The 72,089-nt window shown below is 40.0% G+C and overlaps 4 pseudogenes; 3 read left to right on the top strand and 1 right to left on the bottom strand.

Annotated features, from left to right (window-relative positions):
* The first annotated feature begins 17,915 nt into the window (after positions 1–17,915).
* On the top strand, positions 17,916–19,364 carry LOC137291772 (arylsulfatase J pseudogene; annotated as a pseudogene).
* Positions 19,365–27,500: 8,136 nt separating this feature from the next.
* Positions 27,501–28,952, bottom strand: LOC137291798 (arylsulfatase B pseudogene; annotated as a pseudogene).
* Positions 28,953–31,139: 2,187 nt separating this feature from the next.
* LOC137292051 (arylsulfatase J pseudogene) lies at positions 31,140–32,591 on the top strand (annotated as a pseudogene).
* Positions 32,592–36,347: 3,756 nt separating this feature from the next.
* Positions 36,348–37,799, top strand: LOC137291685 (arylsulfatase B pseudogene; annotated as a pseudogene).
* Positions 37,800–72,089: the final 34,290 nt, after the last annotated feature.

Genomic DNA, 72,089 nt, shown 5'->3' with positions numbered 1-72,089 from the left:
ATAAAGTTACAAATGTGCTTCGTCAACGGAGTCATTCACCACGGAGGATACGCGGGCACACAGAATTAATTACAACCTTTCAACAAAATAAATATGCAATAATGCCTCCCGTAGACCGAACGATGCAGCGACCAAATAATGCATTCAAACGACATCCCACGTATCAAACATAGAATCCCATGTTCACATCAACACAGGCCAAGGGGTACTGAGACCGTGTCCACAATCTTGACATCATCGTGGGTCAAATGACCTCTTCCACGGAAGCCACATGTGAAATGAACTTCAATACTAGCCAACATAGATTCGGCGATTTAATGACAAGATCGAGCAATGTGAAGTTTAGTGCAGTGTGCACGAAGTGTCAATCATACCGTTGACTTTGGAGGGGTTTGCTAGGGAGTGGGGTGAGGACATGAGGAGGCCTGCGTTCTTTGGAGAAGTTGTTAACTCAGCGGCACGCGTGGTCCACCACAACGTTGACTGACGTCCCAGCGCACATTGAGTGCATTGCAGAGACCATACGTCGCGGATATGAACATTAGCATGTGTACACAATCTTTATTAGATATTGTTGTCACTGAAAAAGGAAATCTGCTTGCATTTTTTGTGTTTGTTCTCAAATATTCTTCATTGGCACATTTTATAAGAACACGTGCACCGGTGTTTTTCGGTAGGGATGCATTCATAAAACGTTATTTAAGAAATACTTTTAATTCTTTTTATTGAGGTTGAAAAAAAGAAATTACATTCAAACCTTATATTTTCCCTTTCCCATTTTCCTCATTTCGTAATTTCTTTATAATTTTCTTGCGCATGTAATGAACTGAAATTAGCTAAACTTGGTCGCCACAAGATGCCCTCTTGTGCGTGGAGTCATTTGTTCTATTCAATACTCACACCCGTCATAGACAGATGTTTTAGCCATTTTTTCAACACATTGTAATCTCTTGTTGGCGTTACGTCTCCTATAAACCATCGTTAATCCATCCTTAGAGTGGGCAACGCAGCCGGGATCTTCCAACGCCAGGTTTTCACATTAATTTTTCACACCGGGCATTCTCTTCAAGGGTAATTCTTTATGTATCTAGCATATGCAACACCTGCTAATCCAATGAGTTGCTGTTTTACCCCCCAGGCACTCAGCTTGAGGGTAGCGCAACCCCTCTCATGCCTTCCACGCTTTATTTTCGTAATTGCAATTTTAACGCAGCGGTCAGCATCAATTACCACTTGTCGTTATCTCCCTTGGAGTCACATAGCGTTAGAATCGTTGACGACTCTCGAGGGAAGTCATCGTTACGTGATCACTGAGCACTGATTTCAATCTTGATTCATTTTGTGAACTTCATTTTCCTCTCTGTCTTCCAGTATATGGTTCCTGTTACGTAACGGCGTGATCGGGAGTCGACGTTACAGATTCTACTTACGTCCGCACAACACGCCATCTTAAGATAAATAATATTGAATTACTTCTGATTTCCCGATCAGATGTAAAGTATCAGAACTTACATGGATGTAACAAAGGTTCATGGACGTGCGTTATATCATGCTCGTGTGTCAGGGAGTCATTGTGTAACATTTACTATCTTTTAGGCGAGGAGATGGCAGGTGGTCATACGGATGACCGGACACGTGATGACCATGATGGGTGGTTAGAAGATGATTGCTTTATCAGAACCTGCCACCTTGTTGTTGAAACCAGTGACTTCTTACGTCGTGTTTACAGAGACACACACTTACCTAACATCCATCGTAGATCTCCGTAACATGCCCCTATCGTTGCATGTCCATTACTTGTCCCGAATGATGGAGGCATTGAATAGAAGTTGATGATTGTTGGCAAAGTAAATGTTGTGTTTTATTTAAGTGGTTATTTTGTCATCTAATTTGCTGTTAGCTTTGGAATCTTTACGAGAGTAAATTACACAAATAGTTCATGGACAATTTATGCACTTCTACATTTTGACACTTGGTTTGAAGTGCAAACTTTGTTAGCGCTGATTGGTACAAAGCAAATATAATCTTTTAAATGCATTTAGAAGTGGACTGCTTCAGAAAAGCCAGATTTATGGACGTCAACTTCTTTACTATGAGTAACACGTTTCGGAGTGTCTGCTTGTTCCTTCATCAGGTGAATGGTAAGGAGTAGTACTGAAGAAAGACCTGATGCAATGTCGTGTTATTCACAATAAAGAAGTTGACATCCATAAATCTTGCTTTTCTTAAACCTATACACATATATTTATCAAATACGAGATACATTTACTTGTACCTACTTTACATTGTTAGATGGCTTTATAGTGGATAGATTTTACAATTTAACGACATTTAAGGCTTTGAGGAACATGCAACCATTATACGTTTTATGGATAACGCTTTTGTCACGTTGCTCCTTCATCAAGAAAATGATGAAGGTGCCAGACTTAACTCTGAATTAAAGGAAGTCTCTTCAAATGGAGACTGGGTCGACGGAATACCCTAGTGGTTAAAGCGTCCGCTCGTCACGCCGAAGACCCGGGTTCGATTCCCCAAATGGGTACAATGTGTGAAGCCCATTTCTGGCGACCCCTCCGTGATATTGCTAAAGGCGGTGTAAAAGCATGCTCACTCACTCAAATGAAGACTGTGCGGTAATCTCGAAAACAGAATTATGGATAACAACTTTTTTACTTGGTTTTACAAAAAATAGAATTTGTTATCCATAATGTTTGTTCATATTGTTCAAATTCCACTCAAACAAGTTAAAACTTGTCTCGGTGATAGCTGGACGCACTAAGGTTTGCCTCCGTTTTCACTTAACCCTTTGTATACTGAAAGACACATTTGTCTTGATGTTTGGATGTTCAGACGCACCCTTTTCTCTTTATTTTCTCTTTATTTTCCAAACACCGACAATCACGAGTTTGTCCGTTTGTGCGTTTATAAGTAATGTAAGTTGGCTACATTTTAAGAAAGGAACATTTGACTTATGTGAAGAAGTGGACAGTAGTCCATAGCACCGCATGTTGCTTGTGCTGATCTGCGTACCTGTGCAAACAGTAATCCACAGAACCGCATGTTGCTGCGCTGATCTGCGTACCTGTGCAAACAGTTGTCCACAGAACCGCATGTTGCTGCGCTGATCTGCGTACCTGTGCAAACAGTTGTCCACAGCAACGCATGTTGCTATGCTGATCTGTGTACCTGTGCAAACAGTAGTCCACAGCACAGCATGTTGCTGTGCTGATCTGCGTACCAAAACCATGAAGTTGTCTAGGAAGTAGCCACGCACCAAGGTTGTACTGAGTGCTAAGCCCATACATGTATGGTAGGTAACTCTATCCTTTAGAGAGGCGAGTCTAGTTAAGCGGACACACGGTCGATGGTAGAACATTTAAACATGATGGAGAAAGTTGGACACGCAATGGGAGAAGGTTGAACACACGGTCGATGGAACAGCACTGAAACAGAATCTAGTCTGTCATATGTTTGTTTCTTGTTTGTTTCTTGGGGTTTGTTTTGTTTGTTTGTTTGGGTTTTTTTTGTTTTTTTGTTTGTTTGTTTTCTTTTTGTTTGTTTGTTTTGGGTTTTTGTGGCGGGAGTTGGAGGGGGGGAGCGTTTAAAAAAACATCATTTAAACTGTTGATTATTTCCTTAGATACTTGTGCAATTCTATCCCTAAAGCAGCTAGTATAATTTTGAACATCTCGGTTAGTTAACGAACGACTTATTTCACAAAGCGTTGTATCATTTCTGACGGAAACAGAAGGGTTGTAAATGTTGTTAGTAAATCCTCAGTATTTATGTGGGAAATTTTAAAATATCCATGATGACAACAACGTTCTAAAGTGCCAGCCATTGTCGACATTATTGAACTACTGACAGGAGATACAGGTGAACTACAGCGCCTAGGGGCAATTGTTTTGTCGATGTAACGTCCGTGATCATATTTATCGGTACATAGGATTAAATGTATATGTTTGATACGATTCCATGACATGCTTGCTTTCAGGAAACATTAGTAATATCAGGCATAAAAACACTGCCTTTAGCAACTCATACTTTCTTAATGAGAACACTTTGGTGAATCATTACTAATGACTCATCGACATAAAATACTTTCGATCAAGTCGAAGCCTTGTGACAAGTGGCTTATATATAATAAAATGACACCTGTGCTTTGTAGCTAGCGATCATCGCTACACATACATGTATATTTCAAACAATCCGAAATGTACATGTGGATATCCATGGAAAATTCTCTGCTTCACATATTTTCTTGCTCTAGTTATGACTTAATAAATCTTTGCAGATGAATATTTCTATGCTAATGGTTTTGATTTAGATTCAGCTCTTCAAAGTAGTCAAACCTCCAGCAACAAAAATAATCAGCTAATTTTGACTCTGTTCACACTACTTTCAAGTAGATTCAAACTATTCTACGCTTTTTTGCATGTATGAGGTTCGTGAGAGACATGTAGAGGATGGTAGACAAGTATAAGACAAAATGTTATGTTACAACTTCTTCTTTAATGTATACACAACGTCTCTGGGCTAATCCTTGCCCCTTCGTCAGGCGAACGTATGTAATTACCATATACCTTTTAGTGCAATTTTGCTTTTTTTGCACTTCGTGCCTTTGTGGAAATAAATGCTTCTGTACTTCTGTGTGAAATTAATTGATTATATTGTGTTACGTTTCATGGAGCGGCACTTACATAAGCCATTGGCTTGTGCCAATCCATATTCTTGTGTTTATATACTTACCAGCAAGAGTAACGCAAGTTTCGAAAAATGAAATCTCATACAGGTAAGCGTTCGCGTCTTCGATTTAAAAACTTGATAAAAAAAAGTTGCGTTTCTTTTGCCGTTCAGATACTGATAGGGCAAAAACGCACGAGTTCCTTGACAGGCTTTAATATCAGGTGATTTACGAAGTGCCAAAGTGAAACCAGTCCACAACCCCAAGGGCAACAAAGTTAATATCTATCAAGTTGACACAAAACAGTCTTATTTTTGATAGTGTTGTAGATATCTATCAACCTGACACGAACTATCGTTGCTGTTTGAGAGGCGTCGTGATATTTATTGCGGTTTAACGGTACGTCGTACTGGCTGATCATGGAGATGTGTCCTGGTGGATATTTTTTAAGATGGGTCAGCAAGGTCGATTGATCACTGATGTTACTGTCATGGTTTCTCACGGACACGCACACTAATAACTCACTGACCGTAGATTTCTCTACTACTATAACGAGGGTCATCTGTACTACTAGAGGCGATCTGTCCATTCCTGCATGTCAGGTGTTCATCATATCGACTGACAGCATAAAAAAGATTTTCTTCTCATTGATCATTTCAAGCTATTTTATATTGGACGCCCATAATCGATTTCTGTCGTTAATGTTACTCTTTGAAGTGGATTATTGTAAGCACTGTAGACAGTATGTCCATATTGTTATTTGGAGTCGCAGTGCCTGTTCTAAAGGTTTTCTCCCCGTAGGAGTTTGTTGTGACTAAATGAAAACATTATGATTTTCAGTAATTGGGGGACTTGTATTGCCATGAAAAATATGATTAATACCAGTCAGTGGTCTAATTTTAACAATACTTCCTAAAGAGTGTAACGTTTTATGTCTTTGAATAGTATACAGTGTGCAATCAAAAGGGAAATACTTGCGCTGGTGTAGGGGGTATGAGTCTCTTGAGTCGTAGACGGTGCTATACGGTAGTCAGGCTTCTATTTTCCTGCGCAAAATGACAACATTAGGCCTGATTGTAATAATTCCTGGTTGTCCGTGTTGGCCGGTTTCACCAAACTGGCAAACGTTTAAGGGCTAATCACTTACGGAGATTCTGATTGTGAGTCCAAATCTCAGATCATAATCCATGGTTTATCGACATTGAAGCCGAACTCCTGACAGTGGTAAAGACGTTAACTCTCGTTTTAACTTAAGCTTACACAGCATCACATCACTACATCAGCGTTGAAAAAATGCGTCATATCCAAATTAAGACACTTTACATACATGTGTGACAGCGGAAACTGTATATTTGTACGTTACATCACCTATTTTTGCAGGATCGCGTCAGGGAACGCTAGAAACGGCGTCACCCGTTGTACCCATGTGGAGATCGACATTCGGCGTGACGAGCGAGCCACTGACTACCCCACCGACGGTTATTCATAGAGTATAACGACATCAAAAGGGGATCGGGTGGTCAGACTCGTTGACCTAGTTAATGCATGTCTTCGTATCCTGGTTCTGCAGATCCATGTCCATAATACCAATCTCTGGATTGGCTTTCTTGTATAGCATACCAATACTACTCATACCATATGTTTACCTGCTTGTGCTTTCGCGTCCATTTGTTAGGTCACATGTATAAGGTACCGTCCTCCAAACTGTAGTTCCAGATTTTTGCAGGGTGATAAATGTAAAATGTCACTGACACTACCCACTGCTCGGTATGTCGACAATACTGGCCCCGTCAGAAAGAGTGCACAGTATGAGAATATATATATATCGCATTATAATATTAATGAAGAAGTTGTTATCCAGTCAGTATCTTACTTTTTTTATTATTATTCATCAACTTTTGAAATGCCAATCAAAACAGAAAATACCGGATACTCTCTAGAATCAGATTTTATGGTGCATACTTTATTGGCATGGATTTAAGCTAAGCCAGAGTTTTCTCTTTATCGTGTTCGAGTGGCATTTTAGAAGTTGGGTATACAACACTGAACACACATTATTGTGTCTTGCATTTGCGGGACCACGGACCAAGAATCAGAAAAGAAACGCTACACTCGCGGTTGTTAATATGGTTTCTTTTTCAACCGAAAAGAACTTTGTAATATTGTTATATTTAAGATTAAACTTTCTCAGTAAGGTGCAGCTTCCAGTACATATGTCAGGTACACAAAGTCTGTGATCTAGAATGCCACTTGTCCGACGCTCAGTAAGGTGCAGCTTCCAGTACACAGGTCAGGTACATAAAGTCTGTGATCTAGAATGGCACTTGTCCGACGCTCAGTAAGGTGCAGCTTCCAGTACACAGGTCAGGTACATAAAGTCTGTGATCTAGAATGGCACTTGTCCGACGCTCAGTAAGGTGCAGCTTCCAGTACACAGGTCAGGTACATAAAGTCTGTGATCTAGAATGGCACTTGTCCGACGCTCAGTAAGGTGCAGCTTCCAGTACATATGTCAGGTACATAAAGTCTGTGATCTAGAATGCCACTTGTCCGACGCTCAGTAAGGTGCAGCTTCCAGTACATATGTCAGGTACACAAAGTCTGTCATCTAGAATGGCACTTGTCCGACGCTCAGTAAGGTGCAGCTTCCAGTACACAGGTCAGGTACACAAAGTCTGTGATCTAGAATGCCACTTGTCCGATGCTCAGTAAGGTGCAGCTTCCAGTACATATGTCAGGTACACAAAGTCTGTCATCTAGAATGCCACTTGTCCGACGCTCAGTAAGGTGCAGCTTCCAGTACATATGTCAGGTACACAAAGTCTGTGATCTAGAATGGCACTTGTCCGATGCTCAGTAAGGTGCAGCTTCCAGTACATATGTCAGGTACACAAAGTCTGTGATCTAGAATGCCACTTGTCCGACGCTCAGTAAGGTGCAGCTTCCAGTACATATGTCAGGTACACAAAGTCTGTGATCTAGAATGCCACTTGTCCGACGGAAAAAAAACCTTGCCTACAAATACTGTCTAGATGCTACTCCATAACAAAGATGGTGAAATCTTCAACACCTCAACTGTGTAACATAATGCGTCCATTTTCAAAAGTCTAACTAAATCTATATTTTCGTAAGTATACCCGTGAGTGTGTAAGCTCTTTGTTGTCGATTTATAGATGCTTTGGCTGAAGAACAAAACAAAAGCCACCATAAGACCTACATCGACGCTCTTACACCTGCATTTCCTTCTATTGTCAGCGGTTTTTTACCTGGAACAAACACAGCAACGCTATGTATGATTATACCCACCCGGGCTTAAGATTAACGGACGCTGAGAGTGCTGTTGTTTAAGGTATTTTTCAACACACTCGATGTAATCCCTATGTAACGTAGAGTAGGTGATGGGCTTTATCCATTCCCCTTATTAAACATGTACCTGTGTCTGCCGGAGGGGAGGGGCGGGGGTACAGACGTCTGGATGAGACGCAGAAGGTGAGACAAGGTGTAAGTGATTAGTATTAGCTATGTTTAGTTGATCCCTAAACGAAGCATTCGGATTTAATACCAGCCTTCTGGGATTTGCGATGCTTTTACAATGTACTTTTTTTCCTTGCGAAGTTGTTGGATTAAGGGGATTATGGCGTTTATTTTATTTTCCGCATCATCAAAAGGTGTGATTACATGATGTTAGGTCATGAGACGTTAATGACGGCTGTGTTGACTTAATTTAACTTTAACTTTCGTCTTGTTGTCTTTAGAGTCGTGTAAATTATCGTTTTTGTGGCGATTAGGGTAATAGCCTATAGAGATGTAGGTGACAATATTTATGTGTTAAAGTACTTTCTATTTCGCTGACCGATTTACTGTTTCTCCAACTCGGGGCAGCAATGGGAAAGAACAAACTAGGTCCCACGTGAGATTATGGAGCGGTTCATGGAACGGTTCATGGAAAGGTTCATGGAAGGGTTCATGTGTCCACTAGACTACGTTAATATAGGAATGACGGAGAGGCGAGACAGAGATGATATGGCAAATGCAATGTTCTCTTTAGATTCAGACATTGTCAGTGCCATCTTCAAAACACTGGAATGGGGACAAAATAGGTACTAACGTTCGTAAAGCTCTGTTGAAGTTTCAAATGCTTTGAAAGGCTAAACAATACCAAAAAAGAGTAGTTTTAAAACCCGCTATAAAGTGCAGGTGTAAGTGCATTACGGCTTCACCGCAATAGTCACTACGTTCGATATTTTTGTTCGTCTTGGTGAAACCCTAACGTAATATTTACGTGGAATAAGCTTGGATATATTGAGAATTTTCATTCCCTGAAACAGACAAGATACGATGGTAACTGTCTTTATAGATCATGATGATGATGATGATGAAGTGTTTAAAGTCGGCTTCTGGCTGTAGCCAATGTCATAACAGACATATGTATTCTACTCATATATCGAACGTCGAAATTCTACATAATTATTTGTCAGATGGGGTGAAAGGGGGTTTGTTGACGTGCGACCGTTCCTATGCTAGTCCAGGCTAATGCTGGAGACACAATGGATGCTGATTCGGATATACTGCATGTCACGCCGAGTCCTTGTCTCATCCTCATGATACCAAGCTCCAGCTAGGTTAATAACAAGTACCTCTGTTTCTTTCACTACGCGACCTTGGATCGAGCCACCGACTTTCCCCTCCACGGACGGGACTCTGGTACTGGGACCCTGGACTGGTGTCCCCCAGTAATTAAGGGTTCGCCGCCTTGTAGTCGGGATGTTGCTAAGTGCAACAACAAACTAATTAAGGTGTGCTTTTCATTTGTCTTAAGCGGAACCACTTCTTGATTTAATATAGAATCAAAACAGCGTTGAGATAAATCGAAAGCAAGAAAAACTATTACGTTCAAATTCTGTCAGCTGCACTATCTTATGACACCTGGTGTTAACCTGCCTGCCGTGAGTTAGTGAGTGAATGAGTTAAATTATATAGTGACAGCGGCAGTATTTCATCCATAACGTGACTGAAAATAGTTGTAAATTCATGGTAAATGCACAGTTTTAAAAAAATATATCGACGAAGTAAAATCGACAGTAAAACCAACTATTATATCACAACATCAAGATATATTACTAGCATATATCTCTAAAATAGGAAAATAGGATGCCCGTTTAGAGTGTAGGATTCGCTCCTCCACGATTCTGATGGTGATTTCGCCTATGTTATTATATAACAAGGAGTGTTGTATATATAAGCGGCAGTGAAACCCTTTTACAGACAACCTTGAAGCTAAGCCAAATATGTCTACCTTAGACTCACGTCTCTTTTCATGCGAAATATATACGAATATAAATACCTAGGATCCATTGCTTCAATGATCAATTGCATTGGAAGTGTTCATATTTCACTGTTAAAAATAAAACGTTTCATGCAGTTAATGGTTAATTCCAAACTGATTTATAAAGCACATGCTTCTGAATAAACTATATACGATATAAAAACCCCTCAAAATAACAGTTGTATATCAATCTGATAGACACACGTAGTGACTATCCGACTATTCACCCCATCAGCACTAAATAATCGTACATGGATCCTATAAACAAACATGTGAAGACCTTTGATGTCCCCACTGTGAGAGAGAGACTCGTCTGTCCAGAACCTCGAGTACTGACAGTCCTGGACTTAGGGCTCGAGGACTGACGGTCGATATCGCCAACTGAGGAAATGTGAAGTATTTAGGAAAACCGGCCAGGAAATCTGGTTTGGTGGGTATTGCCATTAAATACCCTTTGATGGTAGAACTCGGTCAGGTTGACAGTAGTGTATCAGGTGAATATTACAGCTGTCTTATTTATGTGTTTTGGATCTTTAAATATTGACCTCAGTTGTTAATAGTTTTGTAATTGTGTCCATTGTGACTTATGTGAGAGAGGGAGAGAGAGAATATGGTTTAAACATTTAATTCATGTAGAGTATATAAACTAGATTGGAGCACGAACTCAAAGAAACAGCTCCAGTATACATGCATATATGGAACATTAAACCGTGGCAAGAAAAACAAACAACAAAAATTATATCGACAGAAAATAGATATTATGACGTAGAATTCTGATATAGTCAGATTATATGTTTTACATAATACATACACACTGAATATAACCTTAATATCATTAATAGCAATGGTCAGTCGATTCTCACATCAAACAGGATTAACCTGCATTAGTACTGACTTGATTAACCGGTATAAGTATTATGTATAATGAACGCATGAAGTATATAAGATATAATTAATGTTGATACAAAGTACAAAGGTACATATTTCATACTATGACTCAGCACCAATAATTCATCGCGACTGAGAGTCCGGTTAATAGTCTTGAACTTAATATCAAACACGAACATACAGTGTGTACCTGCAAAGCGGTTAATCGGTCGGATAAATACCAGCTAACTAGATTCTTCTTACAAATGGTTGGTATTTCACTAAGATAACAAATCTGGCAGGCAATCTGTCAATCATAATCTACAGTGTAAATACACTACTGCTGGTGATACATTGCCTTGAGATAGCCAGACTAACATATTGTACGGGACGGCACACACTGACAGAGGCGATCGGGCTTAAAAATTGTAGTATAGCGTGTGGCTCAATAGTCTAGTCCAGTTCTGTCTTCCGACTGACATGCGTTAACAGCAGTCTAACAGAGAATGTGTGTCTCTGTGTTGTTGTTTTTCCACTAGATAAGGAATGAACACCAAACAATAAAAGCATCCTAAGAAAGGTTAGGAAACCATGTCAGTAGGCTTTGGCAGCCAAATATATCATAGCCTCCCCTTGAAATACCAAATAGCGTCCCTGCATGCCTTACATCGTATATATGTTGCATCTTACTATCTTTACTATCTTTATGAGCACTAGTTACGATTTAAAGATTTACACGCAGGCTCTCTAACATGAAACTTTACTTAAGGACACCTATATTTTAATCTACCATTTTAATTTTCAAAAGAAAAGTCAGTTTGGCCATACAATGTATGTGAGTTTCGTCACAGCACCATTCCTCTAGCAGTGTTTGCCATGCTTTAATCATCATCAGACCATCAGGGCCTTCGGGCTTTAAAATCTGTAGGCCCTGAATGAAATCTGCAGGGCCATTTTGTCAAATCAATAAAAAAAAAACAAATCAGACTACGCTGTACACAGTTTCACACTGTTTCAACAAAATAAATTAGCAAATCCTATGGCTCAGAGAGACGTTTTTATTTGTTAGAAACTGGTTAAAGATATTCCTATACGCAAAGCCGTGAAATGCCAGGAAGTGTAACTACGTTATGGCAACATGATGGGTAATAGATGATTCCTGAAAGTTCAATAAGGAGAAAAAAGGGAAAGATTCCAGTTGTTAAAAGACAGAATAATTTACTGAACGCCACAATGACCTGCAGATATTTGAAACTGCCGGCTCGATACAATAACAACCGACTCTGGGCCTGCTGGCCAGCGATTATTTCGAACGCTGTCCTCAAGTCTGTCAGTTCTCCAAAGGTCACACACCAATCCTTAGTGTACTGCTGGCTCACCTAACACGGTATTTTGCGGGGCGGTAGGAAAGGTTTGCGTTTAAAACGTTCACTCTTCACGCCGAAGACCAGGGTTCGATTTCCCGTATGAGTACAAAGTGTGAGGTTCATTTCTGGTTTCACTCGCTGTGATATTACTTGGAAACTGAAAAAGCTCACTGACTAAGTGTTTTGTGCATGTACTTCTGTGACAAAATGGTTCACTATTAGACAGTTCCTTCTGTCTATACCAATCGGGCATTGGACATGGGAAAATTCAATTATCATCGACTTACAGGTTCTTTCGTTTATTAGTAAAACGCCATTTATCATAAAGGCATTTGAACTTCTATGTCTGAACGTGTCGTAGTTACAGGTCTCTGTACAGGAACCTCGAGATTCGGAAAGTAATCTCTGTGGAATCATGTTTTAATGCGGTAGTCAATATTCCCTCTTTTAAATTGGCTTGGCATTTACATGCTTTTATTGAATTTCTATGAATTGATATATATCATTTTCCTATAATGTGCACAATCCTTCATACAGCGCCAGAATAACATTAACATCGTTTCCTAAACATGTATTTGCACAGACTTAAGTAATTCTTGACCGTGCACCTGAAGGATTTAGATATATGACATGTGATACATCGAATAGTTACTGATGCTGGACTGATTCCTGAAAAAAAAGAAAGAAACAATAAACCAAAGTATCACCATGAAAGTTATTCACCACACACCTGGAGCCAATCCCCTTCTGATACTGGAAGGAAGGATGAAAGGAATTCAACGTGCCACGTGTTGCAGGGCGTGTACATTGCTGTTATCTTCGGCCGTTTTCAGTCGGACATTCCCACGTGGCAGTCATACGGACACCGTTAATTGGCACCGCTGTTCATTTCGAGACCCAAGCGATCCCTGAACTATATATCTTGAATATAGATAAGCACCATCCTTTCTTCATTTTCATATATCTCCAACAACCACGTATATCCTTATACATATATCGTCAAAAATATTTCCCTAGTTAGAACAAATACCATCCAGTGTACGGGTTCAAACGTATCCCGAGCAGGACCATATTGCGTTGTTATATATATTTCATTATGATAAATATTTGAGATACTAGTGTCACGCACTGGATCACTGGATGTGAATGTCTATTTATATACTTATATATTAGATTTCCGTGCCTAGATTTCATAAAGTTTATTATTTTGCTTATAAAATAATGTGTTTCGACAAACATGGTGCGGTCTAAATGGGTTTTCCACACTGAAATATATAGTTTTGTTTGACGTACGTGTGTGATGATTGTTAAGTTCCAGAAATAAGACCGATAGACATGTGATTGTCCCAGACTGGATGTTATCATTACGGTTGGTATTTTGACTTTGTTTTTGACAGATGTGGCATGTCATGATCTACGATTCACGTCTACAGTTTAAATATATGTTACTGTGACTGTTTAATAGTGATGCATCACATAGATTCGCCCATGATACTTTAGAAGATTATAGTTTCGATACGCTCTTGTTTTTTAAAAGACACCCGGCAATATTGAACTTAATGTGTCTGAGAATATTGAACCTTATTACAAAAGCTTCTTTGGTCAGTGGCAAGGGTGGTTGCAAAAACTGAAGACAGAGACATATGTCGAAATAATCATAATCGAATTATCGAATTATGTTATCAAGATTCGAACTCAACCTTAAGTTCTGTATCAACTGACATCAATTTACTTGTTTTTACTACTACTACTACTACTACTACTACTACTACTACTACTACTACTGCTGCTGCTGCTGCTGCTGCTGCTGCTGCTACTACTACTACTACTACTACAGCGCTAAATCTAGCCACTTAGTGGCTGCTCAAAGCGCAACTGCTAGTAGTAATTTGCAGTAGTACCAGTTATCATTTACATCATCAGTTTTAAGTATTGTGAAAACGTCAAAATGTTCCGGTGATAGAAGCATTCAGTGATCGTCGTACGTTTGGAAATCAAAACACCGTCTTGTTTTGTAATGAACAACTTCACACCTCTTTGTATTGAGATAAGCTTACAGACTTCAAACATAACCAGGCGGAAGTCAGCGTGATAATAAACAGAACTTAACGCCATCGAAAACATCATTTATATCTGAGGAATGAATGCAATGACTCTGCTAACATGGGGATGTATCCGATGCATTAAAAACACAATAGGTTGTTTCAGCTTTGCTTCCGTGTTTAATCACATATTACTTCCGGTTGACCGGAACAGGGTTTGGTGCGCTTCTGTATTTTGTTGTGTGTAGATGTTGACATAGGATACATTTAGCACCGACGCATCATCCCATTGAGAAGCATAGGAATAAATTGTGAAATAAATCCCCCTCTTTTTCGATTGTTACCAGACGGTACCGATTCAACACCACCGAGCCTTTCACAACAATTGCCTGGTTTGTGCTCGATCTTCATGTGGACGACTAGGTCCTCGGAACAAATACTGAAATACAAGCAATTCCTCTTGTGTCATGTGCTTCATTCATGAACGAGTTTAGAATTCCGTTCGTGATTATGTTCAGATTCTGAATTTTAAGTCGTGTATAAATTACATTCCGAATAGTAAAATGTTTATTTTTCTAATCCCTTTGTTAATTCTTTGTAATCATGCTGACATTTTATTTCATTCAGTAATATCCCGAACGGGTAGCCAGTTTAGACAACTAATGTGAGTTAGTGAGTTGAAGTTTCAGTGGATATGAGATATTACGGTGAGGATGAACTAAACATCGGTCACTGACTCATCCAAGTTGTGGATGTTGCTGATTTTATCATGAATCCTATTGCGAAACAATCAAGCTGTTTCAATAATGATACAATTAATTGTTCGAATATAATCCTCTTTCACTGTATTCAGTTCGTATCACTTGAACAATCAAAGGGTTCAGTGTCCGACTTTGAATACCATTGATAATGAAAGTGACAAATGGCGAAGGGATCGACCTGTGCTGGGCATACCTGTGCTATTATGTTTGTTTGTTGTCTAACGCAACAATAGTTCTGATACACGACGACGACGACCTGTAAACATTCAATGTCGACCTGACAATCGAATGATTGACATCTTGAAGCTAGATTTATGCAATTGAGAAACATGACGTGGTAGCCTAGTCGGTTTGCTTGAATTCCCGATCCCGTTACCTGACTCTGAGGACATGTCACATATCGGGTTGCTGAAGAATAGCTTTAACCCGAATCTTCACGGTTTAATTGTTTGTCGGCTGTTTTCGCATTCTTGATTATCAAACGTAACGTCACTGTCCTCAACATGCAAATTATAACCTGTTCCACCTGGAGGTTGTTTTATTTGTAATCAGCGTATCGCCTCTTTAGACAGGGTGTTATATCGGGGATCAAAGTTGCCTCACGAAATGATTCGTCATCTTGGTATTTTCCACTTAATGTTTCATGATCGATGTATTGTCCTATGACGTGAACACCAGAAAAAAAATCAGTGGACGAAATATTCAAGTGATGCGGGTTTTAGACCAAATGTGCTCAGTTATGGTTCTTAGAAGCCAAGAAACGGTATGAAGGCGAACCGGGACTGCAACTCATCAACCCTGGCGCGTCCCTTAGCTTCAACCTTGCATACAGAAACGCAATGTGCATTAGACGAGTGAACCAAAAATAAAGAAATTTCCAGGGCTTCGATGCCAAATACATTTAAAGTAACACTTTACCACTTTTTGGCGAATGGGATTGGTGTTGTTGGGCCAAGGATCGTAACTCTTTGCAGCGATGTGCAGGACATAGACATGGTCCTATATGCCCAAACCGTTTGCGACAACAACACGTCACAACACTGTGACACTTCGTGATTGATTTTTCTGGAAAACGTCCCAGTCCATCAGGATCATACTAAACGTTGACGCTTTCTTATGTTCAGAATACCTAGAACAAAATCTGGTAGAACAATATGCAGTTATACACGGTTGTAGCAATTGTTTCCAAATATATATCGACTTCTTGACTCGACTTCTTGACTCGACTCTTTGACTCCTTTTTGTCATATGGTGCATTGTATAGTGAACAAAATGCGTTGGGAATATTGGTATGTTTATGATTGATCAGTGTGTCATTGAATAGATACATCATTATTCACAATTTCAGTATTTAGATGTATCCCTAACTTTTTTGTCCAGTATATATGGATAGTTCAAGAACTGCTGTTTCTGTATGATGTGTTCATTTCAGAAGCTCGACGTTAGTATATCAGACCTTACCTTTTCATATCATCCACAATTAATACCGATAGGGTTGTGACCAACAGAACTGGACCTTTTATGTGAGTATTTAAAACGACATACAGAGGATAACACCAGAGTTCTAACATACCAGTGTCGAGAACGGTAACAAACCACTAAGCGTGCATGCAAGGAGGCTGCACGTCTTGTTGCAACTTTTGCTCTTATTCCGTTTACCTAAATGGAATTCAAGCAGTCAGTCCGCACATCGTGTTCATAGTTGCGGACGATCTGGACTGGAGCATGTTGGTTCCCGTAATCGACAGGTTCTGACGCCACGGACTACAGTAACGAACATCGTTCCAGTCCAGATCCGTTATTTTTCAACTTTATCATTTGAATTTGCAGTTTTGATTATTTGTTACTGTAACTCCACACCAAAAGGTATCAGAATCTGCCAAGTTGTGTTTTGCTTTCCATGTAAGCTTTATATAAGAGAAACAGTCGCAACCAGTTGTGCAACCGTCATGACTGAGACTATTGTATTGATGATGTGGCTTTGCAAGGTTGTTGTATTCTAGATCTAGTTGTATGGCCTCCTCTTCACACGTCTAGCCACCTGGCCCGGTCAAATGCTTTCCCAGTAGCATTTCTCAATGACAAAGGTCATATCTGACCGTGGTTTCGGAACTGCTTATCTATGTAAATATGTGTAGTATGAAGGGACTGCTATACATTTCGTACCTGAAAGCATTTTACAGAGCAATGTCGATTTCTGTTGTAGAAAATAATAAACGGCAGTATTCTGGACTGTTATGGCGATGCATGGGTTTTGGTGAAAATATACACGGAAACGGGTGTCACATTTCTGTATATTTTTTCATAGTGAATAAATTCACCAGCACGTTCGTGTCAACATGCACCAAAGTACTAGAACTTATCCAAACCAAACCAAAGTCTTAAACAACATGAAGGTGAACAGGAAGTGAAACCCATAAGTATAAATATATACTTGGACAGTAGCCCGTATATATATATATAAACAACAAAACAGAAGAAAAGACGATTAATCCTTGACAAATGAATCAAGCATAAGTTTCCAAGAACACAATACCAAGAGTCAGGATATTCATCATCATAACATTTAATGTACAAATACATTCAGCACAATCCACCCGGAGAAAGTGTCTAGACTACTTTTTTTCATAAATGACCAATATTTTTGTTAAAAATTAGTACGTCAGATCTACTCTCTCCATATCACAAATGCATGTATAAATAAGTAGTCCAACATTCCGGGGCAGATTTTGTGCAGTATCGCTGAGAAGTGTCACATGCAAGTAGCATATGTCCGCGTGGCATTGCATGAGTGGAGGAGGCGGTAAAACAAGATCTGGAGTGCATTCCATCTAGCTGAACCAGATGAACAAAATATCCGTTTCAGTCATGAAGGCTGAACAGCTTGTTACCATTGTTGCTCTTATTTTCGTTTACCTTAATGGCAGTAGTGCAGCTAGCCCACACATCGTGTTCATAGTTGCGGATGATCTAGGCTGGAACGATGTTGGATTCCGTAATCCACAGGTTCTGACGCCACACCTGGACAAATTGGCGAACGCTGGAGTCATCCTCAACTCCACTTATGTCCAGCCCGTGTGCTCGCCATCCAGAAACTGTTTCATGACCGGGTACTTTCCTTACCATACTGGACTTCAGGATGGCGTTATCAGGCCAACATCTCCTGGCTTTGTTCCCATCAAGTTCACCTTCCTCCCTCAGAAGTTAAAGGAACTGGGATACAGCACTCATGCTGTTGGGAAGTGGCATTTAGGTTTCTGCAACATAAAATACACTCCGACCTACCGTGGCTTTGATACCTTTGTTGGGTATTTAACTGGCGCTGAAGACTATTTCAAGCACACAAGAAGTGATGACAATTATTCTGGATATGATTTTCGCTTTAACACCTCTGTATATACGGAAGCGAAAGGTAAATATTCAACTCATGTGTTTGCTGAACGGGCAGTTGATATCATCAAATCTCACGACAAAAACACGCCACTATATTTGTATCTACCATTTCAAGCAGTGCACGCACCTCTACAAGTGCCCCCTAAATATGAAAACATGTACAAAAATATCCAGAACATACCACGGCGCACTTACTGCGGTATGATCAGTGCTCTTGACGAAGCTGTTGCTAACATTACCAGTGCTTTAGAGGAAACGGGACTCATTGACAACTTGCTGTTGGTGTTCACGACTGACAATGGTGGGCCGTATTACATTGCTGCCAACAATCTTCCTCTACGTGGATCTAAGGGTACACTGTGGGAAGGTGGAACGAAAGGAGCCGCTTTCATCTATAGTAAAACCCTTCTAAAGAAGACAGGTTACCTCAATACTGGAATGATGCATGCTGTGGACTGGTACCCGACATTGGTGGAGCTGGCTGGTGGAAAGAACACAGATCCCAACATGGACGGAGTCAGTCAGTACGACATGCTCATCAACGGTGGACCGAGTAAACGGAACGAGTTCGTCTACAACATCCGCTACAAGACCAACTCCTCAGCAATTCGATATGGTGATCTCAAACTGATGCGGGGGTTACCGGGAAGTCACAATGATTGGCATCCTCTTCCAAAGTCTGGTGAAACTCCTGATGTCACTCTTCAGGACAAGAACGAATTCCCTCCCTACATGTTGTACAATATCACCTCCGACCCAACTGAACATTTCGACCTGTCGGCGAAGTATCCGGAGCTTGTAACGATGATGAAACAACGTCTTGAGAACTGGGAGAAGACACGCGTACCAGCTTATCAACCACCAACTGACCCTAAATCTAATCCAGATCTTTATGGAGGCAACTGGAGCCCAGGCTGGTGCTGAACATTGTATTTTGTTGGCAGCTAAACCGTTATTGTTCAGATTATAAATAATAGCGTTTATGTAACTCACTGATACTCATTGTAGTCTCATTGATTGTTATGTTTTCATTTCTCGTTGATGCATCTCTTATTGGAAAGTCCCAAGGAAGAGAGGGATCCGTATCGATTTAGACTTGTCACATATCAGGTATTAGATTTGCGTTTCAATACTTTACTGACATCAAGGACGAAACGACTTATTGAAGGAATACACAGGATGACACCAGTACATTTTCATTCCATAGAAAATATCTCAAGGATGATCAGATTTCACGTCCCGAAGACAGGTATACTATTGGTAACATGTTTATCTGTTATAACCCTCAACGAACATGACATTACAAATGTGGTCCGCCTGTAGAGACGAGAGCTTGCGTTAATGGCTAAGATACTCAGGGAAAATGTAGAATGATTCATGTAATACTATATTTTTATATGTATAATGAATGTAGGATGAGTGATCGTTTTCGAATTTGCTCTCGGGCAAAAGAGAAAACCGTTTGGACATTTTTATTTTGATGCATGAGTTAAAGTCCAGATGGCTCTCCTTGGCATAATGATGCTATGTGCCTGGGAATCACATGCAGGGGCACCAAGCATGCTGGGATGTCAAGCTCAAACCGAAGAAATAACTGAACATTAATAAATTCACCTTGAATGGCTCATGAACCACTGGTTACATTGATGGTTACATTGATGTAAGTCAGTATTTGTTCACTTAAGTAACTGAAGATATAAAGCAAAACTAATTAAGAAATCCTGCCTGCTCATGTGAATTACAATGATACCGGCATTGTGTATTAGCAAATAAGTGCTGTTCCTTAACCGGTGCACTCAGCCCAGTCTGTACCGATACATGAGCGCAACCCACGGCAAAGAGGCTTCCGCATATAGTCGCCTTATATGACAAACATTCGACCTCGGGCTTCGGGTGGGAGGAAAGAAAAAATAAAAAATATAATCTTCTGGGAACAAATCCAGGAGATGTTGGACTGAAACCCATGAACTTTGGCATGTCTGACCGATGCAACATTTGTGCATTTGTCTTCAGACAAGTGAACATCGATGTAGAAACTCAGCACCCTTGTCATCTATTGAGTGTGACAAGTTTGTCATTGTAGTGAAGTTCGCAAGGTTTGGTATGGTGTTTCAAGCCAAGGATCATAATGGTGGCAAACCTGCGACCACCGACTGTGGATCATGGCGTGACTAGCTAGTTCTGTACAGTACCTACATATGGCCACTTGTGCACATTTCCGTGCATACAATGTAGCTATATTTCCAGATGACAGCAGCTTGTATAGATTCTAATCTATTCAGTAATTGGTATCATGGTCAACTTTGTATTCCGTCGGGGACAGAAAAATACCTCCGACAATGTTTAATTATCAGAACATTAATGTTGGTGTTAACATCGATTTTGTCAATCAAAGTGTATTTACAGACCTAGTCTGTGATACAAACCCTAAAACATATATACTCATGGAAAATAGTAACGCAACACCTATGCCTTCCAACCCAAACATAACTATTTATATCCATTTGATAACTATGTTTGTTTGACTATTTTGATCATTCAGACGCACCATGCATTGAACGACTGGCGAGCATCATGCACAGAACGTTTTCTCATCAACGCTATATCTTTAGGTGTCTAAGGATCGCTGAATACAATGTTATTCACCATCCTAAAACACACTAGCGTGATAATCTGTATGTATTGCAACATACCCTCCCTCAAGAATTGAAGGCAATATTTTAGGGTCAAATTCAGCTTCTGATACAGTCAATGAGGAGGATCATTTAAGAATCCCTTGAGGGCCAGTCATTTCAGAAAGTAAGTAAAATTGAGGCTTGGATAGGCTCCGTTGCTATAGTTAATGGTAACATATTGATACTATGAAAACCGCGGGCGCTGCGATATTTAGTTTATATATGTGCATATACTCCAGAGATCCATCAATTTGTTTCAGAGGTCATTTGCCTTCATTATCTATTGCAGTTTATAGAACACAGGTCATTACAAGTCCTTGAAAGTTCTAAACAGTCTGACCTTGGTCATGGAGATAATGGTTCCCACAAGGCTGAATATTATCTGTCGCATTGAATGATTAACCCTTTATTAGGATTAACAATTTGTTAATATGATATACACTTTTCAAAATCCAAGACAAACTGTATTCATTCGGTCTTAGCGATAAAACGAGGCCAATACTTAGGCACTTGTTTTGTTTGTCAGTCGACATGTGTGTCACATATCAGGTATCTAACTCTAAATGAGCGATGACTTTCGCCTTTTGAAGTCGTGGCAAATTATTGTAGGACAGGGATCGGACAATCCTACTATGGATCAGTTATTCGCTCGAAATTCGATCATGAACTCATCTTTTTTGTATTGGGCATATTGGAGTATATAACATAAATTAAACTCATGGGCAAAAGAAACTTATCACCCGACATTATTTGTGTTAAAAACGACAAAAACAAAAAAATGTCAGAAAGAATGTTTATATAAGAAAGATAAGCCATTTACACAGCAAAAACTGTATTTGTTGATGCCCTGTCAATGTTCATGCATGCAGGAAGTGAGGTAGATGACACATGGGGTGGACGTGAAAGTTTACACAGAGGATTGCATTCACAGAGTGTGTGGAAAACTGAATCTTGGAAGTGTCTGAGCACTCAGTACCTAGTGTGTCCACCCCTTGAATCAATGCACGCTAGTACACGTCTCCGCATTGATGTCGTCAAACGCCTGATGACGTCAGGAGGAATCCTCTGCCACAGTTCCAAGAGAACTTGCTCCAATTGTTGGCGATTTGCTGGTGGTTGCTGTCGTTGTCTTAGCTGTCTGTCGAGATGATCCCAGAGGTGTTCAATGGGATTCATGTCTGGGGAACGTGCTGGCCAGGGCAAAACGTTGATGTTGGCGTTGTTGAGGTAATCTTCAACGATTCTGGCAGTATGCGGACGTGCATTGTCCTGTTGCAAAAGAACACCTCTTGGCTGTTGACGCACAAAGGGCAAAACAACTGGCCTCAAGACTTCGTCCCTATACCTTTGGGCTGTCAGATTTCCATGCAGGATGACAAGCTGTGTCCTCTGATCAGCACAAATCCCACCCCACACCATGATACCACCTCCTCCAAATGGGTGCACCTCTTGAATGCAGTTCCTCGCCAATCGCTCACCTCTACGTCGGTATACACGGGCTCGGCCATCATTTCTGTACAAGTTGAAACGACTTTCATCAGTGAAGAGCACTCTCTGCCAGTCACGTCGCTGCCACCGACGTACTGTTCGTGCCCACTGCAGCCGACGTTGACAATGTTGGCGGGTCAAGGGCATTCCACGGAATGGACGGCGAGCTCTGATACCAGCAGCACGGAGACGTCTTAGTACGGTTCGTCTGCTGATGCGGTGTCCCAAGGCTGTGGTCGCCGTTGACGTCGCTGTGACGAATCTGTTCCGTAGGTGTATCGTACGGATATGGCGGTCTTCGGCGGGCGTCGTAACCCTTGGTCTACCTGATCTTGGACGGTCAGTGGTCTGACCTGTCTGCTGAAAACGTCTCAGGAGGTTGCTGATTGTTGCCTGGCTGCAGTGGAATGTTCTGGCAATCTGACGTTGTGACGCCCCCATATGGGCCATACCGATGGCCCTATTGCGTTGCTCCGATGACAGTCGTGGCATAACTTTGATATGCTTTTTGATAATGCATGATTGCACTGTCGAACAGCTGTATTTATGCAACCAATGTGCACGAGAACTTTTGGTTACACTCAAAAAACCTTTTTCACTGTTTTTCGTGCTTTCACGAAAATCACAATATCTCGGGTTTTTTGCTTGCTACTCAGCTTAAAAATGTGTTTTAGCGAATGTTTTCTCAGTATGTTTTACCTAGTTCAGTTTTGTTTAGAAGCGTAAATGGAAATTTTAAAGTGATAAGTTTCTTTTGCCCATGAGTTTAGTTACATCGAGGTTGAAAATTATGCCCTGTCGCCTTAAGAACACATTCGTAACTAACTCTTTGTGAAATCTCATGAGTCTTCTCTTGGCAGTAGACATTAATGTGGCGAATTGGTATTGATTCCATACATGCACCAACTGGATATGGTTGACCTGTTCACATGTCCACGACCAGGCCGCTGCAATTCTTGCTTATTTCCCTATTGTATAAAACGTCTTCAAAGATAACATACAGTCTGTTTTGGCCTAAATGATGCCAACAAATCACAATCCAAGTCCAAATCAGTTCTACTGTTTGTTAAGTAATTTTTTGCTTTGGAGACAAACGTTAGTGAAACCACAGGCAAATGGGGTTGCGCAGCATTGAGAATATGACTTCTTATAATAATAATAAGTCTTCTCATATGCGAGCGAAGTGAGCAAAGGTGGGCAACATGCTTCCCTCGCTTCGGATTGAAAAATATTTTTCATGTGAAAATAAAATATCGCCACCATCAAAGGTACTCTCCAATTACCTCACTTGGTTGTGCTATCAGTTTCCCTACCCCAGCTTTAATAACTGCACACATGAAATGTGTTTTATTCAACATTTTAAGCGCCTCTCGTAATATTCAGATTGTTCTTCGCCTCCATTACCCATGACAGCTTCCAGTTAAACGGAGTGACGGAACAAGAATAAGCAGAATTGAAAACACATACAGTCTTGCCTAATTTTATCATGAACCCGTTGGAGTTTGTTTGTCATATATGCCGTCGCTATTGTTAGAATTTTCGTAACATTTATTCTTCATGAAAACACTTCTTGCGTAATGGGCGAATGAAGCAGGGGAGGTAACTGTAAGCATTCCATATCGATTACTACCCTTCTGTTCCTTCGCTCCGTTGAACCGGAAGCTGGAAGGGGGAATGGAGGCGAAGAACGGTCTCATATACCACGAATTGCGCTTAAATTATTGAATAAAAAATATTTCACGTGAACAATTGTTCAACATGGGGTTGGAGACGTGAGAGCACAACCCAATGAAATAATGAGTGTATACCTTTGATGGTGGCGATATTTTATTTTTACATGAAAAATATTTTTCGAACCGAAGTGAGGAAAGCAAGTTGCCAACCTTGGCTTGCTTCGCTTGAATGTAAGAAGACTGGTCAATTTCTCTGTGCCGCGCACCCCTTTTGCGCTACAGTTTGCCTGTAGTGAAACGTTTCTCCAGATTTGGTCTGATATTTTGATGACATTCTGTGTTTAAATGAATGATTGATCATGAACCGATTTGGAGTTAGATTTCGATTCATCGGTATCATTTTTACCCAAACAGACTACAGTGGGTGTATTGGTGAGTATTAAAAAGAATTTCGTCATGCACCATTCTTCCAACATATTCTTAGGCGTGTGAACCTAAACTATCAGCTTGTCGTGGGATCGCCTTATTTAAGTTTCAAGTAAAGCGTTAAAACTTTACAGACACACAATCATTGGCGGCTGTTCACACTACAATACATTTGCATTATCATCTTCCAGCACCTAAACATACAGAATCATGACCATGATGCAGAGGATGTTTCGTCGGGAGCATACAGGAAAACATCCACATTTAATATTAGATATTATTCACTACCATTTGATGTTATATGACGCACATATGTTTTGTGAGTGTACCATTTTACTCTACTTTGGTAGATGCTTGTTAGATATATGTAGTATACTAAATATTCACATTTTAAATGGTAGATGTGGATAGGATTCTAGTATCGGCCAATATACATTTATTGGTACAAACGGTACTAGTGTTATTGATTACGTTTTAACATCGACTAGAATTTTTGATAGCATACAAAAAGTTTTGATATACCTCCCCGCGCTGAATCACCTCATTTACCACTGACACTTAAATGACGTGTGCATCACTCTTGTGGACGTAAAGGTAATGAAACTAAGACAAATACCAAACCATTCAAATTTGCCTGGGAAATAGATAAGTTAACAGAATTTAGAAACGATCTGCTTACTGATGAGATACAGGAATTACTTGAAAAATCTGTGGACTTTGTCTTCACTGACATCAACAAGACTGTAGATTTCATTGTAGATGCTCTGAGTCTAACAGCTTCGGATATGAAAAAACAAGTCAAACTTTTGCGAAGGGGAGGTAATAGAAATAACTGGTTTGATAGTGGATGTGACTATTTGAAAAAGAAAAGATGCAAATTATTGAATACTTTTCGAAAACAGAAAACAACTGAATTCCTAGAGAGCTATCAAAGACTTAGAAATAAGTACACTGAGACCTGTAAACGGAAGGAGAAAGAATATTTTGATCAGAAAATGGTATACTTGGAAACAAATATGAACGATTCGAAAATATTCTGGTCAGAATTGAAACAACTAACTCGAAAAACAACCCTAAAATAATATAGGAATTGAAAATTGGTATGCATATTTTGAAAATCTTTTCGAAAATCCGGAAATAAACAACGACACTGCTGTAAATAGTGAGACACCAACACACTTTGTAAATACTGACACAAACGTGGATTTTGTCTGTGACATTTTAGATGCACCTATAGATAGACAGGAAATAACAGAACCTCAAGTGCAAAAAGTCATCAGGGATATATTACTCCCTTATCTTGGCCTCTTATTTAATGTTATACTAGAAACCGGTTATTTTCCTTCATCATGGTCAACTGGTATTATTGTACCCATACATAAACATGGTGATGTAAACAACCCAAATACTTATCGTGGAATTACTCTACATATATCATAAACAAAAGATTAACTAAGTGGGCTAACACTATGGATAAAGTATATGAGGGCCAAGCTGGATTCAAACACCACAACTGATAATATATTCATACTTCAATCCATTGTTAAAAAATATTTGAATTCAAGAGGTGGAAAATTTCTATGCCCTATTAGTTGATGTTTGCTAAGGCATTTGATTCTATCAAGAGAAATAAGTTATGGGGCCTTTTGCAAACCCGTGGACCTAGCCAAAAAATGAATAAACTTCTAGGTAGCATATATGAAAATGTCAAATGGTGTGTAAGAAACAGTAACGAAGTCTCAGAAACTTTTATTTGTCATTTAGGTGTCAGACAAGGCTGTATTTTAAGCCCCCTTCTGTTTACATTTTTTATCAATGAATTAGCTGTGCAAATATGACTTAATCCAATTATTCCTGTTACTCTTTGCTGATGACGTTGTCTTATTTTCTAGCAGCGTCAGTGGCCTACAGAAACACATTGATCAATTTCAAATCTATTTATTGTGATGAATGGAATTTGGCAGTGTGTAGGAGTAAAACAAAGATCATTGTGTTTAACAATGGCGGAAAACTTTCAAAAAGGGAGAAATGGACTTACAAAGGCGAAAAACTAGAAACTACAAACTTATATGAATGTCTTGGCGTCTATTTGTCTAACCATCTTTCTTCCACTAATCACTCAAAACAGGCATCTGTACAAGCCTTTAAGGTTTTGATAAACATAATTAGAAATCTCAGCATCTTGGGGGAAATATCATACAAAACATTCTTTAAAATACATGATACTAAAGTAAGCCCAATATTGCTATATGGATCAGAAATATGGGGTGTGAAAAATTATGAAGCTATAGAGTCCATTTACATGCATGCAAAAAATACCTCGGCGTGAAATCTAACACATGTAGCAGTATGGTGTACCGAATAAAGATTGATTGACGTCATTGACGTCATTGCCACTTTACTTGAAAACCTTCATTATTTCTGTATGAACTGATATACAGTGAGTCTACTCAAGAGAACGTTCTACGATATCTCTGATTACCTCGGTCATTATCGTTATATAGGTGGCTGCTTACATGCATACATGGGTAATTACTCTCTATGTAGGTGGCTGCTTACATGAATACATGGGTATTTGCCGTCTATATAGGTGGCTGCTTACATGCATACAGGAGTACGTATCAAAACGTGACATAGTTGAAGTCAATAAGGATGTCGTCTAGATGTTTTTAGTACGACGAAATCTCACTGAAAGATACAACATAGGGCAATTAAAACATAACAATCAAAGAAATCATATTGAAAAGTGTCAGTCACATACTGTATCTCTGATTTTACTCGTCACCATAAGACAATATTCAGCACCAGCCTGGACTCCAGTTGCCACCATAAAGATCTGGGTCAGATTTGGGGTCAGCCGGGGGATGGTTGGCTGGTACTCGTGTCTTCTCCCAGTTCTCAAGACGTTGTTTCATCATCGTTACAAGCTCGGGGTACTTAGCAGACAGGTCGAAATGCTCAGTTGGATCGGAGGTGATATTGAACAACATATACGGAGGGAACTTGTCCCTGTTTTCCTGAGGAGGGACTTCGAAACTCTCACTAGATGTTGGAAGAGGTTGCCAATCATTGTGAGTTCCAGGTGATCCTCGCATTAGTTTGAGATCACCATATCGAATTGCTGAGGAGTTGGACTTGTCGTAGATGTTGTAGACGAACTCGTTTCTCTTACTAGGTCCACCATTGATCAGCATGTCGTACTGACTGACTCCGTCCATGTTGGGATCTGTGTTCTCTCCACCAGCCAGCTCCACCAATGTCGGGTACCAGTCCACAGCATGCATCATTCCAGTGTTGAGGTAACCTGTCTTCTTGAGAAGGGTTTTACTGTAGATGAATCCAGTTCCTTTCGTTCCACCTTCCCAAAGTGTAGCTTTAGCTCCACGTAGAGGAAGATTATTTGCAGAATGCCAATAAGGCCCACCATTGTCAGTTGTGAACACTAACAGCAAGTTGTCAATGAGTCCCGTTTCCTCTAAAGCATTGGTAATGTTAGCAACAGCTTCATCAAGAGCACTGATCATACCGCAGTACGTCCTTCGTGTTAAGTTGTGAATATGATTGTATAGCTTTTCATACTCAGGGGGAACTTGTAGAGGTTCATGTACTGCTTGAAATGGCAAATACAAGTAGAGTGGCGTATTCTTGTCGTGAGATTTGATAATGTCAATTGCTCGTTCTGCAAACACTTGAGTTGAGTATTTACCCACGGGTTCTTTATAGACGGTAGTATTAAAGCGTAGGTCATAGCCAAAGTATCCGTCATAATTTCTTGAGTGTTTGAAATAGTCCTCTGCACCCATGTAATACCCAACAAAGGTATCAAAGCCACGGTAGGTCGGAGTGTATTTTGCGTTACAAAAGCCAAGGTGCCATTTCCCAACAGCATGGGTGCTGTATCCCAGTTCCTTTAACTTCTGAGGGAGGAAGGTGAACTTGATGGGAACAAAGCCAGGAGATGTTGGACTAATAACGCCATCCTGTAGTCCAGTATGGTAGGGAAAGTACCCGGTCATGAAACAGTTTCTGGATGGCGAGCAAACGGGCTGGACATAGGAGGAGTTGAGGATGACTCCAGCGTTGGCCAACTTGTCCAGGTGTGGCGTCAGAACCTGTGGATTACGGAAACCAACATCGTTCCAGCCCAGATCGTCCGCAACTATGAACACGATGTGTGGGCTGGCTGCTAGGCTTCCATGAAGGAATATCAGAATAAGAGCAACAGTCGCGACAAGCTGTGACGGTGCCATGACTGGGACTGTTGTGTTGATGATCTGGCTTTTGCTAGGCTGTTGCATTCCAGATTTGGTTTTATCGACTCCTCTATCCCACGCGGACATTTGCTGCATACCTTTCCCAATTCTCAGTGATAATGGCATATTTGACCGTGATTTCGTAACTACTTATCTATATAGGTAGGTGTGACTTCGTCTCTAAAGGCATTTTACAGAAAGAATGTTGATTTCTGTTTCAGGAAATGGACACGTTTTTTTAAACTGTAATATTTTGGACGTCCTAAATATTTGGTAGATGTTTTGGTGAAAGTACACCCATGTAAAAGCTATCCACTACCCAATGCATAAGTGTACCATTAATGATAGCAAGGAAATCTGAAGTATAATTAATTTTCGTATAAACTGACTCTCGAGGAGGAATTATATGGTACGTTAAAATGCAAAAAGAAATTAAAACTGTATACACCAACTTTGCTGTCCTGTTAATCATGATGCCATGACGCTAGCAAGTGTGGTCACTTCAACATTCTGGCATACAATCCTAAACCTGGAATTTGGTCTTGAGGTATTGCCTACCATTCTTGTTTCAATGCATCAAGATGTTGTGTAACTTCTTGGAGTGACACTTAGAAGTTGAAGCGGTACGATGTTTCCAGAACCTTTTGTTAGTGGGTCATGGAGATGATTTAAAGTCTGTTGAGGGGTATCCATGGGGAGGCCGTGGGTTTTGCTGAAGTTGAAGTATGTTGAACTAATTCAGCAGTGTATCTTTAGGGTGTTGCTGTTACGTGTTAGACGGTTTCTCGCAATGGTTGAATTTCGACTATGGATTCCAAAATGGTGACGTCATGTGAATCTGAAAAGAGCTGCATCACCCCAATATCCTGGCCTGAACGCTGACGTCATTAGTTTGCTGTCGGTTTCTTGACCAGCCGGCTGATTGACGATGGATCAGAAACTACATCTCTTGCAATAACCCTCAATGACAGCATTCCGGATAGAAATAACTTGCCATGTTTGGAAAGCTATCAGTTGAGGAGGCCCCATATTTGCTTGTCAATAAAGGAATCTACTGTACTGTAAAGATGGTGTAGGAACAGTTAACAGAAACTGGATATATGCTTTTTGATGGGTGCAGGTAATGCTCGTGATTCTCGCCTCTCTAATCAGTGTATGCTGCGCCCGAAGGACAATATTGTCATACGAACTATCACAATTATAATATCAATACATATGAGGAGGTTACAAATCAAAGGTCTTGCAATTTTGCCCATACGTATACAAAGTCTTATTGTATACAATATTAATAAAAACAAACCCAGATATAAATACACTTCTACAAGGACAGTTAAAGAATTAGACGATCATAGTTTGATACTTAAAAAAAAACGTACCCATATTCCTGAATAATGTCCATATATTCCTGCATTATTAGCAACAGAAGATGGTGATGCAAAGTTACCCCAACACTCATCGGAGTACCGGGGGTGCATTCGACATCAGATTTTGGCGGTATATGGGAGGAAGGAACAGACTGAAACAGGTTTACCGACTCGTGGTCATGGTGCTGAAAAGCGAAGAATTATTATAAAGGAGAACCAGAGATGAAACCCATATACCTTGGCATGTGTGAGGAATTGCACATGGGAGTACTGAGATTAAAGCAAGTGAACTACCGATAAAGAAACAACAGCCTGTATACATTCGAGTTAAGTCACTGACTCGTGCTCAACTTTCTGTTCAATTGCGGACGGAAAACTAAAACAGTCTGCTAAAAATTAATCTTCACAGCATATAATGTATGTATGCTGTGTTAACACCAGCTTAATCAAATTAGTCGTTCTCTGTCATAACGACCCGAAACAAATACATTCACTGGATCTCTAAGATATTTAGTCCAGAATACTGCAGTTTCTGAATGGGTCTCTGCTATTTTTTAACATGTTTCTTAAAATGAACAAATTATTTTGTAAAATGTTCTAATGTCGGAGACAAAAAGCAAGTCTATCCCATCTCCTTCCACGAATACTTGTACAGATAAGTGGTCCATGATCCAGGTCAGATTTGAAGAATATCGCTGAGAATTGTCACATGCAAAAAGCATTTGTTCACGTGGTTAGACATTTGTAGAAGGGGCGATAAAACCAGATCTGGAATGCATAAGTGTCACTAAACCAGATGAACAAAACAACTGTTTAAGTCATGACGCCTGAACTGTTCTCAGCGATTGCTGCTCTTATTTTCGTTTACCTAAATGTAAGCCTAGCAGCCAGTCCACACATTGTGTTCATAGTTGCGGATGATCTGGGCTGGAACGATGTTGGTTTCCGTAATCCACAGGTTCTGACACCACACCTGGACAAGTTGGCCAAAGCCGGAGTCATCCTCAACTCCACTTATGTCCAGCCCGTGTGCTCACCATCCAGAAACTGTTTCATGACCGGGTACTTTCCCTACCACACTGGACTACAGGATGGCGTCATCAGGCCAAGTTCTCCTGGCTTTGTTCCCATCAAGTTCACCTTCCTCCCTCAGAAGTTAAAGGAACTGGGATACAGCACTCATGCTGTTGGGAAGTGGCATTTAGGTTTCTGCAACATAAAATACACTCCGACCTACCGTGGCTTTGATACCTTTGTTGGGTATTTAACTGGCGCTGAAGACTATTTCAAGCACACAAGAAATTATGACAAATTTTCTGGATATGATCTACGCTTTAACACCTCTGTATATACGGAAGCGAAAGGTAAATATTCCACTCATGTGTTTGCAGAACGGGCGGTTAATATCATCAAATCTCACGACAAGAATACGCCGCTTTATTTGTATTTGCCGTTCCAAGCAGTGCACGCACCTTTACAAGTTCCCCCTAAATATGAACACATGTACAAGCATATCCAGAACATACCACGGCGCACTTACTGCGGTATGATCAGTGCCCTTGATGAAGCTGTTGCTAACATTACCAGTGCTTTACAGGAAACGGGACTTATTGACAACTTGCTGTTGGTGTTCACGACTGACAATGGTGGGCCGTATTACACTGCTTCTAACAATCTTCCTCTACGTGGAGCTAAAGCTACACTTTGGGAAGGTGGAACAAAAGGAACTGGATTCATCTACAGTAAAACCCTTCTAAAGAAGACAGGTTACCTCAATACTGGAATGATGCATGCTGTGGACTGGTACCCGACATTGGTGGAGCTGGCTGGTGGAAAGAACACAGATCCCAACATGGACGGAGTCAGTCAGTACGACATGCTGATCAACGGTGGACCGAGTAAGAGAAACGAGTTCGTCTACAACATCTACGACAAGTCCAACTCCTCAGCAATTCGATATGGCGATCTCAAACTGATGCGGGGATCACCTGGAACTCACAATGATTGGCATCCTCTTCCAAAGTCTGGTGAGACTTCAGATGTCACTCTTCAGGACAACAAAGACAAGTTCCCTCCGTACATGCTGTACAATATCACCTCCGATCCAACTGAGCATTTCGATCTGTCTGCTAAGTACCCCGAGCTTGTAACGATGATGAAACAACGTCTTGAGAACTGGGAGAAGACACGAGTACCAGCTTATCAACCACCGGCTGACCCCAAATCCAATCCAGAACTCTATGGAGGCAACTGGAGCCCAGGGTGGTGCTGAGTATTGTATTTTGTTGGCTACCAAAATATTGTTGTTGATATCATTGCCTACCAGCGGTAAAATAAGTTCACTTCCATTAATTGTTATGTTATGATTAACAGTGAATACCTCTTCAATCAGAAATCTGTTATGACAATGGTTACATTATCCGTTTCAATCCCTTGAGCATCCGGTTTTGCGCTTTGATACATTACTTGCATCGGCCAGAAGGAATAATTTGACACCCTTAAGTGATCACTCATTCGATTTTAAGAAGATCAAAGCGGGGACGGATCAAGTGTATCAAAAGCATTATTAAAACTATTTATTCATATTTCTTGCATTGGTATAATTTGTCATACAGCGTATCCTTGTTTTTAGGATGTATTACCAAGATACATGTATACTTAAATATTGAATGCCGACAGTGTGAAACTACTAGAAATGTTCAACGGCAGATTATATGTAACTATATGAAAGCTTAAGAAGTAAAGCGGTACAACCAAAAGACACATTTTTGTGTCCTCTGTTGAATTATTAATATGTGGCCCGTGAAGAGAGGTAAAAGAGGCCTTCAGCAACCCATGCTTAATATGTGGCCCGTGAAGAGAGGTAAAAGAGGCCTTCAGCAACCCATGCTTAATATGTGGCCCGTAAAGAGAGGTAAAAGAGGCCTTCAGCAACCCATGCTTAATATGTGGCCCGTGAAGAGAGGTAAAAGAGGCCTTCAGCAACCCATGCTTGCCATAATAGGCGACTTACGGGATCGGGTGGTCAGGCACGTTGACTTGGTTGACACAAGTCATCAGTTCCCAGTTGCGCAGATCGATGCCCATGTTGTTGGTCACTGGAATGTCTGGTCCGGACGCGATTATTTACAGACCGCCACAGGTGGAATATTGCTGAGTGCGGTGTAAAACTAAACTCACTCACACACTTATTAATATCTGTATAGCAATAGTAATAGCCCAGCAGTAACGCGCTGAGTCGATATGCAGTACATGGCCAGAGTTCATATTTCCGACATCAGATGAGGGAAGTTACACAGAGAAGGTCTGAACAGGACGGTTTTGAGTTAGGTCTTAAACGATGACAATGATTCACAGTCTATCAGGTAGTGGGACAGAGCTCCGCCCTTAGTGGTTGAATGTGCAAGTGTATTCTCCCCATAGCTGGTTGTGTTTACTAGGGGAACATGGAGCACGATTTGAGTTTGGGACCGTAAAGTGCTCGCTGGTGCGCAGGCTTTAATCAGATCAGTGATTTTCTGAGGAGCCAGTGAAGGATGTGGGGAAGAGGTGTAATGTGCTTCGATTTCTCAGTCAGTATTATAAACCTTGCTGCAGGAATATTGAAATCGTTGTACTTTGTTAAGCTGCTGTTTTGTTGCTCCAGACAGTAGGGCATACAATAGTAGCGACAGAACCAGTGTGGCATTAGAGTTCTTTGTCAGGCACTTGCAAACATTACCAATATTCCAGAGAACCATAAATCAGGTTTTGGTAAGATTGTTGCCATGAGAATAATCTGAGTCGAGAGAGGACACCAGACGACACCAAATAGCCAGCATGCTAGCCATGACCTGTTGATAACGTAGGTATGCATGTCTTTCGTTCTTAGTTTATTCCGATATCTGCTTGACGGCTTGGAATTCTTGTGGCTCAATCGTTCCCTCGATATGCTAGTTTAGGCTAGGATATATTAGATACAAAATGTCAGAAACAAATACTGATATCCGCTCCAATCGATTTCCTGATTGAAAGTTATCACTACTCTTATTCTCGTTTATAAGACATCGGAGCATTCAAGTAATCCCTGCAGACTATATCATTGTTGGAATTCATGTTGAAGCAAGCTCATCCACTAGTTTCTCTCTTTAATGCCCTTTGTTCTGACATGCTTTCAGATTACCTAGAGCTCATTGAAACTGTCCCATGTCAACTTCACAAAACTTTTGAAAGCCTAATGGGAAACAAACCCATTTCAGACCTATCATTAAGTTTGTGTTTCTTTGAGTTCTTTAAAGTCAACGATCAGAGAGACCAAAGACATTGTCAGATTGACCAAAGCTTAAGTACTCCTGATTCCAGAGCAAGCAACCCTAATCATCTCAAATAGTATAGGTTCTCATCATATCTTTAAGAGTCTAATGAAACCACCCCAAAGCTCCCTGACATTCGGGTTAAAACACACAGATACATTTCCTGATGTAACCTTCAAGGTCTACGTCGTTGCAGAAGCTTCCAGATGACACTTGTAACCAGGTGTACACAATCAACTTACACACACTACCCCCTACCTCTATCTAAACTGACGCAGTGTAATATTACTTCAACACTGTTTCACAGTTAACAACAACGCATGTATTAACACAAATAAATGTGCCCAACTTTACGGAACAAGCATTAAAGAAATTGTGGTCCAGACAATCCAGTGATCAACAGCACGAGGATCGATCTTCGCAATTCGGATCGATGACATATGCCAGCCACATCAGTGAGCAGGACCATCCGATCCCGTTTGTCGCTGAATATCAGTTCTAACTCGGATCTTCAAGGATTCATGAAAAACTGAATATGCAAGATCAAATATTCTTCGACCCTTCAGTTCAGAAGAAGCTTCCACGGGACACTTGTGGACAGATAAAACATCTGTGCACTGAGTCTTTCAAAAATGTTTGCGCAATTTTGTTTTGTTGCTGCTTTTAAACAGAAAAATGCATCGTGCAATTTCGGTTAATTCGCATTGAAAAGTCGACTACATTCACAATTTCTTTAATGCTTGTTCCGTAAAGTTGGGCACATTTATTTGTGTTAATACATGCGTTGTTGTTAACTGTGAAACAGTGTTGAAGTAACCCTAGCTATTGTTGCTTTAGTTATTGCGAACAGTTGTTTAAACATGAACTTCATCGGTAAATATGTACCCTGTTCGTCTTGACCAAAGCATCCATCATCATATCATACGGTCTACCAGATATAAGAGAAAAAAAGTCATAAATTGTATGTAATCACAATACATGAAAATATTACTCAATATTACACTTAGTATATATATCTCACCTTACGCTGGACTGTTATTATCTATTACTATGATCGCTTATGTCAAACAATAAACCATATTTTTTTTTAAAAAAAAAACTGCACCGCTTTCGGAGTTTTCCAATTGTTACTACGTCCCAGTACGACTACTACTCCAATATACAAACTGAATGCTTGAGTGATTTCTTATTACTACCTGTCACCCCGTCCTGTGAAACTTGCAACAGCCCAAGAACCAATGTCTTTACATTATGCATGACGTGTTAAAATAAAATAAACGCAAATTTTCTTCTGTTTATTTATAATCTTGTTTCAAAAACAAGATGTAAAAGTTGGAATGTAGTCGTACTGGGACGTAGTCATAATGGGGCAGAACCCCGCCTCATGCTGGCAATCAGTGATACATAATAAACATAGTGAGTTTGGTGATGATACAAATACTGTGCATACACAAGATTCTCAAGACTAGTTAAAGGTCAAATTTTTCCTTTTCCAAAGAAAATCTCTAGGATCTTTTCAGTCTTAATGTAGAGAAATTAATTAGCAGCTAACTTTATTTCTGCAAGATACGAGATGTTACTCTCACAGGGACCTTGACCTTGATAACACTCATACATAACAAGTGCGTTTCGCAGGTCGGATGTGCGCCATATCGCAATATCATCAGAGGCACAGCGCCTGATACTACATGTAGAGGAAGCTACCGCCGCTGATCCGCAGTACAGCAGGTGCAGCCATGACGGATGCACGGCTACTTGCAACTATTACTCTTATTTTCATTTACCTTAATAGAAGTCAAGGAGCACGCCCACACATTGTGTTCATAGTTGCGGACGATCTGGGCTGGAACGATGTTGGTTTCCGTAACCCACAGGTTCTGACGCCACACCTGGACAAGTTGGCCAAAGCAGGGGTCATCCTCAATTCCACCTACGTCCAGCCCGTATGTTCACCATCCAGAAACTGTTTCATGACCGGGTACTTCCCTTACCATACTGGACTTCAGGATGGCGTCATCAGACCAACATCTCCAGGCTTTGTTCCCATGAAGTTTACCCTTCTCCCTCAGAAGTTAAAGGAACTGGGATACAGCACCCATGCTGTTGGGAAGTGGCATTTAGGTTTCTGCAACATAAAATACACTCCGACCTACCGTGGCTTTGATACCTTTGTTGGGTATTTAACCGGCGCTGAGAACTATTTTAATCACACAAGGGGATATGACAACTTTTCTGGATATGATTTTCGCTTTAACACCTCTGTATATACGGAAGCGAAAGGTAAATATTCAACTCATGTGTTTGCAGAACGGGCAGTTGATATCATCAAATCTCACGACAAGAACACCCCTCTTTATTTGTATTTACCATATCAAGCAGTACATGAACCACTACAAGTGCCCCCTGAGTATGAGAACTTGTACAAGAATATCCATGACGAAAAACGAAGGACGTACTGCGGTATGATCAGTGCCCTTGATGAAGCCGTTGCTAACATTACGAAAGCTTTGAAGGAGACAGGACTTATTGACAACTTGCTGTTGGTGTTCACGACTGACAATGGTGGGCCGTATACCGCTGCTGCTAACAATCTTCCTCTACGTGGATCTAAGGGTACACTGTGGGAAGGTGGAACGAAAGGGGCCGCTTTCATCTACAGTAAAACCCTTCTCAAGAAGACAGGTTACCTCAATACTGGAATGATGCATGCTGTGGACTGGTTTCCGACATTGGTGGAGCTGGCTGGTGGAAAGAACACAGATCCCAACATGGACGGAGTCAGTCAGTACGACATGCTGATCAATGGTGGACCAAGTAAGAGAAACGAGTTCGTCTACAACATCTACGACAAGTCCAACTCCTCAGCAATTCGATATGGTGACCTCAAACTAATGCGAGGATCACCGGGAGATCGCAGTGACTGGCATCCTCTTCCAACGTCTGGTGAGAGTTCCGATGTCCCTTCCCAAGAAAACAAAGACAAGTTCCCTCCGTATATGTTGTTCAATATCACCTCCGATCCAACTGAGCATTTCGACCTGTCTGCTAAGTACCCCGAGCTTGTAACGATGATGAAACAACGTCTTGAGAACTGGGAGAAGACAAGAGTACCAGCTTATCAACCCCCTAATGATCCTAAATCCAATCCAGATCTTTATGGAGGCAACTGGAGCCCAGGATGGTGCTGAGTATTGTATTTTGTCGGCAGGCAAACTCTACAGTCATTGATATCTTCGATAAACAACTGCGTGAGAAATTTTGGTTTAATCCTAGTGTTAAACTTTAATCATTTGCCAGTGCTCTTTTAGTAGCGAGTGTCAACATCAATGAAGTCGTGGCAACCTTATCGATTGTAACTTTATTTTTCTCTCAATACCATCGGGTCAAGAAGTCCTCTTTGGAAAAATACATAATTTGAGATCCAACTAATGAAATCGTATGCTACATATTCTACCAAGTATATAGTACCGACAACTGTCTGCTATCCAATTCGCGAAGAAAATTTATTCTGTCTGTAGTTTTCATATCAGTGACAATCTAAAATGTAGACAGCTGATTATTCTCAAAGAAATGTTGCAGTTCATTTTTGCTTTAAATGAGGGTAGGTGTTATTATACTTGTATGATACTTTGTGTTATTTGGATAACATGATTGCTTAACTACACACACATAATTATGCAGTATATATAATATGACATCTTCAGAATTAAAGTTTTTCATCCACAATACATACAGCTGTACTTATGTGTCCTTGATATCGTTATCTGTATCCGCACATGTATGTAAACGACGACAACGTTAAACCTACATGTTAACCTTGATAAGTTGATAATGCAAGTATACATGTATTTAGACCTTGTCCCATTTCGGTATCTGCAAGGCGGTTTGGCGGCCTTGTTAGTGATCCGTCCGCCCATCACAGTGAAGCGTGGACCAATACATATTCTGACCCAATACGTGAAAAACGTCGTTGATGCCACGCCTGTCTCTTCCTTGAGAGAAAATATTTCTCTTAATGGAAGTCAAGCAGCACGCCCACACATCGTGTTCAAAGGTGCGGACGATCTGGGGTGGAACGATATTGATTTCCGTTACCCACAGGTTCTGACGCCTCACCTGGACAAAAGTTGGCCAAAGAAATCCCTAACTTCTCCTATGCCCAGCCCGTGAGCACGCCATCAGTATCTGTACCGATGGCAACAGAAAACCTACATGACAACCTTGATATGTGGTCATCTGCATAAAGGTGTTGATCATTTCACCTTTTTCTCCACAACCCTGTAGATCATCTCTTCCAACATTGTGCGGAATCTAATGTTAATAGCTGACGTCACACCACACAACTTACACATTAAGCAGTATCCTTAATTTGCATGAGTGAGTGAGTATAGGTTTACGTCGCTTTTCACAATATTCCAGCATAATCACGGCATGGGACACCAGAAATGCGCTTCACGCAATGTACCCATGTGGGGAATCGAACCCGTGTCTTTTGCGTGACGAGCGAACGCTTTAATCACTAGGCTACCCCGTCGTCCCTAATCTGCATCATTGCAGATAATTGGGTACCCATATCATTGGGTACCCATTTCATGCTGGGTGAACAGAGGCAATATTGAACAAACTCCATGTAGTTAGGTCGACCGCATGGACCACATGTATCACAGGTGCCTCGTTGCAGGACACGACATAAGTCATAGAAATTCTAAGTGGTTAAACTGTCACACACGGTCACCCATCCAAGGACTCACGCGATTAACGTTGCCATACATATTTAAACACTGCACGATACAAACAAACATTCTGGAAATTTGACGATGTTTTTTTTAATATATAGCCGGAATAAGATATAAGTTATTTCATAATCATAACGTTTAAGAAATTATAACTAGGTCATTAGAAATTAGTAATTAAGTATTGTACATTTATGATACATAAATGAGTAATATGCCATGACCAGTTTCTGTTCAGTTTTCACCTGAAAGCATGCGTTTAAATATGGATATAAACAGAAACTGCACAGAAATGAATAATTTTAAATGTTGCCTTTTTTATCGACCGTTTTCTGTTTCGGCACAAAGAGTAAAGATTTCTTTGACATCACCCTGACTTTCACTCTAATTGTAAGGACACTAACGAGGTTACGACTACAAATGGCTAATTATATTGGGTTTGTCAATCCAGCACGTTCACAATGGAATTTACGAGTCCAGGGAGACGCCAAATTTAACTGTGGTGTTGGGGGAGATTTCCCTTTTTGACCTTGGGAATTTCAACAGTCCAAAGGATCTCCTGATCACACGAAAGGTTTGTGGAATAGCTTGGATAGTAATCTCACCATTTTAACCGTCGCTTGGAAACTCAAAGACGATCAAACGCAAGAAAACCATTATCTCATTTCAAATACCTTTCTGACGTATTTAAGACTTTTACATTCATATTTCCAGGTGATGTTTGATGGAGTCTACGAAGTGCATATCTCCAACAATGACAAACAACAGTTATTTGAAAGAGCATTCTCTTTCGGGGAATCCATTTCCATGTTTCCTTTGTTGAACGTGTGCTAAGACACTTGTTTAGAATTGAAAGGAACAGAATATTCGAAAACGGATAAAGGTTTGAGCTATTCTGTGATTACATATTTTTTGTCAGTGTACAACCGCAGGTCCTTTTACCATCTATGCCGAGGATGTCTTCATACACCTCATACTGTGATTGGATTTCGGCAAGTATTTTCTTTATATTACTTAACTCTGAGTTGAAAAGCAATCCTATGAATTACAGTTGTACAATAAACATTTTAGTTTTTCACTGTCCAAGGAGTGATCGGCCCAGTATCCGAACTGCTTTAAGACGCGTTTTGCACGGATTCCTTGTCATGAAAGTCTGAAACAAGAATGTATCGTCAACTCTGAAAATGGATGGAAATTTTCAGTTCTTCTCAAATTCTAGATTCAGATCGGTTGACAACCTTCTAATATCACAGGTTCACTTTAGATATTTATTTCGTTCCATGACATACAAAAGTGATTTTGATAATATGTAAATGCGTATATGGAAATGTATCTGACATGGCAATAACACTCCTAAATAGTTCGTAATGTTAACAAAGCATATATGCTGTATATGTCAAGAGTCATCGGGTCATCCATAATTGCTCTTTTGACAGGATTCCATACAGAAACGTGGTTCCTTTGAAACGAGACACATGTCCAGTCATGGTGGCTTTGTAACAGCGGCTACACAATTATACACGGATCGATAAAAAGCCATTAATCGCCTAGGCTCGCCAGTTTATAAAATTAACCAAAAACGTTCCTCAAAATATTTATGGTGTGTATTTCTTTCAGTTGTAGAATGATTCTGCTACTTTTGCAATTTATTATTAAAATATATATTTGAAAATGATTGAATCATATGATTCTGTAATAAAAGTGTTTATACACAACTACAAAATTATTAGAAATAGAAATATCAACAGGGCCACACTTATCCTACTTATAATAACTGAACCGTATGATCAAACAATTGGATTTGCTTTTCTGTGACGTGAAAAGGAGATAAGCAGGTGCTCAACACTTCACAACACCGTTTCTTTGTGAAAGCAAACACTCTTAACAAAAGTGAAATTTAGCAGTATAATTACACACTTAAATTTTAAGTACAACGCATCGAGACACAGAACATAAACGACACAGACATGGTATCTTAATATCAGAAATGGTCCAAAATATTAGATACAGTTTTAGACGTCTTTTCAGTTATCTCTGTTACAAATGATGTTATAGTCATAATAGCATGCAAAACAGACAACACTATGAAAACGCTAACCGAATACACTTACTGCTGAAACTACTGGGGACATGCCCTGTGCCTTGCTTCACAACAGGTAGAAGACCATTAGATTAGGTTAAGTCAGGGATATTTTGGTTCTCCAAGATATCCGTGCTGAATTCTTGACCATGACCTACTGCCCGGACCAGGAAAGAGGTCTCGACATCTCGGCTTGCTTTAGACTTTACACCTGTCTGTGCAACTAAACGTGGATGTGCCATCACTAAGAATAGGGCTGGATTCTGGAAATGCCATCAAGGAAACAATCATCTTTGTATTCGCAATTTGGGTGGAGCTGCCCTTGCCCTTGTCGCTGGTCCAAACCACATGTGTATTCTAAACATTAGAGATAAAGTCCCGCTCCTTGTATTCTAGGTGATAAATATCGACAGAGAGCAGTTAAGATTTAATGCCTTCCCCTCCCTGCCCGGCACGTGTATTAGAAAACAGACAATGGGTGGACGGGTATGTGTGAATCATCTTGTGGGGACTGTTGGAATTTACATCTTAATGACATCAGCTGGACAGCTGGAGATTGGTACTGAATTAGTTCGGAAAGGGATACTTTGTTTTACCCTAACTCTGCAACCGGACGAGATTGGCTTGGAATGAAACCATCGTCCTCTGCTTGAGATACGTATGCCCCTTACTGAACTAATACTACACCTAAAGAAATAGGATTTGCCAAAAGTTATCAAAACGTATCCCATATTCTAATCATTGTCCGAAAGATGCAATGTGAAAGACGTACATGGCTGAGGATACCAACTTTTAGATGGAATGAAGGAAATCGATTACATCCCACAGTATTCACTTCACACATTTTCACCATTGATGTACCTGTTACACCCAACAGAACCTCTCCGGCAGGTAACAGAGACGAATTAGGTTCTCAGGCGATGACATTGATAGTAAGATCTCATATCACTAAAAGCACTGTTCCAATAGTACTCATGCATAGAGCATGCATATTTCGAGTCAGAGTGTGTTGAAACCTTATATAACAAGTGCATTACCTGAGGTTCAGTGGCCAAAGAAGCCGGGGATTCTCCGAACAAGGATATTCGTGAGTTCGAATCCTCTCGGCATGACTGTGCCATGTGGTTATGCTACTCGTCCTTGGTAATGGACGTCTAAACCACATCAATATGTACCAGTAGTACGGTAAAAAGGGGGTGTTGAATTTAGACATTGAATTAAACATAAAATATTGTCATTTTACAATGAAGAGAATCCTTCTTCAAAGTCCATATTCATATTATATTAGCTTCTAAGTGACACGTGTATGTAACGAAAAAATAGCATTTATCACGATGTGCCAGCTCAAATGAAGGCAGGGTTCTAAATGCTAGACACGATGTTCAGACTTAGTGATGATATGCAACATACATGTCTTCAAGGATATGCCATGCAAAGTAAGTTGCAGTTGTTCTCACTCAACATCCATGCAGGTTTCTTCAGACATTTTTAGTCTGTTGAGGATCTTTCGGTCAGAAATGAACAGTATATTTGGAAATCGCCTTCCATGTATGCTCACAGTAATCTTGAAAGCACTCTACATTATATGCACAGACCTCGTGGAAAAATATGTCTAGATAGAGAAACGCGCTGTATTAGAGGGCATTCTGAAAACATTATTACATGTCCATGTGCCAAGAAGGTGTCATGTTTATTGATCAAACTTCCTCAGTGCTTACTGCCCAGGAAATGAACTTTTGCCTGATATCATTTGTTTGTTGGCACGTTAACATGAGTTTGTTTTTTAACCGGGGAGTGAAGTGTAAATCGGAACGGCCAAAAATAGAGTGTTAGGATTTCCGATACAATTCTATTAATTAAACATGTTTGTGGCTCTCAGAGTGAGACATGTTGTATTAAATATGCATTAATGAATGAGGTTTAAATTACGTTCAGATGTCTAAGAATTACTAGCGAAGATGGGCTATTCAGTATGTAAACATTCCTTTCCCAACCCCCTCCGTTTTGAGACTTAAAAAAATTCACCAGTTCTTTTATTGGACAGTGAAACTCAGTCTTGAGCTGCTGTGTCTTCCTCCTTTGCCAGATAAATGAAGGAAGCCATTTGGCTATCAACCGTCTGATGCTTGAATCAGTCATTTGCAGTTTAAATATTTAAACCATTCACGAACTGTAGGTTTTTATTGACACAAAGTCAAGAGCCATTGTGAGTACATCAGACGAAGGAGTAGAGCTACATCCTCCTGAGTGGCAGCTTTGTCAATGTCACAGCTTGTGTTGAAACTCTGTCGTGTGATTGTTGCCATACCTGAACTTTGAGGTAGCAGGTGAATAAGGTGGTAGTCAGTCATATCAAAGTGATATAGCATAACGTTTTGGAAACTCGATTAAGGAAACTTTTCAGCTGTCCAAACATCATTTATTGAAATTAGGAGCACAGAATTGCTCAGCCTGCTTTAAGATGAAACAGTCACAGTAGGAGCCAATATATATGGATTAGTAGCTTAAACGGCTTTCCTGGCCTTCTTAAGTTAACAATTTTGGTTGTTTGAAAACCAACTTATCGTATTTACAAATTCTTGTATATCTTTCTGATAAAAGGAAAAGTTGCGTTTGTTCATCTATTGTAAAATCCTTTAAAATCGAAGGTTAGAATTTAGCGACAACCACAAATCAAATTTGCTCAACGTAGGCTGTGTGTCGTCTTGTGCGACTTCAGGTCGGACTTCCGGTTAAAGCAGTCCGCCATGTTTGTCGTCAAACGTCACTTGTTTGAGCGTCTGGATATTAGCACAAGACAGAATGGCCATGATACAAAGGCCTACTGTTACTTCCTCAGAGTTTTAACGATAGAATATCTCATTTGAAAAACCAAATGCTTCCACATTTTCCCGACACTCTGCACGACACGTTCGTTTTCTGTCAAATAAATGAGTGATCTTTCGCCCGTTTGTAGAGTTTTAATGGAGTTCAGAATCTTAATCATTCGTGACGAACCATGTCGTGTGGCAGGGACACTGTTTTTTGTAAGGTATCTCCAGTAGCAGATGCGGAATTAGCTGAGACAGACCGGTTTTTTTTCATTGTGCAAACCTCTCTTGTTCGTCATATTCTCAACTTTGAAGAGCGGTGTATTGGTGCTTTGAAAATGTAGCACCACGGTTTTGTAGTGTAATTTCGGTCAATGACCCGTGTCGATAATGTTGGGATGTTTCTAAAAGAGGCTTAAAACCTTACTCACTCACTCACTCACTCTATTCGCACGATGTTTTGGACATTACACGTGCACGTGACTCAGGTCCTAAGGTTCTAGTGATATTAGAAATAGATGTTTGCATATAAGACTTTTCACTGAGTTGAGACACACAGCTGAGACGCTACATCTGACCCGTGATCTCCATCTACTGCAGCAACTCTAATATAGTATGGTTTTGTCTAATTAGCATTTTTTCATCTGATGGTATTTCTGTTTGGCATAAATGAGAAATTTAGCATTTCTGATCTACAGTGATCATTTCTCAAACAATACACCGTTATTTTGCCTTTGTGTATTGGTCTCAGTCGAAGCTGTTTTGTCGAATAACCAAACTAGATATTTACCTCACTGTGATCTTACCTAAAACTCAGTAAGCTGAATTTTAACCTTAATTAAGTTAGCGTACATGTTTGACTTTTACCCTTTGCAAACCATGTTGTAGGCATTCTGTGTACTCTTGCGAAACTCCGGTGGGTATTAAAACGTCGTCCAGTGATTGACATAATGAGCATCAGTCTTTGAGATGCTATGACAAGCATCAAGCGATGCAGCGACCTTGCCCTCACTGCTGATCATGAATGGCATACCTTGTGATAATGCCCTCCGTTACTGGATGAGGTTGGAAGTTGGAAGTTTGAACTAGTAACTAAGAATGTTATTGGCTGTATCCTCGAGAAGGGATATTGCGGTACTCCTTAGAGGGTACGTAAGTCCCAAAATATTCACAGTCAATTACAACTTTCCACTGTCTTTAATCGTAGCATATGTGTATTTTTACTGTATGACTAGATGTGTCTAAATTGCTAACGACTGAAGGGATGTTGCAAATCCTGTACGTCCCCTTTTCCCTTGTAGGGTGGTCTACCTTCAGTTGTTGGCGATCTGTAGCCTCTGTTAAATTGTATTGTCCTTTATAGTTTAACTGCTCTATATTTAATTACTAGTCTTAAATGGATATCTGTGATATACTAGTGGTTCTTCTTCAACAGGCTTTTAGTTTCTAATTTTCTTGATATACAATGTAATTATTAATTGTTCTCGTCACGACATGGCTGCAATACTGACATGTGACGATAAATATTAACTCACTCACTCACTCACCCTTACTGGGTGATCTTATCAAGTCTTACCAAGTGATCAGGCCACGCGTTACTTGATGATCATACCAAGTCATACTTGGTCATCATGCCATGTTTTACCTGGTGATAGTGCCAGTGCCTTATTTGATGATCAGTCCGTTCCCCTACGGTGAACTAACGATATAATCCAGCATATGCGTTTGTCTGAAGTTTCAGGTAGAGAAATTAGAGATCCAATGCTGTTCACAAATGAATAGAACACGTAAATTTCCTTTTTTAAATGGTCCTCAACAACTATATATTGATTTGCAAAAACCTACCTTCTTATTATAATCTGGTTTGTGGATTTTACAAAAGAAACCTTAACTTGTAAATGCGATAAAATCGCAGTTGACCCCATGTCCCCTTTCAGCCCGTGCGTTCGGCGCCAGTTTTTTGTTGCAGATTAATCTACCCTCGTTATTGCAAACAGTTCCAATCAGCGTTGAAGCACAATTCCTTGTTTGTATATTGTTGTTTACCCATCACCATCACTCTATGCTTCAACACCTACGCTGAGACCAACTTTTAAAGTGGCATGCTTCGTGTGAAGGTACATTACTGGCCGTATGTGTTCAAAAGAAAGTCAAATAATTCTGCACTTTGTTAACACATGTAACAAGTGCATGACCAGAGTGTGTTTATACAGGTTCCAAGGAAAGCCACCGGGTGCAATCTCATCACAATACAGGGCGGGATAACAGGACCGATTTAGAAGTTCCTAACAATAAATTTTAAAAAAATAAAGTTATCAAAATATAAATTACATATATCATAATTATTTGGTTAACGCTAGAATGAAAACATATGGACAACAACATTCCAAGATTGATCTTATCCCTCTAGCACGTTTTAGTGATTACTGAATTGATAATTGTGGTTGTTCTTCTGCTTACGCTTCAGGTTTAGAACAATATCAGGTGTAAGCACATTTACACATTACAAGCATTATTCTAACGTTGAATTGCACTGTGCCAGAAAAGCATAATCAAGTATCAGTTGTATGTTCGTTTTTACATATTGCTTTCGAATATCCTGCCCAGCAGGGAGTTTAGATTCGCGAAGTTCATTCGCGAAGTTGTAAGAAATATTATATCATTACTTAACGACATAAACCCAAGGACCAGTTTTCACCGAATTTCAGTGATCGTTGTATATAATTTTCACAGCGATTTTGCCTTTGCAATCAGGGAATCATTTTCAGAGAATGATACAGACTCGTTGATCTCTGGGCTTGGCGTCTCCAGTAAAACTGTTTCTTCAAATGTTACATATTGCAATCTTATTTTTGTTTATCCTATTCCGGTTAATCCTTTCTATTCCTTATTTAGTCAGAAATATCGACGTTTTCTTTGCAATACTCGTACATTATACATGTATAACGGTTTCTGAAATCTGTCTATATTTTGAAACAACGTGTTGATACATGTACCTATTGTTATGTGATTATTATGTCAGTAATTATATTTTGCAGCACTTTCAGCAAGTAAAGTTAAAATCTTCTTTGTACGACCCAAGTTTAATCACACATCAACATTAAATGATGTTTGTACCTTTGCTACCGGTATTTACAGTGCAAACGGTAAGGTAATTATTTTATCGCCTGTTATTGTAAACAACTATGCGGAAAGTATCCATCCCTGTCTCACGCAAATAGTGGTGTAACTTCGCCGTATTTAGCCACTTGTTTAATGTCACAGTGTCGGTTTGAACGAGCGAACACAAATCAACATACTGACTTCTTCATGTTTACTGGACTGATACAGTTGAAATTTACATGGACAACTGTAAAAAGCTTGACTTTTAGATGTTGTCTTTGACCAGCCCAAATGACCGCTATCGGAAGTTGACCAATACTTCCGCATTCCCTTCTTACATTGGCGGGCACGTGTTTAGTATTTACCAGCATTTCCGGCAATAGGGCGACACACGCACTTAAATGTCTATCTGTATCGTTCATTTTTAAAAACAATGGAAAACAAAGCTCAATAAAAGCTTTTGTTATGTTGCTTTATTTATATTCAATATCAAAATTCGTCGTAGATTTTGTAGCCATTCGGGATTACTTTGGCTTTTTATGTTTATTATCACATGTAACAGTTGATTTTTTTCATATGATTTGAAACACCGAGTCGGAAACAGAAAAGTTTGCACAAGGTCAGCTGAGAAAAATTAGCCTTAAACATTCAACCGTCTTCTTTATTGAACCCCTTTTCAAAGCAGCTCTCCTTAGGTACACTGTTCAAAGAGCACCACCATTAGATACTGTGGTATTTAGCCCCCACCTGGTGGCATGTCCAGTATCACGACAACCCTCTAAGCTAGCAGATCACGTTCTGGCGATTCGAAGCACCCCTGTTATCCATCAAATCCTATAAAAAAGAGACGATGACAGAAGCAAACTTGATTTAGGATAGAGTTTGGAAGGACTTTCAGGCCCAGTCTGACACTATCGGGACGAGGAACTCTTCGAGGCTTAATTTGGAAGCTATCTGAACAGGACTATAAACATGAAATCCAAAAATACCAAATCCCTGACCACCAGCTCCAACGTGACCAAAGAGTTAGAGAAACTGAGGTTTTACACTTTAGTGGCAGGCTATTTCTGCTGGATGGAGAGAATTAAAGTTAACCTTGGCAATGAAATCAAGATACATTACCGGTAAGGCCCCAGTTGTTGTTGGTGTAGGGGGTAAAAGGCTCAGATGTCGAGGGTCTGAATGGAAGAGCGCGTTTTTGGTTTAACTTCTTTATTGTCATAGGTGCTTCTATATTACAACCAATAAGTCGTCAATTATGAAAACCTGTTCTTTGTCATCCCAGCTTTTTAATGCCATTTATGCAAGTAAGTCGTCATTGTTTTGTTTAATTGCATTGACTGAAGGAGAAACTCTGCCCACATCTATAAGAAATATCTGTCCAAAGCAAGGTCGATTTCACAATTCCGACTTATTTATTAGCATGTGTTAGAAATACTTTTAATTAGTTATGTTACCAGATGTTCGCAATAAGGTTAGCCTATCCTGCCCCACCAGTGACACCCGTCATAAACACATGCTCAAAGGTTCAATTGAAAAACACAAAAACATACATTACAAGTCAAAATAGGGAACTATATAGGAAAGGCATTACTCGAAGATATTAAAAACTTATTCAGAAATCTGAGTGTGAAATCGTTCTTTGTCAGTTTTTATTTGATTAATAGTTGTCGGCGTTAATTAATAGTTGTCGTGTTCGCTTGAGCAAAGGATGTGCAGCTAGGTTTGCCGGTGTGATACTAGTGGTCTGCAAAGTAACAAAGTGACGTTCAGCAGACAGATAATGCAATTAACGTTATTTAGCGTAGAACTGGGCAAAGCATTGTCATTGGTTGCTGTGTGTATTGATTCGTCATGCACTCATTCAAAGAGTGTCATTTCCTTTTGTTAATGACGTAGGAAGATACAGCTAATCCGGATGACTTTATCTCTGCTATGTACATACCCCTTCGTTGCAGCGTACCCAATGAAGCCCATGGGACCAGGATTACCAGAAAATCACTCTTTCTCCAATACATTGCAAGTGCATCAGCGAAACCTGCATGTATTCTTTTCCTCTTTTATATAATTCTTCCTCGCAGAGTACCCAATGAAGCCCATGGGACTAAGATTATCTGAAGCTCACTCTTTGTCCAATGTATTACAAGTGCATCAGCAAATCCCTGTGTGTATTAGTTTGGTCTTATATATTTTGATAGGTTTGTCGAGCCAATTACATTGTAGTCCCAAAATAGAATACCTGAAAAATCCAACATGTGCACACCGCTTCCACGCAATAAAAGCAAGTGCATCCCACAAATCTTAAGGCACACATTTTTTATAACGATATTTCTCAGGAGACATGGATAGCCCCTTAGAACAGACAAAAACTCATTGATGTCAGTTTAATATTTATTGATGTCTATTTGTCACTAATCTACGCCAGACAGAAAAAGTGTATCACACCAAATATCGAAATAAATCTCAGGCCTTTCAAAGAAGGATCATGGGGTCTAGAATCTCATCGTTAAACACGCTAAGTGTTTCCTGACAGAGACAAGCCAACACAAACATCAAACCCGGGAGTGTACGGTTTTTCACCCCACACAACACCACCGATGAATGTGGGCTAGGACTGTTTCTTGTATAAGGGACCCTCTCATTTGTTTACGAAGAATTGATTAACTTTCCCCCATGAGGCCTTGAGGCGTTAACTTGTATTACGATGTTAAAGTTCTTTAATTAGTTAAAAACAGTTGTATGATCCAGTGAGCTGTCTTTACACATGACTTGTAATTGGCACAATTATATTCGTTTGAATATAACATGGGTACTACTGTAAAAGGACACAAATCAGAGATACTTTATAAAACCTTCCTGAAGACCTACCATTAGAAAAAGCTCCACCAATCCCACAAAATGTGTGGTTTAACGCCGATTGTAGCGTTTTATGTGTCACATTACGACGTGGGTCGTTTGCAAAAACACCTTTCTGACAATTCAGAGGGTTTTTCCCGTGAATTCCTTTGATCGTAATGGAACACCGTTACATGAATTGTACGAAGTAGGCAATAAACCCTTTAGACAAACACATATTGGATACTAATCGTTTGTAAGATTGTGTTTATAGAACTAAATAATGCTGATTATATTGAACTCATGGTGTGTTGTATAAGTGAAAACGAATCGCTTCGTTCTCCCGTTCAAAGTCAAGTTGAACTTTTTTCTGGCTCCAATCAAAAGCCAATAACCAGACCTGCATCCATACTTCACGTCAAGAGATCCACGAGCTTCATCCTGGTCCAACATGCCCGGGGTTTTGGGAATTGTTCCGATTATGAACTAACTTATGGTTCATACAGTTCAAGAAGATTACCACGATGAATCTAAAACACTTGTCTGTGCGTTGAAGAACACTGCCATTGTTGTATATATGAATCAAACTCAAGCACCCCAAACTCCACGTGTTTTAGGGATCCAAAGGCAATGTGTGTATGAGCCGCTAATCTGACATTGTTGACTTGACTAATACGACCACAAAAGAAACACAGCTCCGCACAGGGTAGACAGTATGCAAGGAGCGCAAGGGTAAAGGGCTTTGACGGTGCAGACAGTGTGTTGAGCGCTGGCGTAAGGGGACTTAATACCCACAAACGTCCATGCTTAAAATGCTGCTCAATTTTTAACTTACGTCAGATGTATGTAATGACGTGGCCTGTGCCATGCTGCACTGTCCCCCGAGGAGGGGCACCGTCACCTGCCCTGCAAAGAGGAATGCGTTGTGTTGTGTTTGACTCAACTGAACAAAATCCAAATATCGCCACATAATGTATGCTATTGACCACTGAAAAATGATATGGACAAGGGAGGGGGTAACAGACGATGAACGGAGTTGGGGTGAGGAGTGGGGAGTGATAAGTTTTAACAGATGTTCCTATATAGCAGGTTGGTTTAGGGAGAAACTCCCCAAGGAAAACATCGGTTTATGTAACCATAAACGTTTTTAACGCATCACTGAGTACATTTCACGTTATATGACCGTACAATCCAGTGATTAACATCATGAGCATTGATCTAACCAGTTTGGGTGCGTGGTTATTTATCTAGTTTTCCGTTTGTCTCTTATGGCTCGTTTGTCTAGCATCGCGTTTGTAATACTACGAGCATTGTGTTGACAAAAGTTCACACTCTGGTATAAAACCGACTACTAACGAACATTTCTATATTCGAGAAACACGAGTATACACACTATATTCATGTCAGTGCTATGTTTGATACTGTTAAGGCTTAACTCACGATAAATTAAGAAGAGACAGAATAATTTACAAGTGATTGTATTCGACATAAAATTCATCTTTTCTTCATTTTATGCATACAAGTACAGCTTGTATGCATAAACCTCATCACGTCATGTCGAGCTCCGACCTGCCTTTTGTTACTGGTGATCGGTAGCTCGTTTTTATTTTGTGTTGTTGCGTATGGAGATACATTTTATGTTTAAATACTAGCTATTACTACCATATGTGATTTTCTAACCAGTGTGCTGCCCTTTGATGAAAATATCTGATGACAGCTACATGAATTTATTATGAATGCATAACATTTGTCTAGTCACGATACGGTTGAAATACTGCTGATATAACTTTTATTTTTAAATTCACTCAGCTATCTGTAGCTGAAAAAAAGATTGGCAATAAGTAACAAAGGTTTAGTTGTATTAGTAGTGTCGAGATGACATCATCTACTATGAGTATGATACCGAGCTAATGTAACTCATTGGAGCTCTGCCCTTAAATGTGTGCGGATAATTGTCTACATACTGAGGATGGTCTGCGTGCTGTCGTTTTACTTAATCCAGATCCCCCTTAAGGCTAGACAACTTCATCATCTCCCTACCTGGCACTAATCCCTGTCTAATCCCCGACACGGTCGAGGGTCACTACTGGTCAGTGTTGGCCGCCTTGGACCCAACCTGTCATCTATCTTCTCATCTAACATATAACTATAGCGGACAGGGGGAGACTCGTGTCTAGATACAACATGGGTGTCCCGCGGAATGTATAATCTGGATCTTAACAATTAAGCTAGCTGGATTTGAGGGACAATCAGTTTATTCATTCTTCCCCGTGTTGCAACAATCAATTCTGTTCTCCCTTCTTTCTGGTCCATTCATTCTTAAATTATTTGTCCAAGTTTCAGTCTACATTATTGTCACTATTTACATAATGTACATACTTCTTTCGTGCCATATCTATTGCAGGTGTAGTGATGTTGTAGATGTCGTCATGATGGCAGAGGTTATACTCATTATATGAATCGTCCTCGCCGTCATCATCATCAGTAATGTTATTGTTGATGTACTTTACCACATGTACGACTCATGTCAATTTTCAATCAGATGTCAATAACAATTATGTACAGGTCATTAACGTGTCCCGCTCAGTAAGGGTAATATGACACGAACAGTTTCCCATATTTTAATGCTCTCTCTCAACTAAGGGGCCGTCAGTAATCATGGAAACCCCCAGTAAAACTTTGTGTTTGTGTGTGTTCTTCGTTGCTTACACTCCCTCTTTGTAGCCATGTTTCTAACACTAGAATTTGTCAAAAGTATGGCTGAACCAATTCAAAGACGTTCGGTTTGCATTTCGCTTCATTTCTTTCCGCTTTAACCTTGTTCTGAGTATACAAGAAAACGTCAGCACACCGGCACCAAGTTCACGTTCTAACATCGCATTTTACTTCAGTTTTTTGTGGCAGAATCATTCATGTTTCTTTAACGTAAGCAAGGGTACCCGAAAGTATCAACAACCACACTGAATCAGGTCGCCGAAGTATGTGGCCTATGAACGAAGGTCGCATTTCAAAGCAATAGCATACGGGTCAGACTTTTTAACCAGCGAGGCCCAACTTTTGTCTGTCAGCACATGTAGGTGTATGTCTGTGTATTGAGTCTTCTGTGGTAGTTTGGGAACACCCATCCCCGCCTTGCCAGTATACGTGAAATAAACAACACCTCCCCAGGTGTGATGCCGGGGAGTATTTTCTGAAGCTCTACTTTCCCCCACTCCCTGTTGATGCAGAGCCTTGTGTTTGAATGGGCACTGCCCGCATGTATACAGGCTTATACTCCAGTACAGATACAGAAATAATGGGCTGGTGCTGCTGTTTTTGACGAAGGTTTGGCGTCTTGGGTAACGGAATGGATAGGATAATGGTGATAAAAATATAAGTTGCCGATTAGCCGACAGGCGTTTTTAATCGAACCTTACAACTGAACTTTTCCTCCCTTTATATGCATAAAACTGTGTCATGTACTTCTTAATGTATACAATATATATATCAAGACTGAGCCGTAGTTCTAGATTGTAAAAGAGGGGTCGGTTTTTCGTATTTTGATGCATGGTTTGGATGAAGTTTTCTATTTGGTTTAAGCATCGATGTGTCTCATTACGTGTAGCACGTCTCAAGGCCCTTGTATAAGGGTCAACATATATGTCTTCTTATGGGTTGAATTTTACTTTGCCATGGATAATCCTATTATTTATCTGTCTGTCCCGATGAAAGGCATTTGTGAAGTGGTTGGAGATTTAATAGAGTTTAGAATTCCAGTCGTAAAGATTCATCACCATGGTGGCCTTTTTTAGTCAATATTGTTTATATCAGAGGACGACATCTTGGTAGTAAGAGCGACAATGGTACCAAGGCTGAAACAGCCATCTATAACTACTACAGTGTAGTAGTAGTAGTAGTAGTAGTAGTAGTAGTAGTAGTAGTAGTAGTAGTAGTAGTAGTAGTAGTAGTAGTAACGGCAATCACAGCAGTACGTAGTAGCAGCTTCAGGATAAGTAGGAGAAGAGAGAGAGAGGGGTGCACCAGGTATGATGATTTATGATAATATTATCTTGAACCTCGGTTTGACCAGCGTGTGCTCTCTCAAGTCAGTGACAGGCTCGCCGAGAATGGTGTAAACAGGAAGGGCTGGACCCGACCAGGTAAATCAAAGAATGCAGCGTCCATTGACTCCCGTGGATAAACAATTTACCGGTCGCTATCACACGGCGAGATTGGCAAGTGTCGACTGATCGGCTTTTGTCGCTCGGACATCGCATTGTAAATCCACCTGGTGTGTCTATTAATCCCATGTAGGCGAGGTGGGGCTTCAGTCGACAGCCTCTTGTGGATATACAGCACATGCCGAGGAAGTCGGAACCTGCAGACTGTTACTCTTGTAAATCTCGGGGAAGCAAAATAGAATCGGTTTATGGACATTGCAGGCATACATGGATGAAATCATTGTTTTGTTTAGTTATTACATCCTTTTCCTGTTAAACATGTGTTATTTGCATATATTTCAGCTTTGCGTGAATTTTTGTTTATAGTCGAGCTTTTCTATATTTCACGCCCACGGTAAGAAGTGGAGAATCAATATGGCTTATACATGCACGCTGTTGATATACATTGCCACGGGTTTCATAACAGTTCCAGAAAAAATGTGAGAACAAGAGCTGCTCGCGTCGTTTGCTTTCGTTGCATGGAAACACTGACAGAAATATATCAAATGTTGAGTTTCCGTTTAAAAATACAAAACCTGCTTATGTGACTCTTTGATAGGAGTTGTATCAATGTTGGCTGTTCACGGCCTTTGTAAATGATAGTAAGCTTAGGCTCGCATGTGAGGAGTGGTTAGAGATTCAATAGGCGAAGTGGTCGTCAACACTGATGCACAGTAGGAGCAGTGTGGGTGTCTAAGAGGTGCAGGTATTGATAATGAAGACAGCAGCAGTACTTGAGGTAGTGGTGGTAGGAGCAGCAGCAGCAGCAGCAGCAGCAGCAGCAGCAGCAGTAGTAGTAGTAGTAGTAGTCAATAGTATTCCAGCTATATGGCTGTGGTCTGTTAATAATCGAGGCTAGACCAGACAATCCAGTGATCAACGGAATAAGCATGGATCTGCGCAAATGGGAACAGATGACATCTGTGAACCAAGTCAGTCGCCTTTTGTAGTAAGCATGGGTTCCTGAAGGTCTATTCTACCCCGGGACCTTTAGGGGTGTGTAGAAGACAAGAAGCATCATTAGTAGTCTTGGTAGTAGCAGCGTCAATATTAGCTGTTGCGGTAGTAGTAGTAGTAGTAGTAGTAGTAGTAGTAGTAGTAGCAGCAGCAGCAGCAGCAGCAGCAGCGGCGGCGGCAGCAGCAGCAGCAACAGTAGCAGCATTAGTAGTAGTTGTTGTGGTGGTTCTGCAGTTATTCGTGCCGACAGATTTGCCTATGGCTGACATACACGACCCAGGTTTACCGTGTTTCATTCCATAGAGGCACATAGTTTCCATTATCCATCAATGCTCTGTCAAAGTTTGTGCCACACCTATCGGTCAAAATCACCCTCGACACTCACCCACGACACGGAAATGTTCGCTTCATCATCCGTCATGTGAAAAAAATATATCGATGAAAAAGTAGCTAAAATGTATCTGTCAGTGTATTGAAAGTCCCTATGGACCCTGGTATGGTGATCTACCTTCAGCTGTTGGCGGTCTATAGCCTGTTTTTATATTGTATCGTTCTCTATAGTTAAATTGTTTTAGATTTAATAACTAGTTTTGTGTGATAGTCTAGTTGTTTTACTGTCCTTCGTTGATAGATTTTTTTACCATTCTCTATTATGTATAATACTAATGGTCCTCGTCACGATATGGCTGAAATATTGCCGAAGTGACGTTAAATTTTGATTCACTCACTCACTCACTCACTCACTCACTCACTCACTCACTCACTATCTGTCAGTGTTCAGATATTGTATACTTGTGACCGACCAAATACCAGATATCCATATGTCTGACGAAACCATAGTGCACACGTACCAACAATGACATAGGAACATTTGGAACGCCACAGACCCAGATGTAAAACTGGCGAAATGATAACATTAGCCTAAGCTTCAAATACAAATATGTAACAATCCCGAAATACTTGCATTCCACTAATTAGAAGTGTGGTCTGAATACAATGAGTAACATCGCAAACACCGTCTCCTTCACCACCGCCGAAAGCATCGCGGTGTACACCAGATACATCGTGGACTACACACGTATCATCTTCATCACTGCTGCATACAAACATCCAACACATCCCAGCGTTCAAAACAGTGTAGGCTCCTGAAAAACCAGTCCAGCACGTCCAACCGCTTGTCGCCAAACACCACCTTCAGGCTGCGATGTAACTCGGAGTACGTGTAAACGCCAAGCCAATAGATGCAAATAGTAATTAGCCAGTCTTTAAGGGGAAAGTTGATTATGTAACTACGTGCGGTACATATTGACAGTTTGTAGTCAAGTCAATCCAGCTACATAGTTCCAGTGTTTGAGGTATTGAGGCATGACGAGAAAGAGGGAAACAAGTCTCACAATGTTTGGAACATCACATAATGTGTTTCCTTCAGAGCATGTGATCGCAAGATAATCCGCTATCTAAATTGAACGAGGGATGTGATTTTCTTCCAAAGTTAAACGCGTATTGTCCTAAAAGAAATATATACAACACTACGGCATCTTTAGGCTGAAGCACACAGATAGATCGTGTTTGTTATAGAGCGTTTTTATCATCTTGTATAAGTTTGTCTTCATACAAAAAGATCGATACAGCCTCGTTCAAACACACGCTACTTCTGAGAAAACAGATAGTTGTTGGGTGTTATACCGGGGAAGTATATACAAGGAGATAAAGAACGAATGTTTCAACCATCATGTTGCTCAGTCGTCTCTGGAGTCGATACAGCAAATCATGGTTATTTCCAATTGTACAGTACATGAAACTAAGCAATAGACCCATGGACTTGCATGTGAGGCCCCTTGGTATCTCCTTGACGGCTGTCGCGTGGGCTGCGGGGTTTCTGGGAGGTTTTTGTTTAGGAATAGTTTAGGACCACTGCGTCAAAACGGACACTTCTGGAATACTGAGGGGAATTCATAAGGATATCTGCCTCATGTCCAATCAAAATTCCAAGATTCTGTTCAGGCAAAAGTTTCAGCATTGTTGTTGTATTATTGATGATGATGATGAGGAGGAGGAGTTACAGGAGGAGGTGGAGGAAGATTAGAATAAGTTCAATCAGTGACCCTACCGTTATGAATGTAATACAGTTTCTTGCTGAAAATGAAATTAATTATGGATGTCTTGTTTCGGTATGATCTACATTTTGTGTCCAGTATCCCTTCCATATTAACGCACGCACTCCAGCAATACCTCGTGTTGTTTTACACTAAGTCCAGTTTCCACGGACGGTACTCCCGACCTTCAGGTAAGAGCTAAATGTCAGTCATACTACGTAAAACGTGCAGCGGTTTCGGCCGTCTTAAAGCTATATTTGAAGTCTAATAATGATTTGTTAAATAGACACAGTTAATCACGGGCCTTGGCGACCGAAGACAACAAAGACCGCTGACCATGGTGGTAATCACCGTCAGGCAAACACGGACTTTCAGGTGGTCGAGTCTCGTTGACCAGTCAGGACAGTCACATGACGAAGACGACCGTTCGTCCACATGTAGGGCGGTTTAAGGACTATACCTTGCCGTTTAATCTCCAGGCTAACATGCAATGGACAAGATGACCTAGTGGTCATCTACATGCACTTGACCGCTGATCCAGTGTCTTAACAAAACGCCGCTACAAGGTTGTGTGTACAGAACTAACTGGAAGATTAACACAAACAGTATGGACAGCTCACAGGGACCCTTAAGTCCCTTGTATATGAAGATAACGCACGACGAGCTATGAAGCCATTGTTCTTTGTTATTTCAGAAGAGTGTGTGTTATACAAGCGGAATGAATGGGAACTCGACACAACGAGTAGGAATACATTCCTTTGATTTAGACCTTCGTCTCAAAGCCGTCAAAATGATAGGAAGTGAATAGGGAATGTTTTGTTGGTCTGAAGCTGCTGTCTACGCTGATGATGGACATTGTGACCACAGCCGTGAGAATCTGGAAACAAATCACACTGTAATTCTCTTGTCACGTGTTGCTGCGGGTTCCCGTGCTGACTCCCCCGACAAGTTATTTAGGTATGCCCTGGATGTATTGCGTCAATAGGAATTTTGAGAAACATTTGGAAAGTGATAAGCGCTGACGTATTAGCATGCCCCAAGAGACATCAAATCATCTGCTATTTCAGTCATCCCATAAAAGATGAGGGCAGGCATTTCACGTCTATATCACATATAAAGATTATATATGGTTCCATACTGCAGAATGGACCTTCAAAGGGCTTCTTTGTTGGCTGAACATCATAAAGTCAGCAAGAAGTTGTAAAAAGAAACACGTCGACATGTTTATCATTGTGAAAGCACATTTATGAAAAAAATACTTTGCACTATGTATCACACATCCTTCCTTCTTGTCCTTCTAACCATGCATTGTGCATTATTGATAATGCCTTGGTGTGTTAAAGGCCTTGGAATTAATACCTTTGGATTTCATGCAATTTCTGCCTGTTTTGAAACGTTTTGGGCAAAATATTGACACAGTTATATTTTTTTCAGATTGACACATTTTCAAAAAAACAAGAATGCATGTATGAATCTGAATGTTTAACGATCAGCCTCACAGAATATGTATTTAAGAAATGTCGAAATTAGACAACATTCATCACGGTTCAGTTCTACAATACATGAATTTAGTTATGGTCTCAGACGATTTAGTTTCTAAAATAAATGATGCTTGGGGATATCCCAGTGTACGAGAGAGGTCATCGTCGTTTATCCTGGGTTTTATATATTTCCATTCTATGGTGATAAACACGCTGGCTAAAAACTCACTCACTCACTTACTCACTCACTCACTCACTCATTCCTACGTACAGAAAAAAACCTGCAGCATATTTTCGATGGACAGTTTAGCTAGTTGTTTTTACCAATTCGGTGTCTAAGGTAGCTGTAGTGAATGAAAAAAGGTATTTAATTTTGACATGATTTGATCAAGAATACTCTTGTGTGTTTTCGTATGTTAAATAATGCTTCATATAAATAGAAAGGACATATTTGGCTCGCCAGACGTCGCACAGTACACCTTGTATTTCTATTATAACATAATGCAACAACACGTCTGTGCGATCAAACTCCCAAATGTGTTGTTGCATTATGTTTTTTCTTTCAGTTTTGTGAAATAAATGAAAAGTAAGATCTAATTTTGTCATCTTTATCATCAATTATGTCAACTATGTCCTTAGAAATGCCAAAAGTGACAACAGTTCCTGTCCCACAGACAACTGTTTACCGACATGCCCAACCTGACCTGATTTGAAAAGAAATGCCTAAAATTTCAACGACGGTCAGAAGTGGGACGAATGTTCAGCAACAAATACGCCTCGTTTGGCTTGAGTGGAGCAAACTGACTTGGACATAATACGTTAATCTGGATGAGATTATATCCCGGCGACCTTGAACTTGGAAGCACTAAGAGCCTTACGTAATGCCAAAGAATATTTATGGTTTTTAGGATAATGGAAAACACTTAGAATCTTCTTAACACTGAGATGTAAAGTCATCTTACTTTCTGTGGCGTCATTTGCAGTTTATGCTGACACCGGTACCAATAGCTGACTCCACTGTTATGAGAATAATCAATGTGGCAGGTCACGCACATAATGTCGTAAACTCCAGAGAAATTGGGAAATTACTCGGTTGGTACTTTTGTCTTCAGCAACGATTATTCAACCAGCAAAAAATTAATGCAAAGTAATGTTTCCACTTTAACTGGGTTTTACTTACAGAATAAATGATTCTCTCGATCGAGCGACTGCTTATGATTTCTTCTGATCTTCTTAAGTTTTATAATTCAAACATAATGCCTAAATGATTCTTACGAAAGAGCTTAATGTTTCTAGTGACTATGATAAAATACCGGCATGTCTAATGAAATAAATGTAGCCGAATACAGCATTACAATGGTACCATTGAGTGATGTAGCTGAATACAGTGTTACAATGGTACCCCTGAGTGATGTAGCTGAATGCAGTGTTACAATGGTACCCCCGAGTGATGTAGCTGAATACAGCATTACAATGGTACCACTGAGTGATGTGGCTGACTACAGCATTACAATGGTACCACTGAGTGATGTAGCTGAATACAGTGTTACAATGGTACTATTGACTGATGTAGCTGAATACAGTGTTACAATGGTACCATTGAGTGATGTGACTGAATACAGCATTACAATGGTACCATTGAGTGATGTGACTGAATACAGCATTACAATGGTACCATTGAGTGGTGTGGTTGAATACAGCACTACAATGGTACCATTGAGTGATGTGGCTGAATACAGTGTTACAATGGTACCATTGAGTGACGTAGTTGAATACAGCATTACAATGGTACCATTGAGTGATGTGGCTGAATACAGCATTACAGTGGTACGATTGAGTGACGTAGCTCAATACAGCATTACAATGGTACCATTGACTGATGTAGCTGTATACAGTGTTACAATGGTACCATTGACTGATGTAGCTGAATACAGTGTTACAATGGTATCATTGAGTGATGTGACTGAATACAGCATTACAATGGTACCATTGAGTGATGTGACTGAATACAGCATTACAGTGGTACCATTGATTGACTTAGCTGAATACAGCATTACAGTGGTATCATTAAGTGACTTAGCTGAATACAGCATTACAATGGTACCATTGAGTGACGTAGCTGAATACAGCATTACAGTGGTACCATTGAGTGACGTAGCTGAATACAGCATTACAATGGTACCACTGACTGATGTAGCTGAATACAGTGTTACAATGCTACCATTGACTGATGTAGCTGAATACAGCATTACAGTGGTACGATTGAGTGACGTAGCTCAATACAGCATTACAATGGTACCATTGACTGATGTAGCTGTATACAGCATTACAGTGGTACCATTGAGTGACGTAGTTGAATACAGCATTACAATGCTACCATTGACTGATGTAGCTGAATACAGCATTACAGTGGTACGATTGAGTGACGTAGTTGAATACAGCATTACAATGGTACCATTGACTGATGTAGCTGAATACAGCATTACAGTGGTACGATTGAGTGACGTAGCTGAATACAGTATTACAATGGTACCATTGACTGATGTAGCTGTATACAGCATTACAGTGGTGCCACTGAGTGACGTAGCTGAATACAGCATTACAATGGTACCATTGAGTGATGTAGCTGAATACAGTGTTACAATGGTACCATTGACTGATGTAGCTGACTACAGCATTACAATGGTACCATTGACTGATGTAGCTGAATACAGCATTACAGTGGTACCATTGAGTGACGTAGCTGAATACAGCATTACAATGGTACCATTGACTGATGTAGCTGAATACAGCATTACAGTGGTACCATTGAGTGATGTAGCTGAATACAGCATTACAGTGGTACCATTGAGTGACTTAGCTGAATACAGCATTACAATGGTACCATTGAGTGATGTAGCTGAATACAGTGTTGCAATGGTACGACTGAGTGACGTAGCTGAATACAGCATTACAATGGTACGACTGAGTGACATAGCTGAATACAGCATTACAATGGTACCACTGACTGATGTAGCTGAATAGAGTGTTACAATGGTACCACTGACTGATGTAGCTGAATACAGCTTTACAATGGTACGACTGAGTGACGTAGCTGAATAGAGCATTACAATGGTACCATTGACTGAGGTAGCTGAATACAGCATTACAATGGTACCATTGAGTGATGTAGCTGAATACAGCATTACAATGGTACCATTGAGTGATGTGGCTGAATACAGTGTTACAATGGTACCATTGAGTGATGTAGCTGAATACAGTGTTACAATGGTGCCATTGAGTGATGTGGCTGAATACAGCATTACAGTGGTGCCATTGAGTGATGTGGCTGAATACAGTGTTACAATGGTACCATTGAGTGATGTGGCTGAATACAGTGTTACAATGGTGCCATTGGGTGATGTGGCTGAATACAGTGTTACAATGGTACCATTGAGTGATGTTGAATACAGTGTAACAATGGTGCCATTGAGTGATGTGGCTGAATACAGTGTTACAATGGTGTCATTGAGTGATGTAGCTCAATACAGTGTTACAATGGTACCATTGAGTGATGTGGCTGAATACAGTGTTACAATGGTGCCATTGAGTGATGTGGCTGAATACAGCATTACAATGGTGTCATTGAGTGATGTAACTGAATACAGTGTTACAATGGTGCCATTGAGTGATGTGGCTGAATACTGTGTTACAATGGTGCCATTGAGTGATGTGGCTGAATACAGTGTTACAATGGTGTCATTGAGTGATGTAGCTGAATACAGTGTTACAATGGTACCATTGAGTGATGTGGCTGAATACAGTGTTACAATGGTGCCATTGAGTGATGTGGCTGAATACAGTGTTACAATGGTGTCATTGAGTGATGTAGCTGAATACAGTGTTACAATGGTGCCATTGAGTGATGTGGCTGAATACAGTGTTACAATGGTGCCATTGAGTGATGTGGCTGAATACAGTGTTACAATGGTGCCATTGAGTGACGTAGCTGAATACAGTGTTACAATGGTACCATTGAGTGATGTGGCTGAATACAGTGTTACAATGGTGCCATTGAGTGATGTGGCTGAATACAGTGTTACAATGGTACCATTGAGTGATGTGGCTGAATACAGTGTTACAGTGGTGCCACTTAGTGATGTGGCCTTCGTCACAATTGTCCTACGTGCTACATTCAGATTATAATATACACATTCCATAATTTTTGGAGTCTCAGGTGGTATTTAGACCTTTCTGTGTATTTGAGGGCCCATTTGAGACTGTCGGTGACTGAACATTGTGACAGTGAAATGCCATTTGCTTGAGTAGTTATTAATGTATAACGATATCTAAATAACAAACATAGTTAGTAGAATTGGATAAATATCACAAACATTACACACTGCATTTATAAGAAGCATAGTTGATATTGTCATGAGATTATTTTTTAAAACATCAAAGAGAAATTGTTTATTTAAACCAACAATTCGTCTCCCCGAATTTCGAGAAATATAAACAAAATATATATTATCATTATACACAATACCAAATATCGTTTATATACTAACACACGCTGAAGAATTGCATTCATCTTATTGCACCATGAATGCAAAACACTGGGCCTTTCAACAACGTGACCAAAAAAACACATCGTTCTTAAAGAAAGACAAGCATATCATAAAGAGACAGGCACATTTCATCAGTGTTAGAACAGAAAAATAACTATACGTAAACAAACAGTTTCTCATGCTTCCCCTGTATGCTATTTCCCACTGTATTGATATACACATCGTCCCATGTGCCACGTGAGGGGTTGACGTTCGTTGCCAACCCGAATAAAATCATGTTCCTCTTTACTACAGGCATGTCATAATTGTGTTGAAAACGGCGTGTTGTGTATGCACAATAGCTGAAGACTGCCCTTAGCTCCTGACAATGGATTAACATGCCTGGGCTGTAAGACAATATTGTTTTTCATTGTGTGGTTTCAAGTCTGTCAGAGCTTCGCACCGCCGGTGATGTGGTCAGTTCCAGTGTTGTCACGGTCAGTAATAGCTAGCATTCTGTTATGATGTCATTTCTACTACGACAGTGACAGCAGAATCGAACACCTTCATTAAACCTACCGAATCCGCATATTTGAGGGTTTAGAAAACAACTGCTTGGAGACGCAGGTGATCAGGCTGACTTTTAAAAAGAACAAGAGCTCTCTCAAACGATTAACACTGGCTGGACGGGTTGGGTTTTTAAAGATATGTTTGTTAATCATTGTTAATCGCAGGAGAGAAATTGCAAAAATATGTTTTGTTTATATGAGCTTACATACTGGATGCTTGTCTTAATACTAATGTGTTATTGATAAGAAAGCGGCATATTTTCAAAATAGTGTTAAAGGTAACACATCACAGAGCAGATAATTTTTATTTCAATTTATTAAAATAGCATGACCTTGAATGTGTGAACGCCACTTATTAAACAAATTCCGAATACATGCACATAATTACCAAACATAACTCCACAGCTCACATGGTTTTAAAAACACACTGTAATACATATTTTATTTAACTAGAAAATGACAAACTGAATGGTGTCCGTCTAAAAGTACCCGGCCCAGTCAGTAGTTCCATGAGTATCTGTCTATTATGGATGTGTTTGGGGAATGCGCGTAACTGCTCATATGAATGCACAATGCAATTTCAGGACAAGAATAAATCTTCCGCAAGCTCTACTTGTACATACTCTGAGTAAATCCCACATTGTGCGTGTAGCGCCCATTTCTGGTGTCCACCGTAGTGATCTTGCAGCAATAGTGCCAAGAGTGGCATGAAACCATTCTGACTCATTCACTCATTCTAATATGGAAAGACTGACCTTGATCAGTTAAACAAGAAATCTTTCAATCAGGACTATTTCACTGCACAGTATCAGCGTCCGAATTAACGGGGTTTGGTTGCATATGTTTACAAATGTATAAGCGCTCCGTAGTGTTCTATATTGTGCGTTACATTTCCATCAGTACCAACGGCTCCATATTCACAACCAGATCATGTCATGTGCAACCCCTGGGTCAGTGTACGTGACATTACGTGACAGGAACATATAGTTGACAGCTGTGAGAATACTCAGTCTGGATTAGCTCAGAGGTAGGTTCCATTTGGTGTAAAAGGCATGATAGTGATTAGAAATATATCACAGGATCAGGGATGATATCATTTGGTGTAATTATAAATGGCATAACAGTTATTAGAAATAAATGACAGGATCAGAGATGACACCATTTGGTGTACATGACAAAATAATGATTAGAAATATATCACATAATCAGGGATGACACCATTTAGTGTCCTTGGCAAAAGCGTGATTAGAAACCTATCACAGAATCAGTGACAATCGCGGATGACAACACTGGATGTACAATGCCAAGAGGTGATTAGAAGTATATTACAGGACCAGCGACAATCAAAGATGACACTATACTTACACGTTTACCTATATCCCAGTTATGTTACAAATACACTCTGTGAATTCCTGGATCAACTACAGTATGACGTCATCATAAAGGATTAACAGCCAATAATCACCGTCCATACAGGACGTACATTTGTGCAGGTACAAATTAAAGATCAGTGACAACATTGTAGGGATGCCATATTTCAAGGTGATCAGTAAAAAGTAAAGCATAATAAGAATGAAGGCGAGGAAATTTCTCGAATTCTCAAAGTTCGGATGTAGATTCACCCGAGTCCCTGATTTCTCCTTGTAACACATGCGTATAAAGTAGTCGGCATCGTACTGTTTACTCTCTTGAGCACGAAGTTCTCATGAATAGGTAAATGGTATTATTGGTTTTATTCACTGTTGGTATATGAATATAACACTGTTATGTCTACTATCTGTCTAGTTATTCTACAAATAAACATTCATCTCAGCCTCATCACCAGGATCAGGAACTTAGCAAAAATGGTATAACCTTATATTTTAAAGCATAAAAACAGTATTTACTTCAAGAAAAACGTCTGTGGCTTTCTTTCAGTTCAAATGCCAACCGAATTCCTGTTTTCTGTTAAAACAGATGCCAGTATGCCTGAAGGCAGGCATTCACTTACACCTTTGTTTACCATGCTTGATTCACGTCTAAACACAGCCGTAGACAATCATGCATGTACCGCTGCAGGAATGCTATACCTATTATGGACCATTCCATTATAATATCGTACATATGGCTGTATAGCTGCCGGATGTTTATATCGCAGAGTTTTGGCCTTGTCCTGGAATACATTCTTTATTATACTCTTTATATGCGACGTATGTTTGGAATTGACCATTTGGTAAGATACAATATCTTCGGCGGTTAATACAATACGATACTGGCACTTGCAGGAACATAACACAGATGCCTATAGAGCACGTATTCCGGGGAGCACGTATCGCCGCACTGTTCATAGATTATCAGTAATATCAGATTAAAAGGGACATTAAATTTTCAGGGTGAACTTATATACTTTGAAATATCAGTATTTCATCGAGGATTCATATTTCCTGAATTAATTCCTTTCCTTCAAACAGACAACAATCTTGAATCGGGTGCTAATTAGAACCTCAAACACTCAGGCGATGAAGTATATTCAACGTGACATAAACACAACATGCGTCTTGTATCATATCAAATTGGTATTTTATGTGGTGACTGTCAGTAATGTTCTTTGAATAAAATAAATAAAACCGCTTGAATTAATTGTCGCAATGCATTTGAAAATGTAGTTCTCAGGATTCTCAAGTTTGACATCAGAGATTTAGACACGTGCCCGACAACGACATTGGATATTGACAAATCACCACAGTCATACGCCAACGTCATTCTTGTGAGTTTTTAGCAGTTCTTAAACATTGTGCAAAAAAGTATATTCCAAGGTATTGCCGTGATTATTTACACAGTCGTTTGTTTAAAACTCAAATAATAAATTAAATGTTTAGATGTTTGACCTGCAAACATAATGTTCCATTGCCCTTGTGATAACTTCTCTCACGAGTGTTCTCGATTATGGAGTTATTTTACCTTTTTAGACGACGGCATTGAAGTTTTTCAAACATTCACATTGCGTTTAAGAAACCAAAGGGGCATTATTGTGTAATGATAAAAAGACGTTGTCACGTTAAAAAGGATCTCGATGTGTAAATGACAAAACTCAGCTGATAATATGGTCGTTTTTGTCAAGGATGATAACAAAAATGATTCAGAATTTTTAGAAGGGTGTCAAGTGTTTATATGCTGTTCGCTTAGTATTTAGTCAATAGCAAAAAAAATATCCACCGGTATGTTGCGGTGTGTGTTGGTGGATTATCTTCTCTTCCGTCACGCCCCCTAGCGGGTTTTGCACACACTACCACGCCTTCTATCGGGATCGTGTGATCCATGTATCAAGACTTCGCATTATTATTGGACATTTTTCGATTTTTCTCACTTAAAATACACAGAGTAAATCGGTTTCGTAATATGACCATACGATGCAAAGGATTCTAAACGGCAATTTTCACTTGGGTGTTAACGTTTTGTTGCGCAGTTCGAATGTTCTTCAAAATCTATTGTTTGATCTTCAACGTCACTCGCAGAACATGGGCATAGTTTACAGTCTTCATTGGTAGACACTCGTTTCTTCAATCTGTTTTCCACAGGAAATGGGCCAATTTAAGTATTTGGAATAGAAAACGTTCTCTGTGTCGTGTTTGTGTTACTCTCTTTCACAATGGTTTCGAGGTGTGATCTGAAATTCTAATATACAAAATGGGAAATACATAGTATATATTTTGTTATGCTATGGAAATCTGATTCCATGTTCAGACACTATACCATGGAAACATATGTGATACTTTAACCTATCCAATCTTATGTATGATTTTTATATTTATAAACAGCACAACGTTGTTTTTATACATTTACCTCAAAACGACAACAAAAGCAGTATTCTAAACAACACACAATCTTTCTCTCAAACGTCTTTTACAAATTACCATCAAAGTCATCATTGTGAAAGTTCTTGTCTAATCCATTTCCAACAACAAACACAAGTTGTTATTCAACAAAACAATATTCACGGCGTCAACAACGTTCCCAGGCTGACGCTGACGCTGACGTTACTCTTGTATGCACAATCGGTGTCTGTCGCTTATATTGTGTAATTATTTTCATAATGACTGCTAGAGATTAAAAAGATATATGAGAATGTGTAAATTTGACTGTTTAAACCTGTAATACCTGCACAAATAACAGACCGAAGAAAACGTAAACCTGCAAATATAGTGTTTGTTAATCCCTTAAGGAGAGACGCTCGCACGCTCGCTAGCTCAAGGACATGCTTCGTCTGAGGCTAATTTACTTTCCAAAACTTTGAAACATGTCTAAGACAGAGAATTACTATGAGAACAGAAAGCATGTTCAAAATGGAACATTTGTGCTTCTGGAAATATTAGCAGTTGTTTGCTGAGTTCAGGTGTACATCGGCCCACACAGACAATAACAGCGCTTAATGGTCGATGTAAATTAGGGTTTAAAAATTTGTTTCAAATACACCGAGAAAATAAGCTGGGTTTTGAAAGGAATGACATATTCTACACAAACAGAAGGAAATGGCTAAGTTAAAAGATAGTTAAATAGACGCCTGCTTTTAGCTACATAAAACAATGCGTGACATACTTTTAAGAGTTTGACACGGTGAGTTTATTTTTACGACGCTTTTAGAAACATTCCCGCAAATTCGGGGGATGGGGAGGAGGTCGGGAAGGAGGGGAGATAGGCTTTACATGTTGTACCCATGGGAGTCAAACCGACGGCATGACGGGCGAACGTTTTAACCAGTAGGCTTCTCCAACGCCACACGGAGGCAACAATTTGTATATATTCTCGCAGGCAGTTGAGACTAATATTTGACTACTATCATCCAAATACCGATGATTTTGTCAACAATTCAATATCATTATTGTCATTAGCAGTAATAGTATTGTTGTATCGCATACACGGTCGTATTTATCAAAACATGGACATGTTGATGGGATCCTTATGAAACACAAATCGGTTTGTTCGTGGCGTGTGTTTGTACTATTTTTAACATTCAAGGTTATGAATACACCATGTCAACCTTCCACACATGTCAAATCAGGAGAGATACTCAAAACAAGTTACATTTAGTCCAATTACGAGTAATTAACACACGGAAATGGCACCTACAGCTAGACAGTTGTCCGTGAAAACATTGCTGCCATGTAATATTGTTTATGATAACTTTAGCTGTGGGCGCCGTGCGACCCCAGAAACAGGATGTTGTTCACAGGGAAACGTATGACATCTGGGTTGTCTCAATCGCGGCTATTACGCATTAATCAGCTGACAGTATTTCCGTATGAAATAGCCAGGGCCTCTAGGTTATGTAACTAAAGGCAGGACGAGGACAAGTAGAAGAAACAACATCGGCAATGTAAAAACAGAAACCCTTGTCTCAAGAATTAAGAGGGAGCCTATCCCGTTGATTGTCTGGGAATTTCATTCCATCCCCTATTAGGTTCCTTCAAATACGACTGCGATCATTGCCCTTCCTTCCTCGTCTATCACAGAAATAACACAAACCACTATAACTAAACCATGTTCAGGTTCAGCCGAAGAATTTTTACAGAATCTCTGTTGCGAAAATCAAAATAGATCATTTGCAAAATATTTGTCCAGTAACAAAAGTCGGGTTTGTCAGTAATCTGTAATTCAGCTTCGATTCCTTGAATTGCTTTCTGATCCGTGACGGTTCAGGGTAGAATAGGCCCTCAGCAACCCACGTTTGCCATAAAAGGTGACTCTGCGTGTCGTAAGAGGCGACTAAAGGGATCGGGTGGTCAGGCTCGCTGACTTGGTTGGCACATGTCATCGGTCCCCATTTGCGCAGATCGATGCTCATGTTGTTGATCACTGGATTGTCTGGTCCAGAATCGATTATTTACAGACCGCCTCCATATAGCTGGAATATTGCTGAGTGCGGCGTAAAACTAAACTCACTCACTGAACTGCTTTCTGCATGTGTTTGTGATCTATGGGTTCCGAGGATTACGCATGCCATTTCCTTAACACCTGGTACAGCTACCATCTTGCAGTGGTTCATAACACATGGTTTGAAATAGTCGTGATCCTTTGCAATCGTGGAATCTTTTAGGGCTTCGTGTTTACAAAATAAGTATTCCATGCTCATTCATTATGTGACAATTGTCTTTCTGGACTAATACCGCTGTGAGGCCATGCTACGCAGATGTGTGTAACTCGATGAGATGTGTCCATATTCAAAATTTAATGCATAAGGTTTGTAACTGTACACAGGTCAGTATCGAAACGACAGCTGAAGGAGCCTTAGCATCCCTCGGCATGGTTCAATAAGGTGAACACGGTGCTTCAAAAAAGACAAAACTAACCTTTTTAATCAAGGTTTCAAGATCAAAGGCCTTGCCATGTCATTTCAAAACTTTTATTTCATTTGAGACGTAAAGATGAATTTACTAAGTATGAAGGTTTACTAAGAAACTTGGAAACATGATGACCTTAACGTGAATATTTTCACATTTTCAACGTGATTCTTCTTTGTGCGAACACCTGGTGTTATCAGTGATGTTCAGTATTCCATTCAAGTTTCATCGTTGCTTTCTTCTTACGCTTTATGGAATCTGTTTGGGCAGATTTTGAGACTGATGTTTCTCTGATGTTGATGTTTCGAACTGATTCCTTAAATTTTGTTATGAAACGTGCTGCTACGAAAGTTTGCAAACTGCCTTCAAGGCAATTATTCTATGCGTCTTCCCAGTCAGTGTAAACTCGGTGACGTATACGAATATTGGAGAATATAACGGAGAAATAACTACATATTATCAGATTCCGATTCATTTCCAGGTGTTTACAGACACGCAGCAGGTGAGCCACGTGTTCCGTCGGTCGACCCACATTGTAACCTCAAAAGACATTCATTGAAGGCACTCTACTCGATCTATGATGTCAACGCAATCCAAAGGTTTTTTCGTCGAGACATGTAAACAAGCATTTTCAGCATAAATGAACCTTGACCTTACAGACTTGCATCAAACGTCAGCGTTAAGTGTGTCCTCCGTGACCTTAGCCGTCGCAAGGGAGTCGCCGTTTAATCCGTTTACCTTGTGGATTTATGGACTTGCTTAATCAAGACTTTGTAATCCGTCTTGTTGAGCCGATTAGACATTGTTTAATATTTCCCGTATGTTTATTTGCATCCAGTTTTCAGTATTTTGTATGAATAGTTGACTTGGCTATTATGATTATGGGTCTTTCCTGTTAGACTCGTAACGAGCGATCTAAGAGTCAGTCATGGCTATACAACGTTATTGTCGTGACAACCTAAGATCCACATGATACATGTGGATACATCTCGATGGCTCTCTGCCAGTAGACAATATCATGGGTTGGTCTCCAAGGATCGTGGAGCAATTTAAGCCATGTATCCTGTGTACATAAACGATGGATTGGAATAAAAAAAACGATAAAACTTATAATACCGATAAAAAAATATCTCAAGCCTGTTTTTTTTTAAATACAATTGTAATCCTTACACTTGTGTGATGACGATAATGGATTTCTTCGTCGTCTGGTATCCATCTAGAAGCTATGTTAACGGGGCATCACAAAACTAGCATGATAAAGATTAACTCATGATCCATTATTAAGATCATGAATACCTCTCTGCGTCATCATAAACTTTAATATAACCTTTCGTAAATGAAACAAATAATTGGATTTTAAGATGATCGAATTACACTCATTCATTTCGCTTATGGTCACCATGTTTGCCTTAACTTGAAACTCATTTTGAAAAAATCATCCTTAATAATTTCAAATTTGAATAACCAAGAATGTAAAAGGGTTCCTTGTCTGCTGCCAGTCGAGAACATCGAGACATAAAGGCTGTGTCAGAAACCACCCACTAGACCACGTGCTGACACAACCTAATGTCACGTGTCTTTGGATCTCGCGTTCTTCACTATAAAAAGGTTAATACTATTCGTATTCGTCGAGAACGGTTTATTTATTCTTGGTTTGATGTGGTTCATCTGTGAATATAAAATCTCTGTAATTTCCGGCAGTGCAGACGGAGGCCGTGGTGAATTAATGACTCGCTGGCGCTGAGTGAACTATGCCGAAATATTGACACGGCA

Source organism: Haliotis asinina, chromosome 7 (genome assembly GCF_037392515.1).
Source record: "Haliotis asinina isolate JCU_RB_2024 chromosome 7, JCU_Hal_asi_v2, whole genome shotgun sequence".
In the NCBI taxonomy this organism is placed as follows: domain Eukaryota; kingdom Metazoa; phylum Mollusca; class Gastropoda; order Lepetellida; family Haliotidae; genus Haliotis; species Haliotis asinina.
This window is presented reverse-complemented; position numbering and strand designations above follow the sequence as displayed.